Source organism: Eleginops maclovinus, chromosome 12, assembly GCF_036324505.1.
Source record: "Eleginops maclovinus isolate JMC-PN-2008 ecotype Puerto Natales chromosome 12, JC_Emac_rtc_rv5, whole genome shotgun sequence".
NCBI classification, from domain to species: Eukaryota; Metazoa; Chordata; class Actinopteri; order Perciformes; family Eleginopidae; genus Eleginops; species Eleginops maclovinus.
In genome coordinates this window covers 103,165-153,745 of record NC_086360.1, presented here as the reverse complement: position 1 = coordinate 153,745, position 50,581 = coordinate 103,165, and the positions used below count along the sequence as shown (strand labels likewise).

The window sequence follows — 50,581 nt, the reverse complement described above, 5'->3', positions numbered from 1 at the left end:
AGTTAATGGTGGGCTAAACATAAGAAAGGAACTGCATTCTGCAATTTTATTCTCAGTGAACACTAACTGCACATTCCACAATTGTGGGAGAAGGCAGAGAGGCCCGACAGAGGGCCAGAAGAAGATAGTGGTGCCAGGCACTGGATACTGCACGTGACAGAAAGATATGACAGAGTAGAGGAGGATTAGATGACAGGCTGGACACCCGGAACTCGTGGATCCAAAAGGCGAGGACTCTGCCTGTGCTCCAAAAAGAAACCAACAAGCACCACACTCAAAAATATATATTATGAATAAATATAATAAATCAGCTTTATTGTAACCTTACTACTTCGTTTGGACGCCTTGCCTTGTAGAGAAATTCTAGAACACAACAGTTCCTAATCCATTACCCAGTCCCTATCAGAATAGATATCCAGCATGATTCTTTCCCCCTCTGAGATCTGATGTGTTTTCAAAGAGTTCCTTTACTTTTTGGGAGCAGTGTATTGATGGCTGTAATTGCAACAAAAGGAGGCCATATATTAAATCAGGGGACTGATGACTTTTCCAGCCATGTTATTTTAGTTTTTTTTATTACAGCTTGAAAACAGCTGATTTAGTGAGACCCCCATTTATTTATTTACTTACCCAAAAATACCATCAAGAGAAGAAGCCCTTAAACTAGATCTGCAAAGCAGATATGATAAATGATCAAGAGAGTATTGATCCTGTTGAGGATTATAAATTCATGAAATGAAAGCAGACAGGATGACTGTTTATGTATGAACAGCTTTGTAAAGTGCAGCAGGTGCAGGCAAGACAGTCAGTGTGACCCCTGGATGTGTTCGGAGGGAGCTGTGGCCCTGTCTCGTTGCAGACCGTATCTGCTGTATGTAAAGTTATCAAAGCTCACATTTGTAAAAATAACAAACAAATGGAAGGAGGTCAGGACTTTACTGTAAAATATCTCAGATGTTTTTGATGTGTTAAAAGCCCAAAGGCATCACACATATTGCTCTGTTTGCTTTGAATACATTTCTGTGAGATTATATTTCCTTTTTGTTTTTTGTTGTCTTCGTGGTTACATTACTTTGTATACATTCATGGTAGATCCTTGTCATGGCTTAGTTAGTCCTGAAAAAAAAAGATGCATATTATTGATTATGCATTACGGGGTTGAGGTGAGAAAAGCATCCTACAGGAGACCAGGCTGAAGGTTAAAGCTCACTCATATACCCAGCATGTCCGACATGTTCTTTTGCAGATTCTTCACTTGCATGTTCTTGAGCTTACTGCACCTTTAGCACAAAAGAACACATCAGCTCCTTTGAAAGGATTTAGATTTATTCACGTTGGTGTAAAATATTAAATAGTATGTAAAATCTTCTTTTTAGAAATACACTATATTACATCTCAAATCCTAACAGAAATATCAGACATGACAAAGAACGGTTAAACAGTGTAAATACACAGGAGCCAAAAGGGTGTGATTTAGTAAATGAGTTGATACTTCTTTACCTCAGCATGTATTTAGTTGTATATGTCACTTTGATTCAAAACAAACCATTTAACTATTCCCAAATAATACAGCTGGGGCCAGTTACAAAGTCTACTGAATAAATACAAGTTTTTTTCTAAATACTCACAGCAGAAGAGTACAACTTGGCATAATACATATACTGGTATCATTTCCTCAAGGATGATGGGCGTTACGAGCCTGAAGTTCACAATAGCACTTTTCTGGATTCACTGTCCTGCATGCACCAATAAAAGTATCCACTGAAGCAGAAATGTAAAGTCATCAAAATGATGTCAGTGTGAATCCACTCCTACCTTTTCAAAACAGGCGCTCAAAGATTGTGAGTGAACCAAAAGGTACATTTCAAACAAAAAAAAAAAACATATGGTTAATGCACATAGAACATTTGATATTGACCAACAACAGAAATACAGAAAATAAGGACAACAAAAAAAAAGTCATACACCTCTGACTCATGTGCATTCCTGTGCTTTGAGCTGACCTTTTGCTGACCATAATAACACTCACACACACTTAGGAGAGGGTATCAGGGCCAGGTATACACTAAATGAAAACAATGGGAGGGGGAAAATAGCTTCTTTTTTTTGCATTAGTAGCATGTAACAGATGTTAAGAAAAGAGTTTAAATGTTGAGAATACATTCGAACATTAACTTCATTACGTCTGAGTTTAGTATAAAGTTGATATGACACAAAGAAGAAATGTGGAAAACAGTGGAGAACAGTCATTTGCACATATACTGTAAGTTTGACCATATTCTAATTTTTTTTTACTATATTCCTCTTATTATTATTTTCCCTAATACCAGGAGTTAACAACCTTTACTGATGAAGGAGCCATCTGCCTCTCCTCCACGGAACCCTAACCTAGCATGGATGTCTGGCTGCTGGAAACTTGCCCTTCGTCACTCAACACATACATCTCTGGAAGAAATCAAGAGACCATTCCACATTTTTCTTAAATCTTAATCACTTCATCTATGAAAGCCAATCTATTCCAGTGTCTGTTGAATTCCAACACAGAGAAAGGTTGTCAGTAGTTTATAGAATACAATCAAAAAAATACATGCCTATAAATAGTCAAGCAAGAGAAATTGATAATGCTGCAGTGGTCTTTTAATTTTTTCCAGAGCTGTATATATATTCAAACTATCTTGTAAAGCAGGACAAAGAGTGACTCAACCTTGCTGTGTTTTTGTAATAAGCTCTGTCAGTCTGCAGGATGTCCGACAGATACTGTGGAGGAAAGTGCCGGTCCAGTGATGGAGTTCTGAACCAGCAGTTGCTCTGGTGGGCACAGGAACACGAGCATCACGGTGATGTTGTCACTAGAGCCCGCTGCCTTAGCGTGGGCCACCAGCTGCTGAGCCACTCTCGCACCCACAGTCTCCTCAGATCGTTCCAGCGGAGCGTCTCGCCCACCCTCAGGGTCCTCAGACTGCCTGAGAGCATCTAGGACTAGTTGTGGGACTTCTGAAGGTTGTACTGCATCAAAAAAGCCATCGCACGCCAGCAGCACATAGTCCTCATCCCCACTCAGCTGGGTGGTAAAGCTGTCAGCCTCTCCGGACACGTAGGGCTTCTGGTCAAAGTCACCTGCAGGAGGGATGTGGATTGGTTGGACAGCTTCAGCTAAACACAGCTGCACCTCCTCAGACAGACTCCAGGCCTGAGAGCTTATCTTACTTTCTTTGCTAAAGATTAATCAGTGTCAATAATGACCCATTTTGATGAATTTATAGTGTAATTTACAGATTTCCAAAGTGTCCACAAGAGGGAGCCATTGTCTGCAGAACATGTGTTATTATTCCTATTCATACAGACTGGCTAATATAATATTAACCTGAATGCAATTTTTCTGACTCACCTATAGCTCTGGATACAGCATAGGTTCCATTCACACGCCAGCAACCCATAAAGGTGACACAGCCACCGAGATCCTCAATCCTCTGTTTCTCATCCTGGGGAGGACAGGACAAAAGAGACCTCAAGACTTCGGAGCTGTCCAATGCTCAATGGATCATCTATCAAGGTTTAAGATGCTGTTAGACTCTAACAGCATCTTAAACATCCCCCTCCACATCATTTTGACAAAATAAACGAGGTGCATCTGAACATCTATTGCAAAATAATCAGACAATCAGCCCCAATTCTATACAGAGATGAGGTCTAATCTCTCTTCTAGACTCCATGTGCCTCAGAACTTCATTCTGTTATATCCCTGTGAATTCATCATGTGATGTTTCCTGACGTTCCCGGTTGGGGAGTTAACACTCAGAGAACTGAACGTGTGTGTACGTGTGTGTGTGTGTGTGTGTGTGTGTGTGTGTATGTGTGTGTGTGTGTGCATCATTCCCACACCTCTCTGTCTGGTTTATGGGGCTCCATGAGCGTAACAGCTTGTCCCTTTCTGACCAGTGTAGCCTGAGAGTCTCCCAGCCAGGCCACAGTCAGCTGCTGTCCCAGGATCAGCACGGCCACGCCTGTAGTGCCGCTCCGCAGACGCTAACAACACACACAACACACACATTATCTCATAGCAGGAGAGAGACTCAGCATGCAGAGGTGGGTCCTCGCCTCCACACTGCCTACACATGTTGGATAAAGAGAGGTGGCTTTATGTGAACACAAGTGGAAACCGTTATGGTGCAACAAAGACATTGTTATCATAATTGTTGTATGGAAAATGACGCAGATGGATAGAAAAGGAAGTTCAATATCACAACCACATAACAAGATTTATGGATATTTTTTTGCACTGATTTATAGCAGGGCTGTCAATCCATTCAAATATTTAATCGCGATTAATCGCATGATTGCCCATCCCATTTTTTATCTATTCTAAATGTACCATATTTCACTTGTTTTGTGAGTGGACAAATATGATTGCATTGTAATAAATAAAAAATGTTTATTAATAAACAATGTTTATAAACAATGTTTATTATAAGCATTGTTTATAAACATTTATAATAAAACATTATTTATAATATATATATATCACTCCCAAAGGGATCTAAAGATGTAACGGCAGCTCCGACAGGAAAAAATATTGATGAATAAAATAATAAGAGACATACCCAACTGATAAGAATGAAAGCAATTCAAAGAGGAGCTATAAGCGTAGGTTACCTCTCTCTTGGCTTTGCCCCTGAACATGTGGTCTGTGTGTGTGAAGGCTCGCTTCAGGGCAGTGGCTGGGTCACTCTGCAGGGTGTCCTGTTGACTCAGAACCACATGGAGGTGCGTGGCAGCGTAGGTAGCAGCGTCCACCCCTCCGTGGCCGTCAAACACAGCGTAGTAGGCACATTGCTCTCTGTCCTGGATATAAAAATAGTATTCATAGTATACGTTTATTTTTTTAATAAACCATGAAGAATGTATTTATTTATTGATTTGCATTGAAGGTCTCGTACCTTGAAACCAAACAGCTGGTTGAACTCAGCCAGGGCCAGGTGTTTGTCCTCCATCTTCCTCCTCGTGTTCTTGATAGCATGGACAGAGCAGTGGAGGAAGCGGGCATGGGAGGGGGGGGGCTCGGGGAGGTTTTGATGCCACGCCAGCGCCACACTTATAAGTTTGTTGAGGAAAAGACGTTGGACTGCCTCTGACTGAAGCACTGGAGGGAAGATACAACTAAAAAACATAAATCAATCACAGTCTCATGGCTTTCATATCCGCTACTGGAAATATAATACAATACATGACAGATGATGGAGAAGCAAACACAAGAGCAGCTGTTCAAGGACTCCATTTATACCGTAATGCAGGTAGCATAGGGAAAATCAGGGTTATTAAATTAGAAAGAGTGTTTGGGGAGGATAAATTAAGAAATTAATATGACGTGTCGCAATGAGGTCTTGATCACTCTATTGCTGAGGAACCTGAATAAAAACGGTTGTTTGAAGGAAGTTGTTTTGCAGCAACATAAACAGTTGAGGAATAATTGACCTTTTTAACTTCCTAATAAAAGAACATTATGCAAACAATAATAAAGAAAAGTATGATTGAGTGAGGAGCTGCAGCTGCGGGGGCGTAAGGTGAGTGTTTTCAGGATCAATAAATTCAAAACTCACACGGCCCGGGAAGTGGTCTGTCTGAGCAAACAACATATTCAACTGTTTAAGGCACACTGTTTTCATTGTTACTGTAGAGAAAAAATAATTCCTCATCTGCCAGCTGTTCAAACTAAGAGTGAACACGCAGTCTCTGTTCATCTTTATTCTCCAAAAACTAACGCATAAACTAACTATTTCAATTGAATGAATAGAAATGTAATGCTAATAAATACAGTATCTCACAAAAGTGAGTACACCTCTCACATTTTTTGTAAATATTGTATTATGTCTTTTCATGGGACAACACTGAAGATATGACAATTTGATACAACGTAAAGTAGTCAGTGTGCAGCCTATATAACAGTTTAAATTTAATGTGCCCTCAAAATAACTCAACACACAGCCATTAATGTCTAAACCGCTGGCAACAAACGTGAGTACACCCCTAAGTGAAAATGGCCAGATTGTGCGCAAAGAGTGTCAATATTTTGTGAGGCCACCATTATTTTCCAGAGCTGCCTAACTCTCTTGGGCATAGAGTTCACTAGAGCTTCACAGGTTGCCACTGGAATCCTCTTCCACTCCTCCATGATGACATGGAGCTGGTGGATGTGAGAGACCGTGCGCTCCTCCACCTTCCGTTTGACGATGCCCCACAGATGCTAAATAGGGTTTAGGTCTGGAGACATGCTTCACCAGCCCATGACCTTCACCCTCAGTTTCTTTAGCAAGGCAGTGGTCATCTTGGAGGTGTGTTTGGGGTCGTTATGTTGGAATACCGCCCTGCGGCCCAGTTTCCGAAAGGGAGGGGATCATGCTCTGCTTCAGTATGTCACAGTTCATGATGGCACTCATGGTTCCCTCAATGAACTGTAGCTCCCCACAGCCGGCAGCACTCATGCAGCCCCAAACCATGACACTCCCACCACCATGCTTGACTGTAGGCAAGACACACTTGTGTTTGTACTTCTCACCTGGTTGCCGCCACACACGCTTGACACCATCTGAACCAAATAAGTTTACCTTGGTCTCATCAGACCACAGGACATGGTTCCAGTAATCCATGTCCTTAGTCTGCTTGTCTTCAGCAAACTGTTTGCAGGCTTTCTTGTGCATCATCCTTAGGAAAGGCTTCTTTCTGGAACGACAGCCATGCAGACCAATTTGATACAGTGTGCGGCGTATGGTCTAAGCACTGACAGACTGACCCCCCCACCCCTTTAACCTCTGCAGCAATGCTGGCAGCAGTCATACGTCTATTTTCACGAGACAACCTCTGGATATGACGCTGAGCATGTGCACTCAACCTCTTCGGTCGACCATGGCGAGGCCTGTTCTGAGTGGAACCTGTCCTGTTAAACCACTGTATGGTCTTGGCCACCATGCTGCAGCTCAGTTTCAGGGTGTTGGCAATCTTCTTATAAACTAGGCCATCTTTATGTAGAGCCACAATTCCATTTTTCAGATCCTTAGAGAGTTCTTTGCCATGAGGTGCTATGTTGAACTTGCAGTGAGCAGTATGAGAGAGGGTGAGAGCGATAACACCAAATGTAAAACACCTGCTCCCCATTCACACCTGAGACCTTAGAACCCTAACGAGTCACATGACACCGGGGAGGGGAATGGCTAATTGGGCACAATTTGGCCATTTTTTCACTTAGGGGTGTACTCACTTTTGTTGCCAGCAGTTTAGACATTATTGGCTGTGTGTTGAGTTATTTTGAGGGCACAGCAAATGTACACTGTTATACAAGCTGACTACTTTACATTGTATCAGAGTGTCATATCTTCAGTGTTGTCCCATGAAAAGATATAATACAATATTTACAAAAATGTGAGGGGTGTACTCACTTTTGTGAGATACTGTACATGTATTTATTATTATAAAATAGTTACAGGTAGTATGTATCATGATGGACAAGGAGAATCAAAACACTGACTGTTGGAACTTGAAATCTCTTCAATAGGTTGAATGTAAAAGTACAGCAGAGGAAAGAGAGATCCTTTAAAAGTTATTTTAAGATTGTGTTCTGGTGTTATGAAGGGCTGTAAAAACACTCCATTTTTTTGTTTAAAAAAAGATTCTTGTTTTCATGGCACAAAAGGAGAAACAACAAGAACAAATGTTTACTCTAAACATAGTAGGAGAACCCTGACATTAGCGCATCTCTAGTCCCGGGAAATCCCCATTAGAGAAACACTTCAATATAACAGTACGTTTCAACAGCACCACAAACTGCAGCCTCCAAAATGAGCATCAAATCAAACCCACAGACGACTGGCTGTTCCTCCTCTGGGTGGTCCTCAGCCTCCTGGGGGCAGTGAAAAGGTGAAAGGTCATCCTGCAATACCTGGGACAGCGCTGTCTGGCAGAGGAGGGCACTGAGGCCTGCAGGAGCCCCCCTGAACACACAGAGACAGGCAGGGATGCATGGTGGGTATTTTGTCGACATCCAAACAGAAACTCTCCCTTCTCCTTTACAGAATTGCATTCTTGTTGCAGAACAACACTGGGCGTAGGAAATAGGAAATGGGGATAACAATAGTGTTTCTTCAGACGGGATATGAAGTCTTGGCAGAGTATACTTCTGAAGACAGACATGAGCAAAAGCAAGAACAAACAGTCCAATGGTTCTTGTTCTTGCTTTACAAATGTTTGCTAAAACATTTCGAGGTGCAAGTAAATAAGGAATGAGACAAAAAAAAGGCTCATTCTCACTAGTTTAATAGTCTACCCTGCTTCTAGGCTGAAACCCTGAATGAGCAGGGCAGGAGCAGAACTGTTGGGAATGTGAAGAATGCAGCCACACACACAAGATTGGCAGACAGGTAATAGCACCAATATAGGCTATTACATATAATAACAACCTACAAATAATAGGTTAAAGTAAAAATAAAAATTGACGTTCAACAGAATGTTTTATTTTGATACGTATATGTTTCTCATACAAGCGTGTTGTCATACCTGGCAGCCAGAAGCCTCAGGCCCAGCTCCAGGCTCTCTCCATGCAGCTCCTCCAGACAGGCTGTGCTGCTCAGGGGGGTGACGGGCAGCGCACTGCCTGCCTCCAGAGCAGCTGGGAACTCCTCCACAAACCTCCCCAGGAAGCACCTGGCCGCCTCCTCCATCCAACTGACTGCAGTAAGCTCTGAGGGGGGCCACAGTTAACCGTGGAGACCTTAAAAGGCAGAGAGCGCAGTGGTGATGGGGGTTGGGGCTCAATGACACAGCAAGCAGCAGCTTGTAGGCGGTTAACAACACGGTTCCTCGATCGACTCAAAAACATACTTTCAAAACAATAAACCGAACAACTTACAATGTGCAGCGGACATGTAGAGCTATCGTATGTGTTGAAGAAGGAACCCTTAATGGTCCCACAGAGGGGAAACACATTTTACATCTGACCTATCCTAGTGTGAGCAGCAGTTGGCTGCCTTCCGGTTCCCAAGCCAAGTCCCTACGGACTTCACCACCACAGCCCTGTGTATAAAGGGCCATGCATCAGCCCTGTGGTGTGTGTGTGTGCATGCATCAGTCTGAAGTACTTCGTCGAAACAGATGTTCTTTAAGAATGTGACTGCTAAAGGCACTTTGTGATTTTAACGCTAGCTCAGTGAAACAATACAGTTTTGTTGCGTTTTTCTTCTACACGGATACAGATACACTTTTATGTACACTTTACAACTGCTATGAAGTTAAGGAATTGTGTTTCTTTAATGAGTGATTTTAAGGCTGTTTCAGTGTGTATGTCTGTTCTTACTGTGTGTGTAAATGCATCAGTCCTGTGTGTGTGAGTGAACTGTGTGTGTAAACAACATCACTAGAGGCACGTGCTCGCAATCTACGCGGTTTGGCATGTTGTCTACTACGCTTTCCCAGAAGTAACGTGAGTTTACGTGCTGTTATTTTCCCTAGTGTGGACGACACTGTTCGCGTGCACACTGACATGCACTCAGCAGTAGAACATTAGGCTACATTAAATTATATACATTATTATTATTGGCTACATTACTTTAGAAATATTCCCGACCAGTAGGGTGCAGTTTGTTAATGCTAAATTGAACCAGCCTGAAACATTTAATTATTTTTTAGCACAGTCACGCCTAAGGGACAGAGCGAGTTAAAGAAAAGTTCACACACACTAACCTGCTGGAAGACGTGGTGTTGAATAACTGGTGCTAGTATCACTATCAGTAGCTGTAAGGTGTGGTGGAGCCGTTTCCGGCAGGCTTCCGGGTTTCCGTACGCAGCCCCTCCCACAAGTCTGCTTCCGCTGGAGATTTAAAGGGCCATGCCAACATTTAGACAAGGCATAACATGTGTACATGGGACCATAAAGGGAAAGAAAGGATTTCAAACCTAAAAGAAAAGGCTCAGAATCTAATGGCACAAAAAAAAAAAAAAAAACGATTAAAATGTCAAAATATAAATAAAAGTGAAATCATAATAAAATTCAACCTGGATACAGTTTTAAAATACTTATTTTTAGTTTGAAAACATAATTACATTTTTTATAGTTCAGGATCAAAACTTTCAAAAACATTTTATTCTTTTGAATGATCAAATATTTTGGCCCAAATTTACCGAGCTGAGCCACGGGGGATTTACAGTGGTGTGCAAAACTGTTTGCCCCCTTCCTGATTTCTTATTTTCTTGCATGTGTGTCACAATTTAATGTTTCAGATCAAACAAATTTAAATATTAGACAAAGATAACACAACCAAACACAACATGCAGTTTTTAAATTGTGTTTCTTATTAAGGGAAAAGTAATTGAGATCTATCATTCTGGAAAAGGTTATAAATCCATTTCTAGAGCTTTGGGACTCAAAAAACAGCAACTGCATTTTGTGTTTACTTGTGTTATCTTTGTCTAATATTAAAATGTGTTTGATGATCTGAAACATTTAATTGTGACAAACATACAAAAAATAAGAAATCAGAAAGGGGGCAAACACTGTAGTTGATTGTAATCTGCAACCGCAATGTAAGATGACGACAAATTTCCCCCTTTAACATTTGTATTTCTGTAAAAATTAAATGATTATGTTTTACAGATAGCATGAGAAAAGTTCACGTAACCATGTTGTCTCATAGTGTGTAAGCCTGCCTGGCTGATCTATGTGGACATCATTTTTCTGGGAAGTTGCCCTGAAAACAGTACTTAAAGTTGATATTGCTTAACAACCCTTTTTAATGATGGGGGGAAACACTTACCGCACACACATTTTTTGTACATGTTTTATTTCAGTGTAATCAAATACACATATAAAAGTTCATTTACTGACATATGCATCTTCATACTGTGTGTCAAGCAAATAACAGTATGCATTATACACAGACACTACACAAAGTATGCAGCCAAGGCCGCCATTTTGTCTTTAGGTTTTTTAGGATTGCCACGGCGTCCCCTTCCACGTCCCCGTCCTCCTCGTCTCGCACCCCCACCGCGATACCTCATTGTGGCATGTTTGAGCTCCACCAGATCCTGGAAGACTGGATCACAGAACACACAGCCAGTGTGTTGGGTCTCGTCGGCAGGAAGTGGCGTGCGAGTCTTGTTGAAGTCGACTGCGACCAGAGAGGCATCGCAGGCCTCGCAGCTCTCCTGAGCAACCTGTGAGGGGTGAGGGGGTTTGATAGATATGAAACTCACGCAGATATAAAACTGTAGTAGGATATTATTTAGTCATTATAAAAAGGGAACTTTTATATCTTTAAGCCTATTTAAATATGTCCTTGTTTCAAACCAATCGACCTAGGGCAGAGAGCCATACAAAGAGTTGTGAAGGCAGAAGTGTCGAAAGACTGATTACCACATCAGATGTTTGGGTTATGTCCTCTGGTATTTACCATAACAAAAACAATGTAATGCAAAACCTAATCACACATGAAGAGAAACATTTAAACTGCAAATAATTTGACATTAAAAGGCTTAAATACAGCTTGTGAATAAATACTTTGCATTAATCAGCTGCTCACATGCTTGGTGTGGACTATATTTAAATCACTAAGTGCTTTTGCATTGTGTGAGACATTTTGCCATTTAAATTCAATCTTGACAAGACGCGTGTCAGTTTTCCTTACCTGCACTCTGTGTGCATGTTCAAAGAAGTGCACCACCACGTTGCATTTATTACAGGCCATCCTCCATTTTGGTCCAGAAGTGGGATCCAGCACCAGAATCCCACCATCACACTCCACACACTGTCCAATGCCCAAAGAGTTTAGAGAGTGCTGACAGGACGGATGGGTACATTCATTACATCCCATACCTGAAGAAAAAAGGTCAGAATTTCAGAGGACAAAAAAAAGCCACTGCATTCCATTGACTTTCAGCTCCTGATTCATTACAAACTCAGCTAATAATGCCGTAAACTCCAGTACTGATGACCAGCTACACCCTGCCAGTAAGGAAAGATTCTGCAGTTCAGCTCCACCTGAGGAAAAATATTAGCAGTGAAAATAACTTTGCACTTAACATGACAAGACTTCCACTACTTCTTCATAAAAGGACCTTAAAAAGTTGCTTGAATATCATAATGTTTCACTGTAATTCATAATTATCTGAGAAACTTGTACAAAGCCGTTTTGACTCACTAGTGTTAGAGCCAGGGTCACAAGGCTCCACAACAACCAGAGCAGGGACCGAGAGTTAAGCAGGACACGGGGGAGTCCTACCTTTCTTCATGTCCCTGAAAGGCGGGTTGCTGAAGCAGTACGGGCACAAGGGGTAGCTCTTGCCCCGGGCCCCTGAGGTCCACAGCACCAGCTCAAACTCGTCCAGCGGACAGCGCAGCTCCTTGTACAGCTTGATGGCTCCGTTCTGGGGAAGGCTCCAGGTCTCGTCACAGTGGGAACAGTGCAGCCTGCTGGGCTTTGCCTGCAGAGACACACGAGGTTAGGTATGATGTGAGGATTATTTCTTTTCAAGTGTAACATGGGAACAGACAGTTAAGACAACAAGGGGTGAAAACTAAATTCAGACAGTGAGTTATTCAGTAGTATACTTAAGCCAGTTCTGCTGTTGTTGCCTCTTGTATGCACAAAGGGTCACTATGGAGATGTGGCAAAACCACACTTTGTTAAGGCAATATTTACACCATTTGGACTATGCTCTTCCTTCTCTGCATGTGGAAGCAGAGTCAAAGTCAGACCAGAAAAGCATCTTCTACAAAGTTTGCCACTGCTGCATATTCCTATCATATCCATTCACTGGCACTGAAGAGGGAGACTACGGTACACAACACCGGGTACACAATGTTTGGTTTGTGGCTAGCCTATGATTGAACAGTGTCTCTGTTGTTTGACATACAATGGTCACTTGACAGAAAATAATCTACGGAGCAGCGGTGCACACCCCCTGGATAACACGGAGAAAAAAGTTGAAATGTATACAGTGGGGCAAAAAAGTATTTAGTCAGCCACCAATTGTGCAAGTTCTCCCATTTAAAAAGATGAGAGAGGCCTGTAATTTTTATCATAGGTATACCTCAACTATGAGAGACAGAATGGGGAAAAACAATCCAGGAAATCACATTGTAGGATTTTTAAAGGATTTATTTTCAAATGATTGTGGAAAATAAGTATTTGGTCAATAACAAAAGTTCATCTCAATACTTTGTTATATACCCTTTGTTGGCAATGACAGAGGTCAAACGTTTTCTGTAAGTCTTCACAAGGTTTTCACACACTGTTGCTGGTATTTTGGCCCATTCCTCCATGCAGATCTCCTCTAAAGCAGTGATGTTTTGGGGCTGTCGCTGGGCAACACGGACTTTCAACTACCTCCAAAGATTTTCTATGGGGTTGAGATCTGGAGACTGGCTAGGCCACTCCAGGACCTTGAAATGCTTCTTACGAAGCCACTCCTTCGTTGCCCTGGCGCTGTGTTCGGGATCATTGTCATGCTGAAAGACCCAGCCACGCTTCATCTTCAGTGCCCTTGCTGATGGAAGGAGGTTTTCACTCAAAATCTCACGATACATGGCCCCATTCATTCTTTCCTTTACACGGATCAGTCGTCCTGGTCCCTTTGCAGAAAAGCAGCCCCAAAGCATGATGTTTCCACCCCCATGCTTCACAGTAGGTATGGTGTTCTTTGGATGCAACTCTGCATTCTTTCTCCTCCAAACACGACGAGTTGAGTTTTTACCAAAAAGTTCTATTTTGGTTTCATCTGACCATATGACATTCTCCCAATCCTCTTCTGGATCATCCAAATGCCCTCTAGCAAACTTCAGACGGGCCTGGACATGTACTGGCTTAAGCAGGGGGACACGTCTTGAACTGCAGGATTTAAGTCCCTGGCGGCGTAGTGTGTTACTGATGGTAGCCTCTGTTACTTTGGTCCCAGCTCTCTGCAGGTCATTCACTAGGTCCCCCCGTGTGGTTCTGGGATTTTTGCTCACCGTTCTTGTGATCATTTTGACCCCACGGGGTGAGATCTTGTGTGGAGCCCCAGATCGAGGGAGATTAGCAGTGGTCTTGTATGTCTTCCATTTTCTAATAATTACTCCCACAGTTGATTTCTTCACACCAAGCTGCTTACCTATTGCAGATTCAGTTTTCCCAGCCTGGTGCAGGTCTACAATTTTGTCTCAGGTCTCCTTTGACAGCTCTTTGGTCTTGGCCATAGTGGAGTTTGGAGTATGACTGTTTGAGGTTGTGGATAGGTGTCTTTTATACTGATAACGAGTTCAAAAAGGTGCCATTAATACAGGTAACGAGTGGAGGACAGAGGAGCCTCTTAAAGAAGAAGTTACAGGTCTGTGAGAGCCAGAAATCTTGCTTGTTTGTAGGTGACCAAATACTTATTTTACCGAGGAATTTACCAATTAATTCATTAAAAATCCTACAATGTGATTTCCTGGATTTTTTTTCTCATTCTGTCTCTCATAGTTGAGGTATACCTATGATAAAAATTACAGGCCTCTCTCATCTTTTTAAATGGGAGAACTTGCACAATTGGTGGCTGACTAAATACTTTTTTGCCCCACTGTATGTATATTGTGTATAGCACTGCTCTGCTCAGTCTGATTGACACGATCACACTGCATGGACATGTTGTTGATTCATATTACATTATTTACATATTACTTGAAATATTCAATATTAACGGAAAAATCTCTGCTATGAATCATGGCTGGTATTATATTGGTTAAACAACATCTTAACGCTGATGGACCATTACTAGGATATAATGAATTCCTCTCAGATACACCAGCAGCAGAAGCGGTGGTTTTGGATGCTTCCAGTTCTTTGATGATCAGATCCTGAGGTGTCAGTGATCAATCTGTTAAATAGCAATATATTCCTTTGTGAAGCTGACGTTGTCAAGAATAAATGCTCAAATGAAGACATTAGAAAAGTGAACCACACTTCCCTCACTAGAGATTTGTCTGGGCTTCACTTTATGAAGGAATCAATTGGATAGAAAGGAGGCTAGTTCGAAACCACATTCTTCTCGAGGATGAAAATAAAGAGGTTTTACATTTTAACAATGAGTCATGCAAAAAAAGATTTAAAATTGATATTAAATATTATTGCACTCTTAAAAACTATTTGTTGTTTGTTTTATCACTGCTTGTATTCCAGAAGGTTTTGGTCTGATGATGAATATTATTCAAAAACAAAAACCAGACAAAAATAGAACTTCAGGATTAATATAGATAATTTAAAGGTGATGCAATTAATCCAGATATCATTTTTTTACAATTGATTTTATCTATGGGAATTCTTCACATTCACAAGGAGAATGGACTGACACCAACATCTTTTATTTATTTGAAGACAAAAAGGTCAAACAACTACATTGATTTGGTGTACAGGTTTGTATGTATATACATATTTCTATCCATGTATTTTTTTTTTTCTTTTAACTTTTTTATACCTCTGGATTGTGGGAAAGTATTTCGATCTCTTTGTTGACACAAACAATGAAAGTTTGAAAATAAAGTTGACTTTGATTCGTTTTCTTTCACAACTGACACTGGAAGAAGTTAGTGAGAGAGCAGATGTAAATCCTCCGAGTACATGGAGCCATCTGAACATGTGAGCTTCCTGCGTAGCTCCCAAGGTTCATTAAAAGGGTTACCTTGTGCTTTTCAACACACCACTTAACATGCACACACAACCCGCATATATTCAGAGACAAACGATCTGCAGCCTCATGATTAATTCATGAATTTTTGAATTTTGAATGAAATGGTCCAGTTATGAGGGGGAAGTGGTGATAAAGGGAGCATATCAGCATTAGACTTTTGAAGCTGAACTTTGAAGGCCAGAGCTCAGCCAACAATAATTCTAAGCTAAGGATCTACATGAACCGAAAACTCACAGGATCTTATTGGCCATGCTCCGAGGACTTGTTTCTTTTAACTGTACCAAAAGTCCATACTGAACTCAGCAAGAGGGCGTTTAGTTACGCTGCTCCTTTGGGTTGGGACCAGCTGCAGAATGAGCAGAAACTCAGAGCTGGTTTCTTTAAACAGACTCAAAGAGACTCTCAATGACTCTAAAGCAGGCCACTGTGTCTGTGAGTGCTTTGCTAAACTTGTGCTATGATTGTGTTGTGACTGTGTTTCTTAAAATTGTCTGTAGCTGTGCTGCTACCTATCCAGGACTCTCTCGAAAAGAGATTTTTAATCTCAATGAGATCCTATCCTGGTTAAATAAAGCTAACATTTAAATAAATTAAAATCATCTGACCTGTATCAATGCTGAGTAACAAAAGTTACAGCAGAAAGAGTAGAGGAGAAATAATAATAAACATACATTTATATTTTTAGGGGTAAAAGACTCAAAGGTAACGTTTTAATATATGGCAGCAAATTTACATATTCATTTAAATCTTTTTACTTTTTTGTTCTGTTTATAAGTTCCTTCTGTTCACAAACTAAAGAGAGGATTTTTACTTAATTTTCGAATATTTGTAGGCAAACTGTTACGTTTATGCTAAAGTGTAAAACCAAAACACTTATGTTCTTGCATTCAGAATATAAAATAATTGAATACTTTCAAGTATTTCGTCCAACCGTCAAGAATATTGTAATAAAAACAATTCCTTGAAATATGATGATTTTCTTTAAGCCACACTTTGTGCATTTTAAAAAGATGGATGTTTTCTGTTGATGAAATCTTCAATCATGCTTTCTTCAGATGACAGAGCACTGGGGTTGCAGTGGAATCGTCAGTTTATCTTAGGAAGGTAGTAAAATGACCCGGAAGTACCTCAGTGGCAGCCATGATAAGAGCTGTTGGAACTCTCTAGATGATAGGAAAGGAGCTCTGAAACTTCCTTTATAACCTCCTTTAGCTTAGAAAACACTGGACCTTCCTTTAGGAAAGGAAAGGAGAAAATGCTGTCCCACAATGCCTTGCGGCAGCAACTTTTATCTTGACACAACATTCACGGAAACAACCGATCGTGGCGGAGAAATGAGTTTCATGAATGTTATGGTGCTTATTAAGCAATTTAAAACATATGCCTTAACTTGCTAAAGTGCTTTGTCTTGAACGTTCTGCACTATATTAATCAAAAGGAGAAAAATGAACGTTACTTGTTTTACTGAAATGATCAAATAAAGTCCACATTTCAGTGTTTACTGAGCTGTGTGGTGTTTCTTATACATTAAACATGTTTTAATGTTGACATACACAGTGATAGGTTGTCACTGTGTATGTCACATCTGTATATTTAAAAAATGTCCATACAATTATACGTATTGGGATTCATGTGGATTAATGTTTGGACCTTGATAATGAAGATTATACACTGCCCGGCCAAAAAAAAGGTCACCAGCTGGATTTCACTAAGCAAATAGGTAAGAGCCTCCCATTGGATAATTAGTGCATGGGTGATTATGTTTCAGCTGGCAACAAGTTATTGAACCCTAACTGATGCAGTGAGTAGCTTCTCATTTGTTAAACAGTTATGTGGAAAGACATATCCTGTGGTCGTGGAAAAGATGTTAATCTGTTTCAGAAAGGTCAAATTATTGGCATGCATCAAGCTGAGAAAACATCTAAGGAGATTGCTGAAACTACTAAAATGGGGTTAAGAACTGTCCAACGCATTATTAAAAACTGGAAGGACAGTGGGGAAACACCATCTTCCAGGAAGGAATGTGGTCGGAAAAAGATCTTGAATGTTGTCCACGTTCAGAAAGCATAATCAGACTCTGCACAGTCTCTAGAGTCTTTCAGTAGTCCTGTACAGAGAACTGTAGTTCCCCCACAGCAGGCACACATTAATTACATCATAAACAAGTAGGATAGTGTAAGCGCAGTCGGATTCTCAAAGAGCCGCAGTCTCTTTTCCTAAGTGCATTTGAATTCTCCTATTCCTTAAACCTGTGACGTTTCACGCATAGGTCAATGAATAGTAGATAGGAGAGGATAATAGGAGCTGATTTTTGGACAATTCCACCGTACCCTGGGAATCTTCTGCTCACCTGGATGTACTTCATGAAGCGATGGCACTTCCCGCAGCGGGACAGGGGCTTCCCGGAGGCAGCAATGGGGGAGAAAGAGACCTCCATCAACTCATCCATGCCTGTAAACACCAAACAGACCAAAACTAAACCTTTAGCCCTTTTTCCTACACCTCTCAAATGTGCAAATAAAATGTTGCACATCATTGGTAATATCATGATGCTGCACTCAAACAGTTTGAGATCAGTTTCCCCCCCACAACTCCCTGAAAATCACTGTGTTCAAATGGAAAATAAAATGTTGAATTTTATCGTGATATAGGTCATTGGACATGGTTAAGCCTATTGACACATATTCCTCTGGTTATTACTTTACAAAAGAAAAAAGTATTTTTTTCAGTATATTTAGAACATCAATGCCAGTTTACATTTTTGATTGAAATTATAGTTCAATAAATATTTCCAGCTATATAATATGATAAATGCATGCACACAAATAGAGTGATTACATTAAGAGAATTTCATTAGATTTTCTGAATAATTTAAGGTTTTTAATATAGAAAACCTATTTATGTATCACGATATCTTGACATATGATTTTAAATCGATTTCTTTTTAATTGATTAAAACATAAAAGGAATTGAAAAGTATAGATTAATAGAATTAATAGACTACAACACCTGTTCAAACGGCCAACTCAATGGACAGACTTAAACTAAGAAACCATGATTTTTGAGAACAGGTCTGAAATACGTGGAGAAGGTGTATGACCGGGTTCCCAGGGAGGTTCTGCGGGAGTATGGGGTGAGGGGGCCATCCAATCTCTGTACTCTCAAAGCGAGAGCTGTGTCCGGGTCCACGGTAGCACGTCGGACCGATTTGCGGTGAGGGTTGGCCTCCGCCAGGGCTGCGCTTTGTCACCAATCCTGTTTGTGATATTCATGGTCAGGATTTCGAGGCGTAGTCGTGGGGGAGGGGGTCTGCAGTTCAGTGGGCTAAGGATTGCACCTCTGCTTTTTGCAGATGATGTGGTCCTAATGGCTTCATCGGTCTGTGATCTTCAGCACTCACTGGATCGGTTCGCGGCCGAGTGTGAAGCGGCTGGGATGAGGATCAGCACCTCCAAATCTGAGTCCATAGTTCTCAACAGGAAACCGATGGACTGTCCACTCCAGGTAGGGAATGAAGCCTTACCCCAAGTGAAGGAGTTCAAGTATCTCGGGGTCTTGTTCTCGAGTGAGGGAACAATGGAACGTGAGATGGGCCGGAGAATCGGAGCAGCGGGAGCGGTACTGCAGTCGCTTTACCGCACCGTTGTGACGAAAAGAGAGCTGAGCCAGAAGGCAAAGCTCTCTGTCTACCGGGCCATCTTCGTTCCTACCCTCACCTATGGTCACGAAGGATGGGTCATGACCGAAAGAACGAGATCGCGGATACAAGTGGCCGAAATGAGATTTCTCCGCAGGGTGGCTGGCATCTCCCTTAGGGATAAGGTGAGAAGTTCAGTCATCCGGGAGGGACTCTGAGTAGGACCGCTGCTCCTTCGTGTTGAAAGGAGCCAGTTGAGGTGGTTCGGGCACCTAGTGGGGATGCCACCTGGGCGCCTCCCTAGGGAGGTGTTCCAGGCACGTCCAGCTGGGAAGAGACCGAGGGGTAGACCTAGGACCAGGTGGAGGGATTATATCTCTTCGCTGGCCTGGGAGCGCCTTGGAATCCCCCAGTCAGAGCTGGTTGATGTGGTCAGGGAAAGGAAAGTTTGGGGCTCTCTGCTGGAGCTGTTACCTCTGCGACCCTGACGGAAAAGCGGGAGAAGATGGATGGATGGATGGATGGATGGAGGTCTGAAATACTTTGTTGTCAATGAGGTGTTTAATGTGTCCCTGATTTAAATTAAATTCTTCTGACAAATGTCTATCTTGGTATGAGTAGGGCTGCGACTGACAAGTATTTTCATGATTTCTTGTCTAAATGGGAGTCAAAACATCCACTGTAGTCTCCCTTTAGCAAAACAAATAGACCAGTCATTTAAAAAAAAAAAAAAATGGTGGCAGTTTCATTTGAAATCAGTGTCTGTGTTTGGCTGCCGCTAACGCTTGCTCAGCTTGTGTCCCTGATCCCTTAAATACGTCATGCAGTGTATGGTAAACATGTGGTATAAAACAGGATGAGAAGTCCACTGACAGTCATTTTTAAAGCAGGAAAGTTAAGTGAGGATGATGGTACACGTTTTGAAGCCTGGTATCACTAGCACTGACACCGGTAGTGTTGTAGTGAAGACCACCTTAACCAAGAACAAGACAAGACCAAGACCTTTAAAAAGTCTTGAGTACTACAACAAAGTGGATTGGAGGGGTTTGTGAAATGGTGAACTTACTCGGAATAGAATCCACAAAGTAGTGGAACTTCCTCTTGAAGATATCCAGCGTGTGCTGCAGGACCTGCTGGTGGTTGGCCTTCCCCAGAGAGATGAGGTTCAGCATCTTCTCCACAGCACTGCGGATGGTGGGCAGCACCAGTTCTGCATCTGCACACAAACAGCCACTCATTTATGTTTTAATAGCATTCCATCAAAGCCACTCACAAATTCAGATATGTGGCTCATTAATTTGAATAAATCTGAGCATTTTCTCTGACCTTATTTCACAGGGTTGATTAGATGACTAACTGCAAAGGTGCCCAGAGACAACTTAGCAATGCTCACACACAATGTAGGATCATATCAAAATAAATAACCTGTCTTGTAGTAGCCGTGCACGAGAACAATGCCCAAGTTGGTTGGCTTCAACTTGCGTCCATTCTCTACGGTCACATAGTTCCTCTGGCAGACGTTGTTGATGTGGACAGGAATGCTGGCATCGGTCCCTGGAGTGGGGGGAGAGAGGCCAACATCTGTAAAACTCTTCATTATTGATTTGAGTTGGTACTGGCCACTCTTTTCTTAATCTTTGTGTTGTTTTGCTCGTGAAGTCTGAATAAGACCTCAGCAAAACATCTGAAGATATCAATACCACCAATGATATAGAGTCCAACGCAAATTTCTGAAGCCATACCCTTCTTTGGAAGTTTGTACAGAGCGAAAAAGTTATATAGTGGTGAGACAGTTTCCAAACTGCTGATTCAGAAATCAAGAATGGAGCCTCAGCTTTACAAGGCTAAAAGGGATGAGGAGTCCTTAAACCTCCAGTTACTGATGTGTGGGCTAGTTGTAAGCAGCAGGAAGTGACTGTAAACCTTCACATTCACATGATGACTCCAACGCAGATTTGCACTTGACGGAGAAATGTGGGTGATTAATGCTCAGACGCTTCGTCATATAATTGATCTTACTATAAAAATATGCAGTGCTGGTATTCTCGCTATAGCTCAGAAGCTGGTAAAAGAGCCGTGCTGGGATCAGAATGGGAATGGATGTCAGTCTGTATCTCTTTTTTACTCCTCTTGCTTCAGTTATACAAGTCTGTGTGAACAGGAACCGGAACAGAACTATGCAGAAGTGTATACTTACTTATAGAAACCATGGCTTTATTTTTAATACTCCAGAAAGAACATCTACAACTAAATGAAAGCAAAGCAAGCGCCATCTGCTGATGGAGATGGTGTAACCGGACTAAAGCTCCATGTGATTTTGATTTGATGGATTCCTTTTGAAAAAACGTTTTCATTGCGTAATGCATTCATTAACTGTAATTCATTTAAATACATTAAATATTAGTGCACTCCAAGTTCAACTTCCTTTTAACGCGCGTCACAATTAGGGTTGGGCACCGAAACGCGGTGCCAATAGGGCACCGGTTCTGACATAAACGGTAGTAACGAGACCGAATACGAACGAACATTTCGGTGCCTCATTTCGGTGCCAAACTTCTTTTTTTTTACACCGCCCCCTGGTGTTCCAGCGTCAACTTGAGGTTGTTGAACCTGACGTCAGTGCCGCTACTCAGCACACTTGTTGATCACAACTGAGTGAGAGGATCAATAAAGATGCCGAGAGTAAAACGCTCCAAGGTTTGGCTTCATTTCACATCTAAGGATGCAGATTCTGCGACATGCAACACATGTCTTAAAGCAATAGCATGCAAGGGAGGTATCACTTCTAATTTAATGAAACATCTGACGGTGCATGGAGTTTATTTAAAAGCCGATCAATGCACCGTGTTTGATAAATTACGTGACGAAAGGCCAAGCACTTCAACGGCAGCAGCCAGTGTCGGACAAATAGAAGTAAATAAATATAGAGAGTCCCAGGCTGGGACTCTCTATATTGGTTTATTTATTACTATATGTTACTTGTATTTATATTCTTTAAAGATTTAAGTTAATACTATGTTCAATTTGGCCCTGGAAATAAAAGGGTATTGTTTTTTGACAACGTGTGTGCGTTTTCGTTTTTTTAAGTACCAGTTCGAGAACCGTTTCGGCACCGGAACCGTTTCAAAAATACAGAGTAGGCACCGGTATCGGATAAAACCCAACCGATACCCAACCCTAGTGACAATGCGCACTTAAGTTGTGGAACAGTGAGCAGAAAAAAGCCTCCGACCGCTCAGCTTCAGAGCCCCCCAGATGGTTTCCCCACAACACCAAAGTTAGATTTGCTGTCCATGTGAATCCAGTTACCCCGGAGTACGAGGAGACAATATTTCTTAGATATACATTCTGTGATAATTATGTGTCAATGATTTTATTAGTTGATTTATATTTTGTATTAGCTCATACTCTGAATCAAATGACTAAAGCTGTCGGATAAAAGTAGTGGAGTAAAAAGTACAATTATTGGCTTCTAAAATGTAGTGGAATTGAAGTATAGAAGGGGTTGGAAGGAAAGTAGTCAGCTTAAATACAAGTACCTCAGGACAGTATTTGAGAACATGCACTTGGCTTAGTTTGTGGCTACATTAATTGAAGTTAAATTACTATTCTTTATTTCGTTTTTTTATAGCAATATTTGTGCACTAACATGTTTTTATGAGTAAGAAAAATGTTTTAAAAAAAATGTGTAGCTAGTGTAGCCCTGAATTAGCATAACAAATCAATTGATTAATGCCGACTTATTTTAACTTCCTTTCTTGAGTGTCTGCAGTGCTCAAGTATAAACCCCAGTGACTTACACTGAGACTTACGGTTACAAATATTTCAGTTAAAAGATATGAACAGCCATTATGTTGAACACAAAGTGCTTGGGTATACCAATGCCATGCTTCTCCATAAGGGTGATGAGTTCAGCCTCGGTCAAGTAGTCGGGGGGGCTGGTCTGCTTTTCCACCAGCTTGATCTCGTCTACTGTGAAAGTGTCCCCGCGCTCACAGGCTGGCATGGCCTCCTCCAGAGGAATTCCCTGCCATGGCATCACAGCTGTGTAACCTGGGAGCAGATCAGCAGTACCACCACATGTTCAGAAATCCATCTCCAAGTTTATCTGCCTTCCAATAACTACAGAACAGTTTAAACCAGAGATCAGATTTCACAATTTCACTGAGGTAAATATTAACCAGTTAAGGCATGAGTACATTAATTGGTTGCTAACAGACATCTTGGGCATTGTCCAATCAGGATCAGTCAACTATGCAAACAGGAAGTCACTCTAGCAAAACCTCCTCAGAAATCAGAGTGCTTCAGATTGATTGGTATGAAGTTTAAAATGAGAAAGAGAAACTTCACACCAATCCTTTATTTACAGTCTATGAAGCCAAACTTTGTCAATTCAAACTGAAGAGGAGTTGGCCCACCTCCCAATTTCTGCAGTCAATGATTGTATGTCAATCAACCACTTTAAGGTAACTTAAATGCAAATTAAATATAACTACAGTGATACTAAAAAGTCTATGATAAAGCAATATATAATCTCTTCAGCCCTTCACTATAGAACAACTCATATATAAATGAACTCAGAAGTCAACTGTGACAACCTTTTAAAGACACCTAAGATCTGACTACTACTGCAAATTCTTTCTGCTGTTTGGAGGCAGAAATGTGTACTGGAGGAACACAGTGAGTGAACCGCTGACCTTACCTGCTGATATCAGAGTCTTGCCACTACATGAAAAGGACTCTGTGCCAATGGTAAAGTCTATGGTGGTCTGGAGGTACTTGCAGTCCTGACTGACAGTGGCGATGAAATGCCGTGTGATATAATCATACAGCCGCCAGCCATCACTTCCTGTGGGATAGCAGAAGAGACAGAAGCTGGTTTAGAGGCTGAACATAATGACACATAATACTGAGGGGTCTACGCCTGCTGATGGAGGCGAGGGAGGGACCCCCTCTATGTTTCCTCTGAGCAGCATCGCTGACAAACCACAATTAGGACTCTCAATTAATCGGCTGTTACTCAATCAGGGGGGGAACAGGGAGCTCCGGAAACTTTGCTCATTTGGAGATCCTGCTTGCAAAGCACTGAGCCAACACTGGCTGAAAAATGACTGTTAAATAAAAAATAATATATTTAACAGTCATTTTACATGCACAACTGACATTCAAGGCTCACTTACCCAGCTCCCCTTCTGAGGCAGCACGCATGGGGGTGATGGGGGGGTGGTCTCCAGCATCACTTCCTTTCCTGGGACGGTTTAATCCAGCAGAAAGCAGAGCCTTCACCTGACAGAGGGGTAAAACGTGTTTTTAGAAACGTGAATATGATGCCTAAAATTGGACATGCATAATTATATGAGCAGAAATGCCTGAGCTCTGGGAGCTCTGGCAGAAGCATTCACGTTTGCATCTTACAATTTATGCATCAATATAGTTATCACTGTATTTGTATTTTACTGTACAATATAACATTTTACATTCTGTTCTTGTATATACAGTATATCATATTCTATTTACATGTACATATACTCCTGCATTGCTTAGTCACAACATTCTCTTGCAATATTTAATTTTTATGTCTTATATTTATTATGTTGCATTGGTGGAGGAGCTTGGGACTTCTCATTGACCTACAGTAGCTACTGAGAATATGATGATAAAGCCTTTGAATCTTTTAACTGCCTGCCTATGAATACAAACACAAACTAGGTCTTTGTTTGACTGAACGTGTGCGTCCCCAGTGCTGCTCACCTCCTCTGCCCAGTATGGATTGCTGCTCTGCTGCTTCAGCGTGCCCTTCAGGTCAAAGTTCTCTGGGTAGTGGGTGGTCTCAGTGCGGGGATAGCTGATGTAGCCCTGTGTGTACAGACGCTCTGCTATCTGCATAGTATGCTGGGGACCCATGCCTGAGACATCCAAAAATATCACATTAGTTTCTCTTCTCCTCACACACCACTGGATCTCTGCTTATTTCCTCTTCCTGAGAGTCAGTCTCTTTTAGATTGCTGGAATCTATGCTAGTTCATTGCTACACATATTCACAATTCAAAATAGTAAATACATTTCAAGACAGTTGTTTCTTATACTGAAAGTTTTTAAAAAAATATTTAAACAGGAATTTCCCAAGAGTCTGGCATATGCGAGTTCTTACTGTCCCATTAGTCCATTACCTTTCATTGCAAATAAAACTGAAAGGGCATCTCCTATATTTTAAGTGCAAGGGAAACAGCTTAATATTGAACACCACACATGTTTTGAGATACTTTATCAGTTCTTTATAACGTGAATGATTTGTAATTAATAGTTTTCATATTAGGCGTAACTCTGTGAATCATTTCCGTAAGATTCAATAACATATTTGCCCGCCCAAAGTAGTGCTATCATTTTATATTGGGACTATGACAAATGCAAATCACCGATTGCAGGAAAAGGTTTAAAAAAGGAAGTAGATGTTTTGAATATGGTGCAGTCTTCTTTGTATTATGAAAGTTTTCCTAATATTACATTTAAGAAAATTCAGCCTTGCATACTAGAGTATTGCGATATAAAGTCATATATTACGTAATAACGCATGTCTGAAGATATGTATTGTCATGCCAAATTCTTGCAAATACAGAGCCCCACTTTATCCTTTTCACTGATTTTGGATAGAAAGTCATACTATTTTGAAGAAAGATTAATATTCTACATTATTCTTTGAAAAAAGACAAAAATCGAAACAATCATTTGTCATCCTCCTCAGTGCCATAGAGTCACATTTTTTTGGAAAAAACTATTGACACCAATGATCATACCTAAGGAGGAGCTGCCCACTCTCAACATCTCCACTGTGTTCAGGGCCTGGGGCCTCTGCTTGGCCTTCTCCTTCTTACTCACTGACTCCACCTGTGTGAAGAGGGGCGTAAGACAGCGCAGATCAGGGTCCTCTAAGGTCAGCTCCAATTCTGGCTGACCTCGAAGAATCCAACATGTGTAGCACTGCACATTATCTTGTGAAGATGGGCCAGTTGAAGTTTCTCTGATTCTACAATATACTATTAAAATGTCTTAATGCCAAGTTCACAATACAACTTTCATTGTTTCTAAAATAGTGTTATGAAGTCACATGACTGATAGGCACAGAGGGTCAAACTAAAATCTTTGAAAAAGAAGGACAACTCCGGACATTCCAGACACAAAGGAATGTGTGCATGACATGTAATCAAATGTAGATATCAAATATTTAGAGTAATCATAATGATGGGACTACAGAAATACAATTTGTCCTTTGATCCTATGAGGACAGATGATACTGCACGCATTCAGCTTCTTAAAGGCTTACATAATATTTTTACAAGACTTGAGATAATTAATTAACTTCTCCTACCTGAGCCACCCGGGATGTCTTAGCCAAGCTGACGAACATCTGACCCACGTCCCTGTCAAAGACCCTGACCCTGTACCAGTCCAATGTCAGTGGGCTGTCCTTCCCTTTGAACACCTGACAGAAACACAGCACGCCTGTCAGTACAGCAGAAAAAGGATGAGATGGTTGCTGCTGTGTGACGCAGGTAAAACTGGACTTTACCTTTGCCTGAAGGACCCAGTAAGTCTCTGGTTTAAAGGACTGGATCTTGTCATGGCGTTCCACGCAGAAGCCCAGTGTTGGGGTCTGGCATGGTCCAAATGAAATCAAGGAGGAGTCCAGATTGCCATACTTACCCTGGAAATACTTGGTCTGGAACCTGAAAAATATTTAACCAACAAAGGAGAGATTACTTTGATATTCCCTTCGATCATAATCCATCTCTTGGAATGAAATCTAAACTAAAACTATGGATCACCCAAAATATCAGAATCACTATCTGATTACATTTCTATAATCATTTCCTTTTAATCTGTAGTTTAGACTACATAAAACTATAGCTTGAGATGATGTCATGTCATGTATTTGTGTTATTTTGTATATACCTACTGTTCTTTTATTTATGCCTTTTCGTGAGTATTTATGAATATATTTATGTATTTATATTAGCGGTGTCACAATATACCGCTATTTACAGTAACCGTGATATTTAAAAAATGAAATATTGACGATATGTACACACGTATGATATTATCGTACATAATCCAACGGCAGTAACTATCTGGTTCACACTCCAACCAGCAGGTGGCGATAACACTCCTTAACACTGGCTGTGCCACCCCGCCATAAAACAGAAAAAAGAAGACGCGGGAACTAGCTAGCTAGCAGCTACTACAACTATGCTGTGCTGTGTGGTCACTACTGTTGCACAAAACCATGTCGGAGGAGATTACAGAGAGCGAGACACTCACGCACCCAAAAATAGTTGCCTCGCCAGTGTGGGAGTTTTTGGGATTTCGTAAAGGGGTGTTAGAGATAGAGACGCCAGTCTGCAAGAAGTGCCAAGCAACAGTAAGCGCAAAAGGGGGCAATGCTACCAAACTGTCCACCCACCTTCGCGTTGATCACCCTGCAGACTTCGCCACGGTACAGAGAGTAAGTTGCAGTTAGTTTGCTAGCCCAGAGACGATAAATGTTACATTACGGTCTTAGTTGTGTTAAAGCTTAGTTATCATGGCGTTGGACTAAACAGTATTTTCTCTCCGCTGGTTATTTGTTAGGCAGCCGCAGCATCAAAGAAACGACACAGAGCCAGGGATCCAGGTCAGCTAACCGTGTTTGAGCCAATGGATAAGAAAAGGAAAGCAGACATGGCTAGTGCATGTCAGAATGAAGCCATTGCTAAATCAGGCCAGGGTTTAAAGCACTGATGAGAACAGTTGCTCCAAAATACAAAATCCCAAGACGACAACTGTTTTGTTGTTATTTTTGTACACTAAACACAAAATGCACAATAAACTTATGAATTTGACTGATGGCATTATTATTATTTTGTTAAGATTTTCCATAGATATCGCGATAATATCGTTATCCTGAATTATTTGTGGAGTGAAAATCTGATATCGTGACAGCCCTAATTTATATACAGTATAAGTTTGGGTGTAGAGGTGTGTATGTATATACATATTTTTATATATATATTTGTATATTTTTATTTGACTTTTTTATACCTCAGGACTATGGTATTTCAAACTTTCTGTCAGATTGAAAGATTGACAATAAAGTTCACTTTGATTATGTTATGGAATTTTCCTGACCCCATAATGGGATGGGAAGTTGTTTTGGAAATAAGAGCAAATTGTGACAAATATACAAATATTTCTCACAATTTGCTCTTATTTCTTTGAGTATAAATAAAAACGATGCATCAGCTGTGTTGGGTGTTACAGGCAGCAGCAGTGAGATGTGTGTGTTGGAAAGCAGTGTACCGGGTGAAGGCACAGCCAATGCGCAGATCTAGCTCCTGACGTGCGTCCACTGACAGGGCTTCATTGCGGTTGGGCTCTCCCAGGCAGTCCATGGCCTTCCAGATGTCAGTGTCAGTGATGGAGCTGAATTTGGCTCGGTAAACACTCTGCTCTCTAATTTTGTTCATCACTGGCTCGACAGCATCTAGTACCTGTAAGGCAAGAGGAACAGACACAGAACAGCCAAAAGGTCCAACTATAAATAACCAACTATAACAAGACTTCACAGCGCATTTCTGAAGGAGGAATGAAAAACATGCACTAACGTCTATAGGAGAGAAGGTAGAAGTCTCTAGAACCTCACACGTAAGATTATAGTTTGATGTGTTTGTAATGTAGAGTGGTACTATACTGCCACAACATGTTACCAATATTAGTAGGCAGGGCAGTTTAGATTATCAGAATGAGTTCAAATACTCCTCTGTGTCAAATGACTGTATAACGTGAAAGGAAGCAGTAACAGCGATGAATTGATTAAGTGGAACAGTCAGATTGTGACAATGCCATGTTAAGAAGTGGATCACACAAATCACTTTGTTCTGGGGAAAATGTCCCCATGAAAACTGTTGTCATTAAGTTTTGTGGATCATGCTAACTGCAGTTTAACCCAATGAGACTAAGCAGACTCCTTTTCAGCAAAGGAAAAGCAGCACTGCTTCCCTTGACCAAGGATGAGGCATGTTGCGAGCAATGCTGTCTAAACCAGGGGTCTTCAACGTTTTTCAGGCCAGGGACCCCCAAACTGATGGAGAGTTGGAGCAGGGACCCCCTACTATTAATATGGCATACAATTGTGTTTTATATTAAACGGGGCCTAGTGCAGTGTGTAAACATAGATACTGTTATTGTACATTCAATACTAAGCTATTCAAATAATACACAGGTTAATATATTCATGTTTTTATTTTAAACAAGTGCAAGGTACAGTGTGGCCGTACCACTGCCATTTATGAACATATATCTTGCACACAACACAGGGCTATTAAAATAAATCACAATAAAAGTTTGAACTTTAAACAAGTGCAAGGTGCAGAGTGGCTGTGCCACTGTCATTTATAAACAAACACTGAGCTATGAGATTTTAACACTAAACATGCATGTAGATGGGACAATGAATCCTCAAACCATCTGTGGATGGCACACGTACTCTCACATCAGTGAGATGTCTGACCCTGATGAGCAGCACACAGCTGATCCAGCCTTGGACGGATGGAGGTTGTCAGGCAGAGGGTCATATCAGCCTCAGGCTGCAGCCTTGACCTGTATTTGTTTTTCAAGTAAGTCAGTGAGGAAAATCCACTTTCGCAAAGATAGGTTGTGGCAAAGGGCAAAAGGCTCATCATGGCTTTTCCTGCCAATTGCGGGAAGTCTTTCTGGCAAGAGATCCAGAACTGGGTGAGTGGTTTTGTGTCATATATGTGTCTGAACGTACTGTCAGTGGATAGTTCGATTAGCTGATCCTCCTCCGTCACTGTCAGGTGTGTGCCGTCTGCTGCGTTGTCTGTGAATGGAAACAGTATCCATGTCTTGTCCCTGCGCCAGGAGTCAGCCTCAGAAAAGTAGTGCCCAAATTGTCCCTCGAGCGCCTCCAAATGCGCAAGAATTGCGCGTGTAATGGGGGGCGAGAGCACAGCAGAATCTCCCAGCTCATCCACTGATGGAAACATGGAAAATATTTCCTCCCCGATGCGCTCCCTCCACCTTTTGATTTTTTTTAGAAAGCCTTCCATTTTGTCATACAGTTGAATGGCATGGGTATTGCGGCCTTGCCTTGAACTGTTCAGTTTGTTCAGCTCAGCGAAAACATCAGCAAGATAGGCAAGTTTGGTGACCCAAACATTGTCACTGAAAAGTGCAGCCAGCTCTGTGCGCTTTTGGAGAAGTAAAAACTCCCGAATAGACTTGCGCAATTCCAGCACACGTGACAACACTGTTCCACGTGAAAGCCACCGAACCTCGGAATGGTAGAGTAGCGCAGTGTGTTCTTCTCCCTCAGCAGCACAGAGATTCGAGAAGAGACGTGTTTGCAATGCGCTCTTCTTGACTAGGTTGACTACTTTCACTACTGAGTCCATGACATCTGCCAATTCAGCGCTCATATCTTTGGCAACAAGTGACTCCCTGTGTAGCATGCAGTGCGTCCAAATCACTTGCGGAGACACATCCCTTACAAGCGCGATTAGTCCACTTTTTAAACCAGCCATGGCTCTTGCACCGTCAGTGCACAGCGCAATACATTTTGTCCACGGAATGTCATTCTCTCTGAAAAAAACATCGATCACTTTGAAGATTTCAGAACTAGTTGTGCGTTGAGGGAGGCACACAAAACAAAAATTCCTCCTGCATTTCCTTATCATCGACAAAGCGCACAAACGCCAGAAGCTGGGCGTCCTTCGACACATCTGTTGACTCGTCTAATTGTAACGCAAATGCATCTGCCAACCTCAGCTTCTCTATCAGTTGCATCCTCACATCAGATGCCATCTCGTCTATACGGCGAGCTATGGTTGTGTCCGACACTGGAATGGTTTTCAGTTTATTAATGTCAATATCATTTCCATACATGGTTTTACACATATCGGTTGCTGAAGGCAATATTAAATCCTCTGCAAGTGTGTATGGCTGTTTCTTCTGGGCAATCCGAAGAGCAATTTGATAAGAGCATTTCAAAGCTAGCTCCCCAACTTTGGCTGATTTTCTGATCAATGTCTGTTGACCTTGGAGGGATTTGAGGCTAGCTTGGAAGTATTCAACAGGTTTGTCTTTTAAGTGGCTGTGTGTTGTCTCCAAGTGACGCTGCAGCTTTGATGGCTTCATAGATTCATTTGAAAGAACAGTAGAGCAAATGACACACATTGGAAACTCAATGCCATCTGCCTCCTTAAAGGTAAACCCGAACTTCAGATAATGATCTGAATATGTTCGTGTCTTCTCCCTTTTGCGCTTACCCTTATTAGCTGCAACATCTGCAGGCGCAGCAGGTTCTGCCTCGTCACTTGCATGTTCACTGGTGGATGGTATCTCGCTTGTGCTTGTTGATTTTTTCGCTCGAGTTACAAAACGATCCATTTTATATGTATGGTCTTCTCAATAATGTCGCTGCGTGCATCCCTGTGTCTGGGTCTTCAGTAAACTAGGGCCTGAATAGGCTCTCGTCCAATCACGGGGAACCTGACAGAGCCAGCGCATAGACATAATATTATGTCTATGAGCCAGCGTGTGTCACACGGCCTCGTGATTGGCACATCTGCCTCCATTTTTCCGTTCGCTATAATATTTTGGATTTGTGTTGTGCATTTAAAGACATTGCAATTTGTGGGAAAAAACGGTTTGTAAAAAAAAAATATATATATAAAAAATTGTCTAATCAACCAAAGATTTCGCGACCCCCCTGCAGTACCTCCGCGGACCCCCTGGGGGTCGCGACCCCCCTGTTGAAGACCTCTGGTCTAAACTATTTAGAAATCAAGTTCAAATAACAATGGGAGTACAATCAAAAGAATATTTGCATTAGCTAGTGAAAAGTCCCAAAGGATTGTATGTCATTTTTTACATAACATATTCAGATAATACTCACATTAATAGCAGGTTTGAATAGGGCCCTGAATTACCTCAAAACAGATGTTCTCGCCTTCTTTATCACAGTCCAACCACAGAACCACGTAATCACAGCCTCTTGCCTCAACCTGACATGACACCAGAAATGTAATTCATGAAACACTGACGTCCAGATGATAAGTGAGAATGCTGTTGTATCCAGATCTATATCTGGTTCACAGAGTACCTGAAGGAACTTGACCATGTTGAGTTTAGGGTTGGCCTCCTTTTTTTCTGTCGGAGCTTTGCTAAAGAGTTCTGCAGGGTCCACTTTGTCCCAGTTGTTGTACTTCCCTAGAAAAACAACAACAAGTATGAAAGTAAGAAATGAGAGAACTGGGAGCTAAATAGGTTTAAACACAAATCCTATTGTAACGTGACAACATAATACTTAGTCAGATCAAGGCTAACCTTTTCACACATTTCATTTACATTACAGCAGCTCAATGCACACATATTAAGACAATGAAACAGACAACACAACAATACAATCACATGTTCAAAGGCTTCTAACGTACTTTTGACCTGGGATTAAACTCTGTACTTCATGCAGGATTGACTGGTGCACAAAGGAGTGCTTCAGTCAAACCCTATTCAATCTTGGGATCTGTGTCTCCAATTTGATGGTAACAATTCATATTTAATGTTAGATGGTGTTTTTAGATATTATTTTTAGCATGGTGTAATGGTATATTACATGTCCACGTTTAATGTTGAGCAGGTTATATAGATGATACCCACCGATGAAATCCAGACTCATCACATGTCCACACACAGAAGTCATCTTAAAGCGTACACTTTGGCCCTGGAAGCTGCCGGGGTATTCGTGCACTGAGCATGCGCCGTTGAGCCCCTTGCGACTTGTACAATTTCCTTAAGGAGAATAGATGATAATGTAATCAGTCAATAGTCTTTTAAAAAGGTGCAGGTTTTACAGGCAAAACACTTCAATGCCCACTTAACATAAAAATGCAAAGGCAAAGGTCATTAATATGGTTGAAACTCTGAAAAGATCCAAACCAACATTCCTTCTAACAAGTATTGTGTGTACAAATGCCTAATATGTTCTCATTTATTTGTCCAAAAACTATATAAAAAAACAGATGTTAGAGGAAATTAGTGAGTATTTTATTAAAAACATATAGTCAAAACATACTACCTTTTATTTAAAGATTTAGTTCCTTAGTATAACCTGTGGTGGAAACTTCTGTAGCAATGGAGAAGAAACACAGAGACACGGTAGAGCTGGAACTTTGATGGCAAACACTGAAGGTTTATTATGAAGTTAACGGACAGAGAATTGACAAGATGTTTGAGCGGTTGCCTGACCAATTCTGAAGATCTCTACTGCAGTCAAAGGTTTTAACCAGTTCAGAGGGTATAATCATCATTCCTCATCAGCGAGACCAGACAAATACGGACCCTGAATCTACTTAAAGCTGTCGCACATGAAAAAGAATGTACACCAGGGAACCTACGTTCCAGATAAAAGGGGCTTCTAGACGTCCCTGAACAATAAGCTATCTCAGGTCAGCTTGTGCTCGGGTCATAGACTGGCATCAACAAAGCGCCCAGGCTGCCCCTCCTTAAGGGAGATTACAGCACCCTTAAGGCCAAAGAACTATGCCATGGCAATACAGGCAGAGGAAGGAGAAAATGTTGAACTAGGTCAAAGGTTAAACACCTAAGCAAAATATTCCCTAACAGGATCCAATGGGGATGGGCACATCATAGACAGGGTTTAGGAATTCCAAAAGTATAGACAAACACTTTTTTTCATAGGCTTTATAGCATGGGGTTTTCAAAGTTTTGATAGCTGAGGGCCAATTTAGGAACCCAACATTGAACTGAGGGCCGCCAAAGGCAAAACTATTGAAAAAAATCCTATTTATTATCATTTAAATGAACAGGTTGCATCTGTACAGTTTACATGTATTGATCCACATCCAGTAATGTGCAATAAACACATTTGACTTAATAAGTGAGGCTAAACCTGGCAACACTGGTGAAAACCTTGAGAAACATTGTAATGCACACAAAATCCCTGGGGTTCTCTGCCTCATCAGACACATTTGGGATATAACAGTCCTATGTGCAGTCCATTTCAAATGTATTTAGAATAAAAAGTCTCAGTGTGCCTTGCTTCTTGTCTTATCAGCATGGGCGTTATTCAGGAGCAATTCCAGCTACCAAAGCACCACAGGAAAACCTGCAGAGAGAGAGAGAGAGAGACATACACACAGAGACACACAGACACACACACACACACAGAGACAGACAGACAGAGAAGGGGGAGAAAGAGAGAGAAAGAGACGTAAAATAGAAGCTTACCAAACAAGTCATCATCATCATCATCATCATCATCATTGCCTGTCATCAATAAGCTTGTCATTAAGTCACACTGAATATTTGTTACTTGGTCAACATACCTTTTTTAATTGGCATGGGATTTGTGGTGCTGTTTTCGGTTGGCCACTATTCCTCTGATGTCCGGCTCCATCTCCGTCATTGTGATACGAAGGACAGCATGTACGTAGATGGCCACCTGTCAGACTGGATCTCAGCTTGGATTTGTTGATGGCCATGGTGAAGAAGGTCTTCTCACAAATGCGTGTGCTTCCGAATAAAAGAGACCATTCTGATAGCATGCTGGCGAAGTGCAGGGTATGTGGATGGGGAAAGTCCTTTGTAGAACTCGAGGAGATTCTTGTCACGATATGCTGCTCTGGCCTCGGAGCTCTCCTGCAGGTCGATGAGCTCAAACTGCATTTCTGCAGGCTCTTCCTCAGGGACACATGAGAAAGGATTTTGGAAAAGGTTGAATGCCTTCTTGTGGTCCCTGAAGTCAGAGAAGCGGTGGTTGAATTCCTCTGAGTTTTTTTATGAGGTTATGGTTCTTTTCTGAACGCAGGTGACGTAAAACGTGGCGCCCATCTGTGTGTCTCATATACGAGGGACTTGCAGGCGGGAAAATGGGTGAGATCTCCCCGTTTGAGCTGTCCCTGCAGCAGTTCAAGTTTTCGCTGGAAAGCTTTGACGTTGTCAAATAGTGTGGAAATGAGCTTCCCATGGCCCTGTAGCTTCAGATTAAGATCGCTGAGACAAGTATTCAGATCACTAAGGAACGCTAGGTCACAGAGCCTTTGTGTCACTTAACTGGGTCACATGTTGTCCTTTTGACTCTATGAACTTATTTCTTTCCTCAAGTTAAAAAAACGTTTCAGTGTGGCACCACTGCTCAGTCACCTGACGGCAGTGAAGTATATGACGTCACCAAAGACTGCCTCTGATTGCGCCAAAAAAGTCTTGAATTGGCAGTGATTCAGACCTCTGGACTTCAGAAAATTAACTATCTTCACAACTACATCCATGACATGTTTCATTCCAAGCGTCTGAACAGCGAGGGCTTCTTGGAGTATTATACAGTGGTATTTGATTAGTTTCTCACCTCCGTTGTTGGCCACTTTCTCAGAGAGCAGCGACACAGCACCTGTCTTTCTCCTGACCATTGCCGGTGCTCCATCTGTTGTGACACCGACCAGAGACGACAGGCTCACATTGTATTGTTCTCCGTGACTGTTCGGATGAAAATCAGCAATTGCGCTATATTGGAAATATTCGTGCCTTCATCCAGTGCGATAGAAAAAGCCCCCTTTCCTTGCCCCTCCCCACGTTGTCCCCGTTGCTCTTTCAGATTGTTGTCCATATCTTCGATTCGCCGTGTGACTGTCATTCCACAAACTTATGTCACAGAACTTTGTTTTTTGCTCCGGGCATACAATGTCGGCCACTTTCAAAATGCAGTCTCGCACAAATTCTCCGTCACTAAACGGCTTGCGCCGCCTGGCTATTTCGTGAGCTACCATGTAGCTAGCCTGTGTTACAGCTTCACCGGATTTAGCCAAATTTGTGAAAACTGACTGCTGTGCAGTGTAGCCTCTTTTAAGTTGTTCAAGCTTACTGGTGCGCTCCTGGCCGCTGAATTTATCGTAGCTTTTATGCTTGGTGTCGTAATGGCGTTTTATGTTGCAGTCCTTGTGCATTGCATTTATCTGCTTGCAGATCAGGCAAACGACTTTATCCGACCCGTTAGGTATGACAAAGTAAGCGTTTGTCCACTTATTTTGAAACTCCCTTTTCTAGAGAATATATCAATATTCACATGTGTGAATCAGGCCTGAGGGAAATTCTGGTATTACAGCTTTAATAAAGTGCAATCCTAATTAAATTATATCTTTTTTCTAATGCAACTGTAATAGAAGTGTTGGAAATCTATGGAATAAAAAGGTGCTTTGTTGTTTAGATATAATTTATGACACTACAGGAATAGAGGGGGGAAGAGAAACAAATGCCATCTGGGGCTATTTGTGAATTTTTCTAGTTAAAAAAAGCACTTTTATGGTATGGTAGGTTTCTGTGCATTGCCCTTTACTACACGGCTTAGTTGAATACTCCATTATGATTGGTCAATTCAGAACAAAAACTACACTTCCGTTACTCAAATTCAGGGCTACATTAGCTGATGAGTCAGACTTCTACAGGAGGTCAGAACAAGGCAGGAGCATGAGTGCATTTTCCATTAATTGACGGGGAAGTCATCCCTTAGTTACCGGGGGCAAATGTTACATGACTTCTTCTCTGAATAAAATTATTCTTTCAAGGTTGACTGCAAATAAAGGAACGTGGACGCAAACTATTAGGATGTGAACGGCAAGAGGGCAAATAAATAGAGGCAGATCCAGAGACAGGTCGCAGATCTACTCCCAACAGATACACGAAGACCAAAGAAACATCATTTAAAACCCAGAGCACCCAGGAGAAGCCCATCTCAAGTGATTCACTTCAGCCATGGAACAGCTCCAGGTAAGAACGTTGCCTTCATGTTAATGGTTGTGACGACGGACGTTTTTGACAGCAAGTTACTCTTAAAAGTAGAATATTTATGTTCTTAACGTATACGCTTAAACAATACGCAGCGAGAAGCCCACATTGACAGGCTTCTTAATTTAGGACATCGAGCCTACAGTATAATAATATAAGATTTATATAACGCGTTTCCTAATGCTCAAAGACGCTTTACATAAGATCATAACAGAAACAACAATAATATGAAAAAAAAAACAAGTCCTATTAAAAATGCGGAGTAAAATGGGGGGAGAGGAGTTTATTAGAGATTAAAAGCTAGAGTGAATAAGTGAGTTTTGAGAGATTGTTTGAAGGATCAAGAGTGTTGGCCTTTTGGATATATGCCCTGTTTAACTGTGAGGCTTATCCACTGAAGGTTCATGCAAGTTGCAACATTTAAAATTAACATTAAAACTAGTTATTTTAACACAATTCTTAGAAGTTCTAACAAATATCTTTATCATCAAGCTTAGTGCAGTGAGTTCCAAAATATGCAGCATCACTTTTCACAAACCCATCAAAGGGCAAAACAGTCATGTTAAGGCAAACGCTGCCTGTGAGGGCTGTGTATCGCATAGACAGCAGTCTGAGGCAGTCCGTCAGGTGTCTGTCGGTAAGGCGGCTCCTGTACTTTGACTTAATAATTTTCATCTGTGAAGACGCCACTTCACAGAAGTAAGTGGATCCAAAGTAGGCGCTCATTTTTAGTGCACATGCAGAAGGGGAAACTTTCGCGGACCCTCCAGCATGTTAGCTAACGTCCATTTTCCAGCGGGTCCGTCTGCGCCGCGTTACGTCTGCGCCGAGCAATCGCGGCCACTGTAGTCAATGCGTGCGATTCCACCAGACGCGCCACGTCGCGTTTCAGAAGCGTCCCAGAAGCGTGTCGACGCTGGGCTCCGCTATAAATACGCGGCTGGTCTATATTCGACTCTGCAGCTCTGTGATTTGTTGATGTGTGGTCAGTTCAGGGCCCAGGAGTGACAGAAGTTCATCCATCTGCTCTGCACTCATCCTAAAATATTGATGATGTCGTTGGCTGTCCAGCCTCAGCTCAGCCACAAGTACTACTAACTACTAACTACTACTACTACGTTGTAGAAGTACAAATGTCCAGGAAATATCACCAAGTCAACAATAACTGCGAGCCGTACACGGAACACGCTCCGCTACCCGGTGGGGTATGACGGCGTTTGGAGTTCGGAACAAAAACGCGGCGCAGACGGACCCGCTGGAATCACGGGGTAACTGTTAGCTTCCCTACCGTTACTTACCACTGCTATATATTCACGTTTGCGCTGCTACAGTTAACGGGCCGGCTCTCTTCTCGTATCTCATTGGTCAGTAGTCTACTCTTCTTTAATCGAATTGGTGACAATGCTACCTTCGCGATCGACCGTTTGGTGACCACTGCCTAAACTCACTTTAACTTATGTCAAAGTATGGCTTGATATCCTTGGAAATTGTTAACAATACCCTTGTTTCACACACCAAAATAATACTGTTTCTGTAGCGATCTGAGCACAAGCACATGTACAACAACTGAAGAATGAAATGGGCCAAAAATATAATTTATATCAAGAACTAGGCTTTTTTTTAATCAAAGAATAAGAAACATGATTACAAATCTTACCATATATTTGAGGTAAGTTTACTGTCAATGACAGTTTTAAAACCTTTTGGAAAGTACTTTGTTTGACAGCCTTTAATAAATAAATTAAATGCCAGTCAGAGAATCATTTGTAAAGCATTGTGATTAGAGCGAGATATGCACTATTTTCAGTTTGAGGAAAAAACTGATGCAGAGAAATCCAACTAACAGCAGAGTTGTGTGTGTGCAGCTGCTGCGGGTCTTCCTGCTGTGCCTCATGGCCCTGCACCAGAGTGTGGCCCTTCCGCTGAACAGCCAGTGTGTGGAGGAGTCCTTCTGCACATACAGCCTGCAGGACTACTACAGCCAGCTGGTAAACCTGCCCAGCCACATCAATGAGCGCAGCATCGCCACCTGGAGCTACGTGTGAGTGCACGACACCATTACTTTCATTAAGCTACAACACTCTATTCTCAACAGTCTTTCTGGAAGAGCCAATCAAATAATCCATTGGTTGGTTAACATAACTTTTAAAAATATGAATCAGTCTCTGAGGATGTTTCATATTGTTCTATTACTTGGGACAACCTAGACATGTCAACTTGAGAACTGGGTATTTTTTTCATGTCTAGAGCAAAAATGATCATCCTTTTCCGAGGAACACCATTGTCAATGAAATCTCCCTGTGCATTACAATGTTGATTGGACATTAGTTAATGACAAATTGCATTCCAGTAAATAGCAACCAGCTTTTTTTCAATATCCTTGCATTCAAAGAATCAAGGAGAATGTGGCACTGATGACACTGTGATAGAAGCAACAGCTGACTGAGCTGGGAGCAAAGTATTGGAGGAATATGGATGAGGAAAGAAAGCATCATAAAATGTAAATGGAACTGAAACTAATGATCACTCGAATTAAGGATTCATTTATCAATTGCCCTAAATCAACCATTCGTTGTGTCATTTCATTTTTTACAACAAAATAGGATGTCTTTGAATTAGGGATGCACCGATTGCGAAAAATTGTCGGCCAATGCCGATATTAAGAATAACATTTTTGCCGATGCCCGATGTTTTACTATGTAAACTGTAATGGTAGCACAATGAAGACTAAGGCAGCCTATCCCTTTAAGAGAGAGAGTGGGGGATACGTGTGTGCATGTGTAATCGTGAGAGAGAGGTTGAGCGAGCCATAGTAAGTTTCTGGAAGTTAACAGGAGTAGCAGCAAGTATAACAAAGTCACAAATATAAACAACGGCCTCCCAAGAACACGGAATGATGGATTTAATTTACCGATCCTGCAGACACCCGGTACACGGGGCAGAAGTCCTGCAGCATGCGCAGTGTGCAGCATCAGCTCCTCACAGAGGAGAGGAGAGGAGAGGAGAGGAGAGGAGAGGAGAGAGAGGAGAAGAGGAGAAGAGGAGACCCCCCCCCCCCCCCCCCCCGAATGATTTTAAAGTTACGGCAGACCCACAGTCACTGTTCTAATCCTTTAAAATTATGCCCTGACTTCAGATTTGGTCCGTCAGATTTAAAAACTACGATGCTAATGCGACTACTCCTGGTCACGTAGCAAAACATAAACATCGGCGACTGCCATCGGTGATATCACCTTATTTTACCGATGTGCCGATGGTGGTAAATAGGACTAACATCGGCCGATGCCGATGTCTCACCGATGCATCTGTGCATCCCTACTTTGAATGTATTGTATAGTTGACCCATAGCCTAAAAACCAAAAGCATTACATTGTATTCAAGACTAAACTAAGTAAAACAAACTCAATTGAAGTTTGAAGCAGGTCATTTTAAGAGTATTTGTTTATAATAAAAATGTATATTCGTACCTTTTCTTAGTGTAATAAGTATCAATAAATAGTACATTGTGTTCCCCTTTCTTCTACTAAGCCCACTTGACTGTGTATTCATTCTTACCATACTATTTTCCCTGCTTAATTTTGACCTCATCTGATGTATAAGCTCCATAATAATTATAAATATATTAAATATCAGTGATATTGCATTGCTATATTATTCAATTGCCGACAGCACACCATAGCATAATGACAATTGTGTAATTTCTCTTAAGACGAGACATGTCACTTTCAGATTCCTTGCACATGACAAACAATGACAAATAACTTTGAAGTGATGTGTATTTACTGCACATTTTCATGGTCTTTTTGTGGGCAATGATCATAGGGAATGATACTAGTCATGAACAGTATGAGTTGTTTGTTTGATTATTTGAACATCCCTGTGTATTACTGAAAACAGCTGCTAACAGACAGGATTGCAGGAATCCTGAGCACTAGATTAACCAATGACTGAATAAAGCCTGTCTGTGTCTCCAGGGAGAACATCGACCTGAACCGGGTACCTCAGGTCATCCATGAGGCCAGCTGCCACAGCAGCCACTCCTGCAGGGGGCTGGACAGTGCTTTTGGTCTTGAGACCATCCCTGTATCCCTGAGGATGCCTGTCCTCAGGAAGAACCCCAGCTGCTTCGCCTCAGCCAGCTACTCACTGGAGTTTGAGCTCATCACCATAGCGTGTATATGTGCCATCTCCAGGCATAGCTGAGCAGGAAGGGCTGATCGGCCAGTCACAACAATACATCATCAATGTATTGTTCCCTATATGGACATGGCCTCATCTTTTTTTGCTGACCTACATATTGTCATTTGTTTTAACATGCGTGTTTGTTTTCATGAGAAAGTCACCCAAATTTTAGCCAACATGATGCCAGAGCGTTCTTTCACAGCACCTAAGAATGAACATGTCACTTCCCTGTCACATGTCCCCTCGTCTGCTCTCTTTGTCAGACTCACAGAGCAGGATTTGGGGCTAGTAACTTCAGATTAAACCCCGGGTCTTCAGTACTAAGACTGTGGTTCCCTTCTTAATGGGATAGCTGGAGCCTTATGCTGCACACCTGACCTTTCCGGATCAGGTGATGTTCAAGATTGGTGCATGGCTCCAGACACGGTATTAGGAGGTCAAGAGTGTCCAGAGACAAATATTTATTATTTATGCCTTATTCTATTAGCTGCAAGCCTGGTGGGTTAAAACAGTCTAGGGAGAAAATAAAAACATATCTCAGAGTGGTGAACAGTAGAATGCACTTAAAATGTAAATGTTTGGCAATTTAATGCTAGTAAATATTCCTTGTCTTCTTTAAAGAAAAAAGGATAGGAAGAATAAGAAGAAAAAATAAAAAGCTGCGTTCAAGCAACAAATTAATTAAATGTTATACACATATCAATTTACTTTTACTCAAGATAAGTCGACATAATATTAACCGGTTAATTTAAGCATTACCTAGGGGTTTATTTTGCCACCTGTCCTTCCTGTATTTGGCCTCTTAAAATATGTTGCTTTTAGATTGGATTAAGTGTTAAACGTGTTTGTGTTTTGCCTTGTATTTAGATACATTATTGAATGCTGTTTATTTGTAAAATATGAATATTGTCTATTTTTCAATCTTTGTGATTGGTCATGCACTGCAAACTCCGCTCCTTTTATGTGAACCCAGTCATAGTTCATCAGCATTGTAGGCATTGTTTTTGTTGGGGTTAGTGAAGCCAGACAAAGAAAGATATCCTGGGAACTGGCTTCAGAGAAGAGGAAACAGGTGCAGGTGAGGTAATGCTGAGGATAGGTGTTTTTACCTTTGCTGACAGGCCAGAAAGTTTGGAAGAATATTGGTCAAATGGGCGTAAAATCTACAGCTCCATGGTGGGCACATTTTTGGTTAAACTGAGAGTCAAGAGATTGAATAGTAAAGACAAAACAGTGGAAACATAAAGTGGCTATGAATTATAGCTTATATGTTGTGACTTTGCACTGTCATTAAAGATCCTTAACACTGAAAAAAAACAAATCCAGTCAAAATGTCTGAATATATTTTAAAGAATTAAACATGTATATGCATTATTGTGCTATTATATTATCATTTCTTATCCGTGGCATAAAACGGTCTTCAAGTGACAATAAAATAATTTTGAAATGATGTCTGGGACAATGCCCTTTTTCAGCAGGAATATGTGTTCAAGTGTGCAGGAGCTTCTTCTTTTTTTATTGCAGGTTGACATGCATGGTTTCTGTGGATTATTTTGTATTTGTATACAATAACTTCTGTGCGCATTGAGAAATAATTGTGTGGAGAATCACAAAATACACTTACGAATTCGTTTGAGTGCAAATGGCTATTGAGACTGATTTAAATCCACCAATGGCCCCTTATCCCGTTACCACGTTATCGACAATAGTAGTATTTTAATTGACTCTGTTTGAGTTAATATTGTATATGCATTATGGTCGGAGCATTAGGTTGGCGCAGACTGTCTAGAAGTGTTTGTTGATTAATGAGCCTGCATATATGTCGTTAATATTAAGCACATGATGCAGCTTGTTCAGAGAGAGAGAGTAATGAGGAAACGGCTGCTTATTGGCGGTCAGAGTTTCTGGCTCTGAGTGATTTAGAACCCTCGCGTTGGTTTGGACCCGCCAGCCCTTGATTAAGAAGAATTTTCCAACATTTCTCTTAGTGAAAGGATGGTTCTTGTTGTAGACAGCTTCGGGGATACCGTCAATTACACAGTATCACTCACACTACACTGTTCACACTTTCAATCAGCTAAACAAGTTACTTGACACTGCTAATTTAAAAGCACTGTGTTCATCAACAAAGACACATGTTCAACACATGTGCAACTCACCTTTAGACAGGATTTTGGCAATGGACTGAGCCAGGGACGGCTTCTCCGCCACCATCAGGACAGTCCTCATTGTGACTGCCACTTAACGAACAAATGATTAAGAAAACCAGTTACTTTCCATATAAGTGTTTCCTAAATGGCTAGTCAAGCACAGCGGCCATGACAGTTTACGCAGGGTTGTTCTTCTTCTTCTTTGTTGACTTTTTGGCAGGTTGCAGCCGTTTCATATAAGGTTAACACCGCCACCTACTGTTCCGGAGACATTTGAGAGGTCCCTGAAATACTGTACTTCATTAGGTTTATAAAGTTATATGACATTAATAATTTACCCATAAGAACCTGGACCCATTTCTACTTAAAGGGAAATTAAGGGAAATTATTAAAATTTCTGACATTGTTTTTACCTAGTGTTAGATCTCTGAAAAGTTACACATCAGGCGTTAAAAGGTAAAGTTATTATTTTTATATATTTTTAATAATTACAAAAATTCAGATGAATCCTTTGTTTGAATTACTTTCAATATTCTTTGAGTTTACCAATATCGAATATATTAACTTAATATATTTGAATCAGTTAAACTAACTGAGCAGATCATAATCATATTTCTTATTGTGACATATATGTCACTGGATTTTCTGAGACATTTGTAGGTTAAAGTCCCGATGTGACATCAATGTCTGACTGTAAATTCTCTTTATTTGACCACTAGATGGGAATAGAGGACAGGGAATAATCCAGTCCCATCATTTTCAGAGGTTTTTATTTTCACTCTCTATTTTGCTGTCGTCAGTTACAGTGTTATTTAGTCATTATTCAATCAGCAACGACGTGGGGAAATGACCAGTATGCAGTGATGCCATGATGTCAGTTTGAACTTCACTATTCACCGTCAGTGAAATCACAGCTGTGCTTGCAATCGTTCATCCGTCAATCTGTTCCCTTCTCCTCCTTATAGGCCTATTATAGGTCACTGAGTGCAAGGAAAACATAAATATGTATACTATATTTGTGACTTTTTGTGGGGAAAATAAAAAAAAGTCACAATGATAAAGCTTAACCCTAGACCCAAAATGAAACCCACATTACAACTGTAGCCTAACCCTAAAATTGCCCAAAATCTTTGGCCCTGATCAAACTTTCACAAAATGTACTAAATTGGTAAGGGGAATGTATGTTTTTGTGAGATATCCACAGAAAGCAGTAAGTTTGTCAAATAAAAATGTGGAATTGGGGATCTATTACAGCTTCTTATGCCACTGCATTCTGTGGTAGCAGCAAGCTTGCTGACATTCCACGAATCAACCCTTTTGCTCACAGTTTTGTGTGAGTAATATGGCCCAGAACTTTTGTCCCAATAAAAGTTGATCGCCATTATTTCCTGTATGTCTCTAAAAAAATATGATCTTGGACCTGCACGAGAGCAAACTATCAACATTAGGTCAACTTGTTTTTATATATATGTGTTCCATCAGCGTCACTCAGAAACCTCGTCATCTGTCCCACCAGACTTTGTCATTGATTTTTACTGGATGACAAATCCTGGAGGTACAGTACGACAGGCGTTCCTTTCTATGTGACCCTGGTCCGGTTCTGATTCCTGTTTAGTATTTCATTCATTGAGACGCCCACAAAAGCTGCTTCCTCAATGCTAAGTGGAGGAGCTCCTGTATATGAGGCTGCACAACTCCTCTCCACAAAACTATGCAAACAGTAGTGGCCAGCGGCGTTGCTATGGCGACACAATCCCATTTGCCTCCCCGACGCCAGATCCATCCCGAATGGTACTCAGATAAGCTCAGACCTTGAGCTGCAGGAAGGGTGTGGATCACATGCACATGTGGCAAGTATGCAGCATACCTATCATGTGAGACTCTTTATAGCAGCATGCAGGGAAACACATCATCAAGTTTGAATAATTACACACAATCATATGTTTTACACACACATTATTCATTCTTTAATACAAAAAAAAACAACAACATTGTACCCATCTTAATGATTGTGGGATCACTTCAAGGAGGCCAGAAGCATTAAGAGAATTAACAGACGATCAGACATGTAACAACTCTGGGTTACTTAACATTTTGAGGAGAAAATAAGAGTGAACAGTACAATTATTTCCAACAGTTTTTTTCACTGATCATCACCCAGCACCCATGAGTTATTGCTAACAAATTAAGAGAACAGAAACATAAAACAAAACCCACTTCTATTTTCGTATTGAAAACTGCTATGATCAATCGTTTTACATATACAATTTCATCAAATGACTTTGTGTAATACAACTAGGTGAGTCACTTTTGTAAGTCACAGAGGTTCAAGCTGCAGTCAAATGATATGCGGGAAAACGGCTCGGTGCTGAGATTGCTGTTGTTTCTCTGGAAAGAGCTGTCCATCCCAAATAGGTGAAGTGCAAATGTTGCTTGAAGCTCAAATTTGTCGACGAACACGGTGCTCAACATTCAAATTATTTGTACTTTGACCTGTACATTGCTGACCATTAGATACACAACCAATCAGAAGACAGCTGTGTGTGAACTAGCCCGTGGGGTAACCATACCGAACCTTTTTTTTTTTTTTTTTTTTGTTACATCAAGGCTCGGTTCCCAACCTCGCAGTGAGCAAAGAGTAAGTGGCGTGTCATGTGAAAGCAGCATTATCTCTAACTCTGCAGTTCCCTTTAGCTCCTTTCAGCTGTTAAGCATCTTTCACTTCACTTTCTTATTCACTAAATGCTGGTTTACCAAATAGCAAAGAGTACCTTGTGAACATAAGATAATTTAGCAGCTAAAGAGACAGATAGTAAAGATACTCATTCATCAGGGGGACACAACTCCAAAAGAGTGTTGCTCTGTGTGTGCTGAATGTGTAAATATGCAACATTTTGATAACATGTAAGCTACAACAACGTATGGTTTACCACCACAGCCTTTCCATCTTCATCCATGTTTGTCTGTGAATTTGGGAGTATTCTTGAGTTTGTTGTTAAAGTCTAGATTTTTGACAGTTCATTTGTACAGTATGGTTCTGTTGTTCCTTGCTGAGGGGGTAGTTCTGCAATCCATGTGATGATGAGGTAGTTAAGTTGGTAAACTTTTTTCCTCTTCCCATGTTCTGATTGAAGGTGGATGCAGTTGAAGGCTGTCTGCTGTGTGTAAGAAGACAGAGTAATTGAGAGAGGTAACTAGGATAATACACTGCATGCAGTTTGTGCGGCAGCAGGATTAAAAACATACATTGCATTGTTCAAGTAAAGAATATCTGATTTAGCCCCGGTTGGGCGGCTTAAGGCCCAAATCATTATGTTTCTTTGTGTTGCATGCACAACACACGATCTGAATCCGAAAATCAGGGCCTCCTGTGGCCCAACGGGGTAAATCAGTCATAAATTAAGGTTTTGAGAAAACATAAAATGTGCACAAACATTCCTTATTTATATTCATAGTAAAATGTACACAACAATCCGTCAAATTAAACAACAGAACGTACTTTGTAATTTTGAAAACTGATTTTTTCCTTAGCGTCCCAAATTCATTTTTAATACAGATGCTAGAGGGCGCTCACAGAACATAATTTGAGAGGAAATCAATGTGAAGCAGTTGTAGTACAAAGTAGGAATGTAACGAGGGCAATTATAACAAAACAATAGGGTTCAAATCTAAAATATGTCAAATGCCAAAATAAGGTATTGATGGTGTGATTTCACCAGGTTCTAGATGGGTGCATATTGATATGTATAACTTTAAATCAGCAGTACAGTTAACTTCATGTGAATGGTTAACTAAGTTGTTGCATGAATTGAAATATCAGACATAAATCCCATTATTGAACAGTATGTCCCATAATGTCTTTAAATCAGAGAGTTCAAATGATTTTAATCCACAGAGGGAAGAAAGAAGCCTCCCAAAGGCCAGAGGTGGGAGTAACTAAGTAGATTTACTCAAGAAGTACAATTTTGAGGTACTTACCAGTATACTTTACTCGAGTATTTCCATTTTATGCTACTTTGTACTTATACTCCAGTACAATTCAGAGGTAAATGGTGTACTTTTGCTCCACTACATTTGTTTAATCCCTTTAGTTACTTTACAGATCTGGATTAATGATGGTAAATATAATCAGCCCTTAAATCAGACTTTAGTTCACCTGCAGTAAATCCAGCAGCTACCCTGCAGTATACGAAGCCATTAAAACTAGCTGCACCTTCACCAGCTCTGAGAACACTTTAATGATCAATCATTATAAAACATATCAGAGATATTATTATGAAATGGACCAATCAAACAATGACTACTTTTACTGTCGCTACTTTAAGTACATTTAGATGAGAGTACTTTCTACTTTTACTGGAGGAACATTTAGAATGCAGGACTTTTACTGTGACAGAGTATTCCTACACTCTGGTATTTCTACTCAAATACAAGACCTGAGTACTTGTACTTTTACTCAAATACAAGATCAAATACTTCTCCCACCTCTGTCAAACGCTGCGGCACGTGCACTCTCTGCTGCAGATAGTTTTTTTTCACAGAGGGCCACATACAGGAAAACCTAGGGCTGGGCCCCTCACTAGAGGTCAAGTATATTGCCTCATAAGTTAAGTTATACCATAGCAAATTCAATCAAATGTAGGTCAATATTCCTGATACCTGAATATGTTTTAAGTAAAAAAAGAACCTACATCACATCCATAGGGTTTCATTTATATTGTTACAGAAATAATGTTACAAGCTTGTTATGTTTATATATTTTTGGGCTTTTTTTTTATCAACTAAGATTTGTTAGAAAAATGTTCTCAACTTTAATTGAATGAATTTAGTTAACACACAAATTCTACTGTGTAATATATGTACAGTATTTAGGAGGTACAATATAAGACAAGGGGAAGCTTCAGGTGTGGGCCATATATAATAATCAATAAAGAAAGACTGTCACTCTTCAATTCCTCCTACCGTCCTCCAAAATGTTGATATTGAACAAAAAACTCCCCAAAGACTGATCATGATAACTACAGTTGTGGTCAAAAGTTTACATACGCTTGTAAAGAACATAAGAGAAGAGAAGAGAAGAGAAGATAATAAGTACTTTATTAATCCCAAACTGGGGCAAAAAACAAGGCATTGCACATAAATTAAGAAATTAAAAAGTAGAAATAAACAATTTCTAAAATATAACCATCTCCATATAGAAATATCGGATACAATCTTAGACTCAGCCACAAACGCTACAATGGGAAAGTCAAAGGAGCTCAGAAAAGATCTGAAAAAGCAGATAATTGACTTGAACATGTCAGAAAAGTCACTTAGAGACATTTCAAAGAAGCTACAAGTCCCACGACCAAGTGTGCAAACAATTGTTTGGAGGTATCAAGTGCATGGCACAGTTCTGTCACTGCCACAATCAGGAAGAAAACGCACAGTATCAGCTGTTACTGAGAGGAAATTGCTCAGGATGGTCAAGAGTCAACCGAGAATCATCAAAAAGTAAGTCTGCAATGAAGTAGAAGCTGCTGGAACACAGGAGTCACAGCTGTTCCAACAGGACAAAGGCCACAGACACACATACAAAGTGATAAAAGAATGGTTTAATCAGGCCAGAATTAAGGTAGAATGGATTCCCAAAGTCCTGGCCTAAGCCCCATTGAGAACATGTGGACAGTGCTGAAAAAAAAAGTTGATGTCAAAAAGCCAACATATTTAGCTGACCTGCACTGATTCTAGAGGAGTAGTCTAAGACTCAACCAGAAGCTTGCCCGAAGCCTGTGGATGGCTATCAAAGGCGCCTAATTGGGGGGAAAATGGCCAAGGGACATGAAACCAAATATTAGCATTGCTGTATGTAGATTTTTGACCCAGCAGATTTTATCATATTTTCAGAAGACCCAAAATAATGGGTTGCAGGGGGCACTACTTCAGACTTTCTACGACTCTGTGGTGGCATCAGCCATCTCCTATTGTGTGGTCTGCTGGGGCTGCAGCATCACGGCTTCTGACAGGAAGCAAAAGAACAGACTGATAAGGAAGGCCAGCTCTGTCCTGGGGAATCCTCTGGACACTGTAGAGTTGGTGGGAGACAGGGGAATGGCAGCCAAGCTGTCCTCCCTGCTGGACACTGTGTCCCACACCCTCCGCACTGTGCAGCTCCTTCAGTTACAGGCTGCAACCGCGGTGTCTCACAGAGAGATACCACAGGTCCTTCCTTCCTGCAGCAGTCAGACTCTATCACCATCATGGCCCCTGGTAGACCCCACACATATAACACTGATTATAACACCCCCTGTTTTGTTAATAACTGTGCAATGTTTACCTGGCTGCTATACCTCAAAAAGGTTTTCTGAGGTCTATTTTTGTGGATTTTGTAAATTGTGTAATTGTTGTTTATTTTTGTATCTTAGGTGTAATATTATTAAGCTATCTTTGGCTCTTTTTGCTGTACAAATGAAAATGTCTCCTCTGTGGAACGAATAAAGGTAGGCCTATTTTGACTCTGATTCTGATTATGTAAACTTTTAACCACAATTTTATATGGAAATGCTCTAAAGGGGGGAGTTCACCTCCATGCTGCAATCAAATAATTTCTATTATGAATGTGTGCTAAAGGGAGAATTAAACAGAGGATCTCAATTGTCAAATCTCAATATTGTATAATTGGAATTTGATTTATGCTTATCTGGATGTGAATCAAGTGAATACTTGACACTTCCACTGTATGAGACTGTTGTTTCTATTCAGGATGGTGTTCTACATTTAAAATCCATGTCCAAATAGCTCTGGATTAAGCCGCCAAACAGTGTGAGTGAAAGCTGTGTGGGTCTCGAAATCCTTCAGAGTGGAGAGCCCGGCTTTTGAGCTAATAAGAGGTTACAATATAATATTTGTACCACCCTGTCTTTGGAAGAATATGTTTGACTTTGTCTCCTTATGTTTGTTTAAAGATCCCTTTGTATGTGTTGTGGTTGTGTTGTCATCTGTCAGTCACCATCACCTGAGGACAGAAGATATCAGATTTATTTTAAGTGCTAATTTTATGTGTGTGTGTGTGTGTGTGTGTGTGTGTGTGTGTGTGTGT

General features: G+C 41.0%; 3 protein-coding genes across 8 annotated transcripts; 1 reads left to right on the top strand and 2 right to left on the bottom strand.

Moving 5' to 3' along the window:
* Window positions 1–917: 917 nt before the first annotated feature.
* On the bottom strand, window positions 918–9,827 carry ppm1f (protein phosphatase, Mg2+/Mn2+ dependent, 1F). 3 transcript variants are annotated; one of them, XR_010167002.1, is made up of 9 exons: window positions 9,727–9,827; window positions 8,545–8,758; window positions 7,852–7,982; window positions 4,938–5,140; window positions 4,654–4,842; window positions 3,883–4,026; window positions 3,389–3,482; window positions 1,219–3,117; window positions 918–1,116 (listed from the first exon to the last, which is right to left on the bottom strand). XR_010167002.1 is itself a non-coding variant. In XM_063897835.1 (8 exons), the coding sequence occupies exons 2-8, from the start codon at window positions 8,706–8,708 to the stop codon at window positions 2,732–2,734; spliced, it is 1,311 nt and encodes a 436-aa protein (XP_063753905.1). In that variant the 5' UTR covers window positions 8,709–8,758; window positions 9,727–9,827; the 3' UTR covers window positions 918–2,731. The 3 variants fall into 3 exon arrangements, 2 of the variants coding, with proteins under 2 accessions (XP_063753905.1, XP_063753906.1); XM_063897835.1 differs by having other exon boundaries at window positions 918–3,117; XM_063897836.1 differs by lacking the exon at window positions 9,727–9,827 and adding an exon at window positions 8,897–9,060 and having other exon boundaries at window positions 918–3,117.
* A 985-nt stretch (window positions 9,828–10,812) lies between these two features.
* top3b (DNA topoisomerase III beta) lies at window positions 10,813–43,706 on the bottom strand. 4 transcript variants are annotated; one of them, XM_063897769.1, is made up of 18 exons: window positions 43,513–43,706; window positions 33,032–33,163; window positions 32,478–32,584; window positions 32,305–32,379; window positions 28,655–28,845; window positions 26,889–27,045; window positions 26,688–26,801; window positions 26,116–26,206; window positions 25,073–25,227; window positions 24,502–24,607; window positions 24,024–24,170; window positions 23,201–23,374; window positions 20,747–20,875; window positions 20,388–20,537; window positions 18,035–18,135; window positions 12,261–12,462; window positions 11,667–11,854; window positions 10,813–11,196 (listed from the first exon to the last, which is right to left on the bottom strand). In XM_063897769.1, the coding sequence occupies exons 1-18, from the start codon at window positions 43,580–43,582 to the stop codon at window positions 10,924–10,926; spliced, it is 2,562 nt and encodes an 853-aa protein (XP_063753839.1). In that variant the 5' UTR covers window positions 43,583–43,706; the 3' UTR covers window positions 10,813–10,923. The 4 variants fall into 4 exon arrangements, 1 of the variants encoding a protein (XP_063753839.1); XR_010166994.1 differs by having other exon boundaries at window positions 11,177–11,196; window positions 11,667–12,019; XR_010166995.1 differs by lacking the exon at window positions 10,813–11,196 and having other exon boundaries at window positions 12,180–12,462.
* Window positions 36,999–42,764, top strand: LOC134873871 (interleukin-25-like). Its single transcript, XM_063897770.1, has 3 exons — window positions 36,999–37,153; window positions 39,037–39,212; window positions 41,146–42,764. Exons 1-3 carry the CDS (start codon window positions 37,139–37,141, stop codon window positions 41,372–41,374), a joined length of 420 nt encoding a protein of 139 aa, XP_063753840.1. The 5' UTR covers window positions 36,999–37,138; the 3' UTR covers window positions 41,375–42,764.
* Window positions 43,707–50,581: the final 6,875 nt, after the last annotated feature.

What these genes read in the sequence shown, in the direction of transcription:
- top3b (XM_063897769.1), bottom strand. Translation starts at nt 43,582, where the DNA reads ATGAGGACTGTCCTGATGGTGGCGGAGAAGCCGTCCCTGGCTCAGTCC. An exon ending in TGCCTCAGAAGGGGAGCTGG is followed by an intron (nt 24,171 to 24,501) that starts GTAAGTGAGCCT and finishes GCTATCCCACAG; the next exon opens with GAAGTGATGGCTGGCGGCTG. An exon ending in TATGGAGAAGCATGGCATTG is followed by an intron (nt 20,876 to 23,200) that starts GTATACCCAAGC and finishes CCCCCACTCCAG; the next exon opens with GGACCGATGCCAGCATTCCT.
- ppm1f (XM_063897835.1), bottom strand. Translation starts at nt 8,708, where the DNA reads ATGGAGGAGGCGGCCAGGTGCTTCCTGGGGAGGTTTGTGGAGGAGTTC. An exon ending in GGGGCAAAGCCAAGAGAGAG is followed by an intron (nt 4,027 to 4,653) that starts GTAACCTACGCT and finishes GTGTGTTGTTAG; the next exon opens with CGTCTGCGGAGCGGCACTAC. An exon ending in CCCATAAACCAGACAGAGAG is followed by an intron (nt 3,483 to 3,882) that starts GTGTGGGAATGA and finishes TGTCCTCCCCAG; the next exon opens with GATGAGAAACAGAGGATTGA.
- LOC134873871 (XM_063897770.1), top strand. An exon ending in ATCGCCACCTGGAGCTACGT is followed by an intron (nt 39,213 to 41,145) that starts GTGAGTGCACGA and finishes CTGTGTCTCCAG; the next exon opens with GGAGAACATCGACCTGAACC.